Source organism: Condylostylus longicornis, unplaced genomic scaffold (genome assembly GCF_029603195.1).
Source record: "Condylostylus longicornis isolate FDR11 unplaced genomic scaffold, ASM2960319v2 ptg000038l, whole genome shotgun sequence".
Taxonomy (NCBI): domain Eukaryota; kingdom Metazoa; phylum Arthropoda; class Insecta; order Diptera; family Dolichopodidae; genus Condylostylus; species Condylostylus longicornis.
The window spans coordinates 11,973,079-12,045,167 of record NW_026578007.1 but is presented as its reverse complement, the minus strand read 5'-3'; positions in this window follow the sequence as shown (position 1 = coordinate 12,045,167).

Genomic DNA, 72,089 nt, shown 5'->3' with positions numbered 1-72,089 from the left:
GAGTTGAACACCAGTAAATTTTTCATTTGTGAGTTGTTTTTCAAAAAAGCCCCAAACGCACATTAAATAATTTAGGCCAAATATTTTACAATATGCAAAGTGAATATTATTTTCTTCATTTTTAATATTTCTTATATGATAAATTTGACCGGAAAGCTTGTTAACACAAATTTATATCCGTCTCAAACATAATCGATTATAAATTTGATTGATTCGACAAATTGAACTCTGATAGATCCTATAATCGACGGCAACTTTTTTAATATACTTCGTGCTAGAATTCAGTTGCAATAAAACTATATTTCCAATAATTGTATGTAGTAAAATTTCGACGTATTTTGGACAATGTCATTGCAACATCTTTGATATTAAAAAGGTATTAAATTAATTTAGATATAATTTCGAAAATTCGTATTTACAAATCCCTACCGTTTTCGTACTCGCATTAAATTTTTTTTTTTTTTGTAATTTAAAGTAATATTTTATAAGTGTCAAATTTTAAATAATAGTTCAGACAAAATAAAATTATACTTAAAAAAAGAAAAAAAAAAATTAAATTATAATAATAATAATGACAATAATAAATATAAATAATAAAATAGATGACATTAATCTTGACAAATAGCAAATATTATTAAAAGTATTTTAAAAAAATTTTTTTTGCTTGTCTTTTGTCTTTGTTTTTTTTAAATTTTTTACTTCAGCTTAAGTTTTGTTTTTGAAAAATGCCGTCAACATTATAATTATTGTCATACACTTGCCGGCTTAGACACTATACACATACATATATATACAATGGCATACTGATAGAGAACAACAGTACTATTGTTAGAAATGATTGTAGTAGACAAAATATAGACAAAAATAGATATCAAAATGATCTAAATTTTAATTTGACTTTGAATATTATACTGAAAATTTATTTATTTTATGCTATAGTGTACATACATACATACTTAGTTTGTTATTTGTGATTATTATAATATTAATTAATTATTTTTTATAAAATAATCAGATTATCTGGTGTTTTTAAAACAATTCTATTATGTACAGAGAAGTTGTCCAATGACGTAATATAATTAATATGATTTTGACAGATAATTTGACAAAAAAACCAATAAGCAAAAAAAAATTAAATTTTATATGAGAATAACTGGAATTTTAAAAATTTTCATACATAAATAATTTTTTTTTTTGGCGCGGAATTTCATAAATTTATAATTTATAATAATGTAATTAATTTAAATAATATTAATGAATTTGACATTTAAAATGAAATTTTTTTTTGTTATTTTTTGCTTAAACTATACTTGAATTTCTTACATGAATTTTAATAAATTTTATACTAAAAAATTACTATAGTTGTATTTTATAAATTGTTTTGATTTTGTAAATTAAATAATTTATTATTGCGTCTTACAAAGTAGCTACCTTAGATACGTTGATTTTATGAGATCTTGTTAAATATATTGAACCGAAAGGAAAAATAATAATTACTATGTAGTATAAGAAGAACTATAAATTTTTAACATGAATTACGCACTCAGTTCTCTCTGATTTTAGTTCTAATTTGTACCATCAATTCTTCGACGACGGCATCACAAGTGTAATGTGCAAATAATAAAGAATATACAAGATCTCTTGGTCGATATATTATGTGTAAGTTTTGCTTATTATTGATTATTAATAATAAATTATTATACTTATTAATAGAATGGCAAAAGGTGAAGGGTATATTAACTTTGGTATGGAGTTTGTAACTACTTGAAGGAGTCATCAGCGGTATGGACATATATATATATTCTTGCTCAGCGTAAAATTCTGCGTCGATTTAGACATGTCCGTCCGTCCGATCGCACGATAACTCTAAAACGAATAATGCAATCGACACCAAACTTTCACAAGTTTTTTCTTTTGCGAACCCTATTGTTATTGGACTAATTCGGACAACGGGTTCGGGTAGCTGCCATACAACTCAAAGAGTTTATTTTAAATATTTCAAAAACTAATAAAGCTATAAATATAAAATTTTATATAATTGTGTTCAATTATGCGATAATTGAAATCGAAAAAAATTTATTGTTGTTTCTGATTATTTCAAATATTATGAACAGTACTTTGGATTTTTTGAACATAATTCAGAATATTGAGAGAAAAGGCTAATTTCAGGTATGTTACAACGCGAAAAGATAAATTTTGTATTCAATCTACAATTTTCAAATACATGCAATTCTAATTCTAATTCATCAAATCGTAAGGCACCATATTTAAATATTCTGTTTCTTAATATTAAAATTTTAAATTGCATTTAGTTTGGAACAAATGCAATTCATTATTAAAACAAAAATTGAATAATTTTTCCTTTAAAATTGAAAATTAAAAATTTTTTTTTTTTATTGAAATTTTTCACGCGATTCTTTTTATATTTTTCCTAGTTTTTTTATTATTATTATTTTGATATCTGTGAGTATATGTAGTAGCTGGAAAAAAAACATATACGCAAATGTGAGGTCTTTATGTGTCAAGTATTCAAGATAAGCGGACCGCGTTAATCTTGAACTTCTTCGTTTTCTTTAAAAAAAAATTTTCAATTAAAAATTTTTTTTATTATTTTTGCTATTTTCACTTACTTACTGTGCTTTTTTTTTACGTAATAACTACCGGTTCAATGGTTTTGTTTTTTTTTTTATTTTTAATTTTTTTTTCAGATTTTTATTAAATGAATGAAATGAATTTGCATGACGAATTTTTGACGCAATAATTATTCTCTATACAAATTTTATTTACGTATGTGTGTATGCATGTGTGTGGCGAAAATATAGAATTGTGGGAGAATTTTCTATTTGAAAATGATGCGAAGGTTTTTTGCGTTAAAACAAAAAAGATGCATACCACCGCTACTATTAAAAATATTGAATACAATGTGAATAAATTTTTTTTTTTTTGAATATAAAATAATTAAATAGAAAATATTTTTAGATATATGATGAGAAAAAATCACAGAACCTTTAATAATGTCAATAACAATGTAACATCTATATGAGACATACATAACATTATGTATATTAAGTATATACATAATGTTATGTATGTATGTGTATGTATGTATGCGATTTTCTCATAGATAGTAGTTTTAAATGTAGACTTGATCTTGGAAAAAAGTATAATTTGTATATAATAATCCTATGGGTCTACGGTGTTATAACGCAGTGTTATTGCGTTAATCAAAATATATTTTATTATTTGTTGAACTATGTGCTTCTATGGAAAGAAAAAATAAATTGTTTTAATGTAAGAATATTTTAATATTCTCCTATTTCTGAAGATTATAAGAAAACGTTTCGCTAGTAATTTTTTGGGGGGTCTTTCCATAGTTTAATACATCACATACCCTATATCAATTAGTTTCAAAATTATGCACTTTAGTATATGAAGTTACCAGATTTGCAAAAATAAAATTTACTAGCCTAATGTCAAATGAATTTCAGAAATCCTGGGAAAATCGTAATCACATATGAATGACAATTGAAATTTAAGTTATATAATATGTTCTATGGCAATTAGCTCCACATTTTCACATATATAGTCTTCTTAAGTTATACGTAAATGTATTCAACTTTGAAATTCATTTTCTTAGAAAATGAATCATTGAAAAAACAAACACCAAAATCATCCAATTGAATTAGAAAATAATCATCTAAATCTTAATTTTGAAAAGTCATTTTTCAATGCAGTAAACTGTTCTTTGACGTAGAAGGGATATTGTATAAAATATATACAGACATGAGTTTCTTAATGCATTGAAATTCAGTTTAGATCTGAGATTCAAAAAAAGATTTAGGAAAGCTAATTCTAAAATTTTATTACTAAATGGATATGAAAGTGTAAGAGATTTAACATAACAATAATGTGATACGTATGTAATTCTAATTATATTTTTAGCAATAATTCTGTAACATTAAAACAATACAAAATATTAAACTACACTACTCATAACAATTTTACTCTATACATATTGCTGATAATAATTACAAAATGTTTATATGAACAGAATTGATTTGCAACATTTCTTTTATAAACATTAATGCAGCGAGCGCAGTTTTGACTGTATACAAATATCGCAATATAATGACATACTGTGCTTATGAAAACCTTAATAATTTTAACTGTATAAATTTTATTTTTGGTAATATACTAAAATATTTTATTATAATCGAATATTTGTGTAATAATTAGTAATAATTATGCAATTTTAATAATTATATTGCAATATATGTACATCTTGTATATTTACGGTTTAGATATTTTGCGACATTTTGGAGATAGCATACAAATAGGCTATACAGTGTTGGAAAATTAAAAAAATTTGTTGCACTTACTGAACTACATCAATAAAACTTATTTATTTAATACTTGAGTTCAATTGTATTATAACCTTAAAATGAAACCTTTTAATATTTTATAAGAAAAGAAAAAAATAAACATTTTAATTGCATTTTTACATATTTCTAATAAAATTTCTGCCGCAGTTGTTTTTGTCAACTCAAAATGTTTAATAATTTTGTATATACTAGATGTACATACAAACATAGTCAAACACAGTTTGTTCTTTTCTTAATTTTTATTGTTTGAAGGTAAACAATGCCGGAAAACTTCAAAAATTATTATATTTTAACGGTATTTTTGTTTTATATTGAATATTAAATATTAAAATAAAAATTTGTCACACTATATTTAAAATAAACAAGACAGTATAAAAACTTCTAACTTCAAATTGTTATACAAATTACATCCAAAACAAAAAAAAAAAAACAAAATATGTGAATATTATTTGATTACATATTTTTGAGTACATATTTGTGTACTTACACAGTAAGAGTATGTACATGTGTGTGTACCACATATAACACATAAAATATACACAATATTGAACAAATATAATTTTATTTGAACAAATAAAATTTCGCGCAAAAGATCAAAAAGTTTTTTTTTTTTTATTTTTTGCTTGTCATTCTTTTTATTTTTTTTCTGCTGTTGTTTTTCTCGCACTTATACACAAAATTCAATTGAATTTCAAATGTAACATTTTATGTTTTAACAAAAATATCTACAGTTTTTTTCTTTATTTTAAGAATAACCAATCTAAGTAAATATTTAATAATACATAATACACACAAAACAATAAGAAAAAAAAAATTCAATACAAAAAAAAAAAAATTATTTTCCTTACTGTCTTCTTATATATAAAATATGTGAAAAAGGCAAAAGCAACAGTCTTACGTAATGCTCAAATTTTCAAACAGTAGCGAACGGTAGACTTTTGTTTTTTTCTTTTTCTTTAAATAAAACAATAAAACTTACAAGAGAATTTCGAAAAAAAGAAAAAACAAGAAGAAAAACAATAACAAAATTCCCCATAATAACAATAATAAGTTAAGCGTTTATTAAATGAATAGAAAACCGCAAAAATATTAAGCGCTTTCAATATAAAAAATTTTTATAATTTGTGAGATTGTATGTGCATATTATCTATACAGTGTCTATGCCTACATATATAGATAGAATTTGCTTAAAAACATGAATGCATGTGGGACACGCACATGTTCACATATATATAAATGCTTAAATATGGTTTATGTCTATATATTGTATTAATTATTATTAGAGTTGCCGCCATCTTAAAAAAATGTCATTAATTAAATACTAATATTAATTGAATTTTAGAAATTTTATTAATATAATAGCCTTGAAGCTTAATAATTTATTTTATTGCACAATTCAATATTGCATAAATTTAGGGGCAATGTGTAATTATGTCATTATAACTTTTGATGACATTCATATTGTAAAAAAATGTGTTAAGTTAAGCGAAGTATTGCGCCTTTCATATTGTTTATTGCAGAAATTTTGACGAAACATTTCAATTTCATGTTGTTAAAGCACTGTCTTGAATACACACGGAAAATGACTTGAAAATTTTTTTAGAATGAGTGTTTTATAAGTTATTTTTCAGCAATTTCTTATTTTTAAGATCTATTGTTATTTTACGGATAACTTGTAAGTTGTCAAACATTAGAATTATATTCGAATATCAAAATCTATGTGATGGACAATTTGTAAACTTTTTGCGCTGTCACTTATAAAGGGTTTTAAAAGGTAGTTTAAAATTATTTTTTACATTCTGGAAGCCTGGATTTATTTTTAGATTAAAACACGATCATTGACCATTAATATTTGATACTGAGTCAGAAATTTTCATTTTCATGAGAAATTTGTTTTAAAAAAGTATTGTTTTAATAAAATTTTAGTCTTTGTATCTTTGAAGAATGTATAAAAAATTTTTGAACGACAGAATTGGCAGGATGAAACTAACAAGCACCATTTTTTCTCAAAACTACTTTACAAGGTAGTTCTTTCAAGGTAGAAAGTATACTATGGTCTATTTTCTAGCTTGAAAGAACTTAAATAAAAGAATATTTCTGTTCTGATCCCTAAATAACCTATAAATTTTCGGAATGTTTTAATTTGTAATAATATTCAGTTATGTTGATGCATAATTTTTGGCATAATCACCTAATATAGTATTGTCTTGCCCATTTTTCACAAATTCATTTAATTCACTTACAATTTTACCTTTAGGTTGGCAATCTTAATTGTTTCTATATATTATATAAATAAATTTTCCCATATTAACACTTCATCCATGTCATCTATTCAAGTCAATCTCCCGCTTTTACTGTATAATAGCACTTAATATATAAATATATTATATAGTTTGTTTTATACTATTATACAATATTGTTTGTGGTAAAGTATATTGAGGTAAATTCATATTCACCTATATTATGCGGTATCATTCACCTTAAAAACCGGGTAAAATAAAAAAAAATACCTATATTAATTTGTTTTTTTTTTAATTTCTCTTCTAGTTTCATAAGTTTTTTTTTTTTTTTTTTTCTGATTATTTTCATTTTTGTTACAGAAGTTTTCCGCTTCTTAAAAAAAAATAAAAAAAAAAACACCAAAAATTATGAATTCAAATCGCGTTTTGTTTACACATCTTTTGCGGTTCCAATTGCTTTAAGCTGCGTTGTTGTTCTTCGTTTAATTTTGTCTTTTGGTTTTTGTTTGTGTTGATCTTTTCTTAGCGCTCTTGTTATTATTGTTGCGCTATTGCGCTATATAAATTTTTTTTTTTTGAACATTTGTTCTTAATACCGATATGGAATTTTTATTAAAAAAAAAAAAAATAAATTTAATATTTAAGTTATTGTAAGATCGAGACTAACCATATAAACTTTGTAATAAGTTTATTGTTGTTTTTGTTATACACCGGTGATAATGAATGATGTGTGGTGTTGATAGCAAACAATATTGAACGAGTGTCTTTTATTTTTTATTCTTTACAAAAAGAAATGCTTCCGTAGTGTATGACAAACTATTAAAGTACATTTTTTTATGAATAATTTTTGTTTTTTATTTTATTGATTTAATTTGAAAATGAAATAAGAATGAAGGTGATTGTATCATAACATTTATTGGATTCTTACACATTATCAGATCAACGATATTAAAACGAGCTTTTCTATTTAACTAGTATTTGTGTTCTTGCATTACAAACGTTCGGAATGTAGTTTCGCGTGTGTATCGTAAATTCTGTAAAATCAACTAGATTTTTCATTAAAACACAGTCATTATTCAGCATAAATATATTTGCTAATATTTGATTTGGACTCTATTAGGAGGGACTACTTAGGATCTAAAAATTGTCAATTACATACTCGTATTTTTCTGGAATCTATAATGAGATTTTTTAAATATTTCTTGTTCTAGATTTTAATAATAATAAAGTTTACCTGCATCGAAATTTACAAATCATTTTATTATTTGGTAACAACGATCCACATTCGCTCTTTTTATATTTCACCATAATCTATTTCGCTATTTAAACTGCTTGCGTAGCAATTAATACCTTGAGCAACTTCTATTTTTTGTGCTCTTTCTGTCCAGAGATTCATGATTATAATTTGAATCAAAGGCTGATGTACCTGTATTTAGTGGAAGTTATGCTGTCACGCTGAAGCGATACCCAAATGGATATCTCGGTATCATGATTATAAAATCCAAAAAATTCTGATATATTTGCGAATTCAATGAAAATATTTGTTAAAGATTCTTTACACGGTAATAAATTATGATATAGGTCCAGACCAAAAATTATTCTTCGTCGTATTTTGGGAATTACTTCATCGCTAACATGGAACGCCAAATTTTTCCAAATAGACGACAATAACCGAATTAAAGTGTCATGTTGGGAGAACAATACTCGGATTAGGTCTATGAAAATAAAGCAAATTTAATTACTTTGATTCTTAATTTCACACTACGCTTTGTACTTACTTGACAATGTACCATTGCACTAATCCAAAGAAAAAAAAAAACCAAAACTGAATTAATTGTCTATATAAGGATGCCAAATAGTTTACTGTTTCAATTCTATAAGTCCAGTATAAAAATATTATACAAAACGGAAGAATATTATTTTTTCTCTATTTAAACAACAAGACAACGCATCTCATTCTAAATAAGCCCAAGATGATATGATATTCTAGGGATAAATGATGGTATTTATTTTAACATATGATGTGTATGTGCTTTGGATAAATAAAATTATAAATGAATAGAAATAAGAAGTGTTTTATTGACATGACACAAATATACTCGTAATACTACTACCGAAAGCAGTTTGATATACCGAAATGAATATTAATTTTATAAGTAGTTGTTTTTTAGCACTTTTCCAAAAAAATTTTTGAAAAAAGTGCTTATTAGTTTCACTCTGTCCGTCCGTCCGTCCGTCCGTCCGTCCGTCCGTCCGTCCGTCCGTCCGTGGACACTTTTTTTGTTTACAAAACTTCTACACCCTTGAAGATAGAAAGCTGAAATTTCATACGTACATAGACCTTCACTAGAAACTTATTTCCGTGGAACAAAATTTTTACCTATCTCCCCCCGTTTAGAAGTTATACCCCCCCAAAACCCTAAAAATGGCCTTTTTTAAATATTTGTTGCAATGAAACCATAAGCATTTTTGAAATTTTTCAAACGCAGAAAGGCAGCGGCTTGTTTCCCCTAGAGCGGTATACTATAGTTAAACTTTAGAAAAACAAAATGGCCGTTCAAATTTACCGTTATCTACAGTTATTTTTTTCCAAATTTTTGATGTCGTTTTTCTTCTAGACCTCAGTCTGCAGAAGCTTGAAATTTTAGGGGCTTTTAGACATTAACAAACAGTTCATTTCGTTGGAAGAAAATTTTTTTCCATCTCCACCCCCTCTCAAGTTATCGCCTCTTGAAATTCGTAAAATTTGAATTTTTGACACCTCATATTTCCGAAACCGCAAGTTTTTTCAAATTTTTATAAACGCAAAAAGCTAACGGTAAATTCCATGAAATTAAAAAATATAATTATTTTTCTTAACTCACACAACTAACCCTTAAAATCGAGCATTATGTTAACCCCTTTTTATATTAATTTTTGATTTATTTCAAAGACTGCATATACTCGTATGCGTCATCCTAAATATAGGCAATCCTAGAAATAGTTAAATATGAATGAAAATAGTTTTAATAGTGTGGTAGGTACACATAGACTGTATTTAAAAGCAGAATTTTTACTTGTTGAAGGGAAAAGTGCTACAATACAAACCATTGGTTTGACCCAACTTTATTTTTGTTTAATTTAAGTTTTCTTCCTGTATAACAATATGATGGCATTCGCAAACATACTCGTTACATTTAATATATTTAATGTAGAATTAAAAATTCATTCATTTGAAAATAGACTGTGTGTAAAAAAGAAAAGGAATTTTCTATAATTGTATATGAATTCTCTTTGAACATAGATCACGTCATTAGAACAGTAAAAAGAAAAAAAAAAACAAAATCAAGTGAAACATGACAAGAGAAAATTCTAAATAAACTTAAAATACACTGGCATAACAGTTGTATGGGAACAGAAAAGTATATTGTTTCTTTGCAACAAAAAAGGAAATAAAATCAAAGTAAATATATACGTATAACACTTTTATTTTATAAATTATTACATGTTTACCTACATAACATTATAATTTACTCCTTTAGAATATAAAATTGAAAATGTATTTTGTCTTTTTAGTTAATGAAATCATCACAATCCCGTAACAGCAATTACATGCAGCTATATTTTGCTAGAGTACTATTTATAGCCCCTCGAAATATGCAATGTTTTCTGAAGTACAATAAATAGTCAAAACTAAATTAAATATCTAATAACAAGGTAAGAAATTATCAGAAATTAAGGTTAGTAATTGCTCACCCATGTTAAATTATTTACAAATTGCATGGAAATTTCAAGAAATTAATGCTCAAATATTAAAAATTATTAAATATTGAACCAATATTCAGGTTCTCGAGTAAAAAGAGGTAAATTGGATTAATATTTGAGTAGTTAGTACTTCAGTTGTCAGTCTTATTGATATTATTTCTTGACAGTGGCCGAATATTAAAAATCATGTCCATAGTTAATAACATTACCAACAAAAATAAATTTATATCTATAGAGATTTTAATGGTTTGCTTCGCATTATGAATTCGCACAATTCGCAACCTCTTTACAATGTCGCTAAAAAACCTCTGAACTCAACATTTTTTAAATTTTCTATATTCCAGAGTAAGTTTTAAAATGTCAAGGTTTTACTACAGAATATATTTTTCGAATGAATTTCATGCAATTTCACGAACTATGATAAACTGCAGTGTCCTATGTACTATTAAACCGCAGAATTTTGGAATACTTGCTAATCCAAATCTACATAAAAACTGCATTTCAGAAAAAGATCAATTTTTTAAAACCTGCATACATAATATGCTGCACAAAATTTTAGAAATTTTTTTAATATTCTAATTTCCCTAATTTACTTCTACTCTTATCTTCATATATTTTTAATCATCTTTCAGGCTATTATAAAAATTTTGAATAAATTTAAAATCCATTAAATTCAATACTAGAGTTCTAATTTTATTTTTCATTAAAATGCTAACACTTAACTATATTAGTAGGTACGAGTAGTAAATTTATTTGTGTGTGTAATAACATAACCTATATTATCTAAAATTATGTATAAATAATATCAAGAGAATAAATTTTTACAGGTATGTAAAAAAATTTGTTAACATTATTGTATAAAATGTTTTTAAATTCTATTAACATCCTGTTGACAGCATAATTACATCAATGTTAAGTTTTATCGCTAAAATCAAATAAATTTTATTTATTTTTATCTAGATTTTGACATTTTCATTTTGCTTTTGACATTTTGCAGATTGATTTGTTTATAAGCGACTGTCAATTTGTTGTTTAATTTTATGTTATAAGAAATATTTGAATATCATCGCAGTTATTTGATTCTTTCATATATTTTAAAAATTTCATTTGAATAAAAATTCAATTTGTATAAAAAGATAAGACGTGAAAAGAGAATTTAAGAGAATTTTTGAAAAATTTTAATTTTGAATTGTTGTTCAACTAAATTTTTGCAAATGTTGGTAGCCTGTCCACCGGTATGTGGTATGACAGCAGATATTATAGATATATTTAACCCATTAATACTTCAAGATATATGATATATAAGCAATTCATATTATTAACATTTGACAAGCTAAACGATTTTAGAAAAGGTTTTAGTTACTTGCTGCGACAACTCCCTTTCGGTTCCGTAACGAAAATGAATTTACACCGAAAAATATTTTGGTATTTAACAAAATTTAAAGACTGATAAGTCTTTTTTTGAGTATAAACATACAAATTGCTTTTCAATGTTAAAAGACACCATTTTTTAAATGTTCATCAAATTTTACTATCGAATATAATCGAAAATCTTATACTGGATGTTTCGATAAATAAGTTTGAAATAGCATTTTTTCTTACAATTATTTTTAAAAATTTTTGACAGTGTATTGAAAATTCACAATAATATAGTTAATACAAACCAATTTCAGTTCACACAAAAATTTGTTAATTTTTATTGCAAGTATACATAAAATTCAGAAGTAAACAAAAACGCGTAAAGTAATCAAACAATCTACTAGTAAAAAATGCATGTATTGTGCATATAATTAAAATTTCGATCGTATTAGAGTAGATTAATCAAAAATTTATTTGAATGCACATAAAATCAAATTTAAATTCACAATAAAATTTTGTATTTTTATAGTTTTCAGACTATGTTTAGTATAATGTGTTCAGTTCAGTTGAAACATTATAAATGACAATTAAAATGTCAATTAAAAAAAAACCCTGATTTCATATAAGAGAAGTGAATTATTCACGAAAGAAGAAACATTTAAAATGAAAACTAAATATAAAAAAACACCAGCAGCACCATTAATACTTAAAGATAAGAATCCAATTTTTTCTTTTTGTGATATTGGATCTGTATTTTCATTTTAAGGCAAATAGACAAGTGGACTCTAGGTTTTCTACAAAAAAAAAAAATTTAAGCTTTTTTAAAACGTTTTCTAAGTTGGTTTTTTTTTTTTGATATTTAAATACTTTGGTATGGTGTTTCATTTTATTTCCCTGTTCAATTTTTTATTTTCTCAATCTTTATTATTATTGCTGACATGATATTTAGGTTTGTATATATTTATTGTACATAATATTACATACCATCATATATTAATATTCGTTTATGTGTCTGTGGTAATCAGAGGGAACTACCTAAATCACATAATTAGTAGTTTTGATCTGTTAATTTGCTCGTAATTGCTTAAAGATTGTATGTCATTTTAGACAAAAATTCTGACTTTTGTAAGGGTTTCTAACAAACTAATTGATTTAATGCTCTTATGTAATAATTGACTTTTTTAACCTGGTTTAGAAAATCGAGCTCTAATCAGCTCTTTTAAGGAAATTTTACAAAATGTAACAAAATTTTTTAAAATGACACCATATTTTTCTGAAAAGAATTTTGTAAAAATTCATTGAGGAGAATTTTTCTCACTTCAATCACAAAATTGTGATGAAATCCGAAATTTTTCTAGATTAATTACATATTTGAATGCAGAGGTCTTTAATATTACCGGATAATAGAAAAGACATGATTTCATGCAAAGCCGACCTACGCAATTTCGTCTTGTTACCACAGACATGACTATATAAATGGATTTATTTATTTTTTTTTTTTTTTTTTTTTGCAAAATACCTAGGTATAGTAGTTACATTTCCGAGATATTTTAATTTGAAATCAAGATTTTTTTTTAAATCATTTCTGATTTTGTTAAAATTTTTTTTTTTTTAAGAAAACCAAAAACAGACAACATCATGTAAAGATTAAGGTCAACCATGACTTAATGCTCATCTCTGGTCATTTTATGTGTACATTTATATATAAAAAAAAAATATCAGTTATCTAAAAAGGTACACAATTACATACATAATGTACACGTTTTTTAAATTTTGATTTTTTGTTGCTGTTGTTGTTTTGTATAGAGTTGCTGTTGGTTCTGTATTTTTTTTGTTTTTTGAGAAAAAGATTTATGACAGTAGTAAAATTTTTCGGTCACAACATAAATCTCTAAACTACTCCATAAATTTTCGAATTCGAATTTATCGTGTATTTTTTTTTTGTTTTCGCTCTCTCTCTCTCTCTTTGATTTTTATGAAGATTGTGTGTGTATGTTCATTTAATTTTAAATTTATTTTGTTTGCTTAATGAAACGTTTTTGAAATTTTATTATGAATAAATAATTTGTGTTTATATATATACGAATAATGAGTATAAATGAATTTTTTCGACATATTATTATAAAATATTCGAAAATATAACAATTTAATTGTTAGTCCGGTACATTTTATATTGAATGTAATTATACACGTACGCATAATTTATTATTGGCACAAGGTTATTTTAATAAAATATTTTTTTTGGGATTATATGAAATAATTTTTTCAAATTCACTTAAATCACTTAAACATTTATAAAATTCACCAATAATCAGTCAATTTTATTTGAATATTATAAATTTTATTATTTTCCTTATGCTTATTGACATCTAATTTATTTGTTCGTATTTATTCCAATGTATAGCGGAAAATAATATTTATTAAAGAAGATATGGAAAATTGATCAATAATTAAAAATCAAAATTAAAACCGATAGAGAAAATTTTTCGGCTAGGTGGTAAGAAGGAATGCTATAATTGCACACCGATGTGCATATACTATTGAATTACTATTAATATTTTTGAAATACAAAGCATCCTGGCAATATCTAAAGGGTGAAAATGTCTAATGTGTAACGGTTAATACATTTTCGCATTAAATTTCGTTTATTCTGCTTCGGATTAGAGGTCCAAAATCCCGAATTTTTGTTAACACAATGCTATTCAATTCATTTAAAGATTTAGTTGCAATTTGTTTACTAATCAATAGTTTGTTATTAAATTGATGACACTAAAAGTGACAGTTGTGAGTGCCTATACGTCATTGAGAGAGCAACTTGACAGTTGTAGATTTGTAGACATTTGCCAATAGTAGAATTCAATTGTGCCACTTTAATAAAAATATTTGTTCTGATTGTCGTTCTAAACTGAAAACTTTAAATAAAAATTGAACAATTTTTTAAAAATTTCGACAATAAATATTTTTGCTAATGAAAATTTACAGAAAAAATTAAAATGCAAAAAATAAAGCTTTTTAATCCAAACTGTATAATTCAAATTGGTGAACGTAAATTTTTCTGACATCTGAATACAGAACTGACAGCCGTCAATTTGTATTGCGGTTATATATCTTGGTGTATTTTTTTCAATTAACTATATAAAACGAAAATATATGAGTGCATTTATGTATGAATGTATGTATGTACAATTTTATGAATTTGTTCTTAATCCGTATTTAATATCTTGTATTTTTTGCCTGTTAAAAATCTCTTGTTTTTATTTGTTTTTGTAATTTAAACATGTAAGAAGAAAAATATATATATATATATATGTATATATAGATTACTTGTCAATATCTAAAGTCATTCTGTCACCCGTTGTTTAGTCAATTCCGTTCATTTTACTTTTGTTCCGTTGATTTTTGGCTTGCTTTTTATCTCATATCTTATGTAAGACACAATCCATCAAAAAAATAATTTTTTTCTTGTTTTTTTTTTTCGTTTTTACATTTTATATTTTTTAACTCTCTTACATTCATTTATTTCTTGTTTTCTTTTTCAATTTTATTGATATTAAAATTTATAACTTGTCACAATATTTTTTAATTTTTCTTTTTTTGTATTTAAAAAGAAATTAATGAAATTTTTTTTTAAAATAAAGCAAAAAAAAAACAACAAGAAATAAGAAAGAGATCTGATCAATTCATGATGTTTAAGAAAAAAAACACAAAAAAAGATCACCATAAAATTGAAAGATGATCAAGCCGTTAAATGGGATGGGAATCTACGAATGTAGCGAAAGTTTTGTGAAAAAAATTACATAGGCACCTATAGTTACAAGCTCAATCACAAAATAATTATTTGTACAAAGAAAGAATAAAAAAGCAACCCAGTATTTGACGGTTTTTAGGTCAGAATGAAAATGTTAGGCAAGAAAGTCAAGAAAAATGGAAACCTGAAACGCCTTTTAGTTTAATTTAGTTGTCGCTTGTAATTTAATAAAGAAGCGATATACATCAAAGTAACGCATCTCAATTTGCAAGTTTAAATTATATGTCATAATAATCGGCAATTTTAAGTTTTCCTTAATGCTAATTCCGACGATTCTTCGGAATAATTCCGAATATTGCTATTGTGAATTGAATTTCGGAGTTGATATTCGGAGACATCTTTTTTCTTCAAAGGAACTTGCAATAGTTCTTTTATAAATTTTTAAACTTTTTATTTTAAATTTCTCTTGAATTGGTAAGTGTTCAGAAATGTCTCAGAATAAAAATGTTGTTCCTAACGTACGTTCGGGATTTCCTTTCCGGAATTCGGAGAAACCTATATATATTTTATAAAATCACAAGAAGATCTTTATTATAGTTTCTATTAAAATCATCTAGCAAGAATTTTTCATATTTGAATTATAATTTAAATTAATTCATTAAAATTTTAATTGTTAAAAAATAAAAACCCAAAATGTAAATAAATTCGATTTTGAAATTAAGAAAAAAAATTTTCAATAGAGAATTTTATTCCTATACGTTACAGATCATATTCAAAAATTTGATCTCAAAAGATAATTTAGTGTTGTAGGTAATTTATCCACTAAAATTTTTGAGAGAAAAAATACTCTACATTTCCAATTGTATACTATATAAGTTCGAATTGAGGGTCAATATATGTAAATTATATTACATTAGGGATGGTATATAAATACAATTTAAATTTGATTTCAATATGAGAATATTTCCTTTTTCTTGTTTTGGTTCATTTTTCTGAGAAGAGATAAGAGATAAAAAATAAAAAAAAAAATAAGAAAAGTCAAAATAAAATTTTTTAATCTCTATGCCTCTCTCTCATATTATTATTGAAATTTTTCTTTTCTCTTGTTATTTTTCTTAAGATAGCGCCTGGCCATGTAATTCACCTGTGCAATGCTATAATGTTCACCTGTATAAATAGTTAGAATGAATTTTTGTTTTTTTTTTTATTTTGTTTCTTTCACTTTTTATATTTTGCTTATATTTTTTGCTTTTATTTTATGAAGAAATATGACTAAATCCCAAAAAGAATCTTGGATCATTTTAGAGGATTAAATCGCTGTTAATGCCATAAACCTGTTTTAATCGTTTCGAGAGAATTATTTTTTTTTTTATTTTTTTTTTTTTCATTCATTTAGGTTTTTATTTTAGTAGTTTTACGCATGTGATTTTTTAAGTGTCTTATATTTTATTTTAATTTTTTTATATTTTGTATTAAGGTATGTCTATAGAATATGTTTATGACAACTTTGTGTAACATTTTCTCAAGCGAAAAACATTAGTAGGTACCAATGTACATTTGTATGTAAAAACATGAAAAAAAATAATACTGAATGAGAAGAGGTTCTTATATTATGGCAATTAAATATTATGATGATTGGTGGCAGTTTATCTTTAATAAAACATATTATAAATTTACAGAGTGTGCGAAAAATTGCGAAAGAAAAGAACAGCAACAAAAAAATTAATATTTTTTTTTTTATTTCTGATAACCTTTACGTCAAGATTGTAAAGATTTTTAATAAATTTGATTTTTTAATAATAAATGATAAAATTCAATTTAGCCATTAATCTTTTAATAATTTATGTTAACAAAATATCAAAGATTTGTTACTCTTATTTTAAATTTTAATATTAATTGTATATTTTGTCTTACATGCTGAGATATACATATGTACATATACTTATAGTTTGAATATATTAAATTCGAAAATATTTACTTCGAATTACAGTATAACAGTAAATATGAGTAAAACAATCCTATATCTCTTTACCGTTTTAAAAAAGCATGTACGAGTACAAGTACAATTTATTTCTTATTTCGAGCCATAAAGACATTCCCATACCAACTTTGTTTTTTAATAAAAAGCAAATAGTGCTGCGCTTAATTAACTTCAATTATTTTAATAGTTGGGTTATAAAATTCTAAAAATTATATCGTACATTCCTTTTCGATATAGACACAATTAAAAACATTGCATAATTTAAGTGAATTTTTAAATATTAATGAATCAAAGCATTGAGTTTTGAGATTTAATTTTTATTATGGAATTTGAAACTAGAAACTATGATACACTGTAAAACTCCATATTGCACTTAAGTCTTTTCCTTTCTTTCCCTCTCGTGCACAAATATTAAAAACTGCTTATACAAAAAATCGTGGAATTACTCTAGAAATTCCGTTAGTGGATTACAAAAATAAATTTTTTCAAATTACCACGCTTTCACTACGGCTACCAGCACTTATTGAAGAAAACTGCAGCTTAGGAAATCATATAATATGTGATCTTTTAATGCATCTTAAAACAAAATTCCTTATAACACCGGATCCGATCCCAATTTTCATAAAAATTTTAAAAAGTAATTTTTGTAATTTTCCTTTTCAAATCCTGATCTCTTCTTAAAGTAATTGGAAAATTAACAATTTAAAAAACTTCACAATTCAGCTTTTCGACTCTGATTCGATTTTGAGGCCCTGTTTTTTACTGTAGTTATTTTTTTTTTTAAATTTTTATTTATTTTCTTAATTTTTTTTTTAAAAATCCTAAAATTTTATTGCGAATTTTTTAATATAGTAAAGCGAATAAATTTTTCAAAGTTAAAAAAAATTTATTCGCTTCAAAAAGCAATTTTAACTCTTTCAATTTCATTTTGAGAAAACATAATCTTTGAAGAGATTTTGTTTCTTGAAAACAACGTGATTTTAATCTTTGTAGAATATTGTTTAGTATAGCAAATAAGAAATCTTATTTCTACATCTGTCATTGGATTTTTTTTTTGTTTTCCATAAAATATTTATTGAATCAAAAGTTTTCTATCTTCCGTGAGAATTAGTGCATACGTCAATTTATAAAAAGATTTGAGTTTAAATAAAAATTATTAATTCGTGTCATTGAAACCTATATTAAGTTGACATTTACTTAACTAAATGTTACCATTTAAAATTTGATAGGGATTCGAAATTTTGGTGCTGTCTGAGAAAATATGAATGCAAAATAATTTATAGCAATTTATTGTTAATTTACAAGAAGTGTGTTTGATGTTAAAACAGAAAACAGTCATTAATAATAAGGCATCACACGTTTATATTTGAGGCATCACGCTTATGTTTTAAAAAAAATAGAATTTATCTTGGGATATTGACGAAAATTTCGAAAAATTTTTTGCTATCTTTTACTTTGAATGCAACCAAACCTAAGCCACGACAACCTAACCTAACCTACTTTGAATGCATTCTCTTTAAAATAGTATATAATGTAAAACAACAGCTACATTCACGTAATTGGAGTAATTGAAAGAGGCAATTCGACAGAATTTACTTCTCTACTAGCTCTACTTTTGTGTGCGGAAAATAAATGTTTAATTTCTTAGTCTTAATTAACAAAATTTAGAAATAAAACAGTTTTCCATTTTAAAAATATCCGTTTTGGGAGCAATTTTGAAAGGGCGTTGAGAACATTTTCAAAACTGAATTTATTTTTTTAATTAATTTTATTTACTTGACCCTGATGACGCGATATAGTTGTGCTTTAAAATTCATTTTTGACAAAAGTATTTTCATTTGTATATTTTCTTTAATATCTTCAATATCTTCTTAGAATAAATTATTAAGTGGACTTATGGCTTGTGTCTTATAGCAACGCAAATTGTTTGACTTGAGTTTTAACTTCACAAAGTGAGAAGCCTTACGTTGTGGTTTATGAATTCAATTGAAAATATTTGAGCAAATCTCAGTTAAACTAAAAATTTTTATACATAAAGGAATTATTATTTTAAGCAATAAAAAAATTAATTATTAAATATTAACTATACCTACATATGTATGTATGTATTTTGATGTTGAAAACTTAATACATAATATTTTTAAATATTTTGTTCTTTTTTTTTGAAAAGTTTTTTTTTTTTCAATATTACAATAAAAATAAATTCCCATAATCGAAATGAACTTCTTAACGTAAGTTGATTTTTACTTGATTTTTTTTTTCTCTTGTTTCGTTAATATTTTGAAGTTAACATTCACACCGTGACAAACAATTTAATGTCATCGCATCATTTGTATGTAAAAATCTGACTTAACCGTCATAAATATTATTATGATGACAAAAATTAAAATAAAAAAAAAAATTAAATATTAAAAATAAAATTTAAATTGCCCGTCTATGTTAGGATCTGGAAATTATAATCGGAAGTGCTGTAACGTAATTATCATAGAAGGGCCAAATAACACGGAAAAATTTTCACACGTTGTATAATAAAACAAATCTTTAAGGATAGACCTACTATTGCCGCGACTAATTATTGAGAATGCGATACAATTTCGCAGGGATTGTGAAGTAATAAATTATAAAAGAAACAAGTGCCTGATTTTATTGTCGTCCGTAGAGGCGTTTTTGCCGAATATTGCTCTGGAAAAACTATTCGGACTCATCACAATTGTGAGCTTTGCACTCATCAATCGTGAGACAAAATATTGAGCTTTTGAATCATGATACAACGCCATCCAGATAATCAATTAACAGTCTAGAATAACCTTATCTAGTGCATTATGCGAATAATATGCCACACGTATTCATTTTATTTCCTCTAATATAAAGAGTGAAGAAGTATAAAATACAGATAGAGGCCGAAAAATAGTATTGACTGCGAGTTTGAATGTCAAATCAATATTATAATGCCATTTCATTCCGTTTACAATTATTCAATATAAAGGAATATGACAGAATTAAAAAAAAAATATTTTTTTGAAGATTTTCACATCTTCAGGACTGCAACATTCAAAACTACATTAAAAAACAAATTCATTTTTACTTTTTTTTTGTGTAATTTTTTTTGTATTTTTAAAGTTACTATATTCTGTCTAACTTTTATGGGCCATGATGACGATTATGATATCAGTAAAATAAAACAAATGTTCAATATTCTTGTTTTTATTTTTTAAGGTTTTTTTTTTTTTGCTTTAACTAGTTGCTCCTCAAGTAAGACTGTATAATAAAAACTGAAATATTAAGAACAAGAAAATTTTACTTATACATTTGAGAGTTTTAAAGTCCAACTGCAATAAAAAATTAAAATAAAAAATGTAACATTTAGAAAATAACCATCATATTAAAGTATAGTTCACTATAAATAGGGATGGTCATTGTGTAAAATGTGATGGGTGTAATTTGTATAACTCTAGAACAAGGAAAATGTTAAGGTTAATCGTTACAAGCGATGTTGAGTGTTTAATTTAATTGTCTAAGAGCTATTCTATTTGATGTGTGTATGACGTATATGATCTGTCTGATTCGCTAAAATTGAAGTATTCTGCTCTATGGAATAATCGCCAATGTGCCAGAGAAGAGATAAAGAGAAGGAATAGAGCAGAATATTTCTTAATTAGTTTAATGAATTTAAAGAGAATTTCAAAAAGAGCTGAAGTGCACGTAATACCATAATTTGCTACTAGTTTGGAAGTTCATTTTTTGATTTTCATCTGATTAAAATTTTATAAGTTATGCGACACAACTAATGATAAAGTTCAGTATCGCGATGGCGTATATAATATGATGAAAATATTACAGTTCTATAGTTTAATACCAATTAATAAAATTTATTTATCACTATTAAACTACACAAAAAACTATGGCAGCGAGTAGAAAATTTATGGTGTAAACTAGATGTAGCATAAACCAATAAATAACACCAAAAATTTGACAGATAAGTAAAGTAATTTGACAGATAAACAAAGTATTTTGACATATGTTTTGTTTCAGTATTGTTTCTGTTAGTTTAATTTGAAATAGAATTTTTAAATGTTTTTTTACAATTAATTCAATTAAAATTTAATTAAAATTGTGCAATAATACATGCAATTAATTTTTAATTTAAACTATAAAGGGTTTACGAGTTGATCCAGTAATGAAATTCTAAAAAACTAATCTTCATTCAACAAAAAGAGCTATTTGTGAGCTTATAAAATTTATAGCATTGTGTGTAGGGACATATTCAATAGTCTGTGTGTGTAGTACTCCTAACTCCACAACAATCTAGTACAAAAGAATAGTATTCTAATAGATGAATTCTATTAGCAATTAATATCAATTTTATATTGAACAAAATTTCATATGAAGCGTAAAACTCCATTTGCAAACTACTCTGAAATGCAGTAAATTTTTAAAAGAAACGCGCACGCTGCATATTCTTTTATTAAAACTCAAGCGGCCGTTGGTCTAATTCACAAAAATATAACGGTAATATTAAATAACCTCTGACAATTATTAAACAAGTAAAATATTTTATTTAAGTTACAACTCTAATCTTAAATATTTTTTTTGTAAAGTATAGCTATATATGTCAATTTGTAGCGTAATATAATTTTTTTTTTTTTTTTTTTTTATTGTAGCCGTTTCTTAAAAGCACCATCAGAGGAGTTCTGCTGTTGTACTGTAAAAGATAAAAATCTTTTAAGGTATTTAATAAAGTGAAGGTAAAAAACAAAGAAAAGCAAAAAAAAAAATACAAAATCAACAAACAGAAATAAGGCGACCTTTAAAAGTGACTTTTCAGAAAATTGTTTTGGTATACACACAAATGAAGATAATAACAATAAAAAACAAAAAAACGAAAAAACAATCACAGAAGAAACAACAATAAAAATAATAAGAAAAAAAAGGCAACACTGACAAGATGTACAAGACGTATAAGTGCAGTTCTTTAAGAAAAATTCAGCAAAAATATAAAGTGTAGGTATATAAAAAGGTTGTATACGCGCGCACATAAAAATGCAACAAAGTTGAAATTTATAACTTTTTCAGCAGGACAATAATAAATTTTTTTTTTCGAAAAATATAAAAATTGCTCATAAATGTCTACATAATATGTAAAAAGAAATCTATGTATGTATAAATAGAATTTTGAATACTTTTGCATTATACGCAGTGTTACTAGTGCGTATAGCTGCTGCTGGTTAACTTGATTATTAATTTTTCTTTTTTTTGTTCATTCACAATTTTATTACATTAAATTTTTGGTCACTCATTTCATATTTATAGATTTTTTATATTTAATTTTTAAATACATAAGTATGCACATATACATATATTGAGTAGATTTTATCATTAACCATAAAATATTATAAATGTACGAAAATATAATCGCGTAATCATTTTATGCTAGAACACATCACTTATGAACGGTTATTTTGAAGTATAGATGACATTTACGTCTATTTTAGTTAATTTATTATTATGTTAGAGTAGTGGTTAAGTAGGTATACATACAATTTTATGAAATCATTTAATTCATTTTATATACATCAGATGACTCTGCAGTTATTTTTTTTCACCTTTCGTTATTGTGTAGCAATTCGTCGAACCTGTGAAATCATTCTATAGAAACTTCACGGATATATCTGACCTATAATTGGACATCTGACTGCCAAGTTTCATGAATCTGACTTTATTATTTTTCCAAATATTTTAAATTAGCTTTTGGAGTTGTATGGCAAGTACTTGAACCTGTCAAGCAATTCCATCAAAACTTCAGATTCAGAAATATATTTGACCTATAATTGGACACATGACCGCCAGTTTCATGAATCTGACTTTATTATTTTGCCGAATATAAAAAATTTGCTGTTGGAGTTGTATGGCAGCCACTCGAACCTGTGCAGCTATCTCATTATAATTTTTAGAGCATGTGTAGAATATAATTGGACACATGTATACAAAATTTTATATTTATAGCTTTATTAGTTTTTGAAATATTTCACGGATATATCTAACACGGATATATCTAACCTATAATTGGACATCCGACTGCCAAGTTTCATGAATCTGACTTTATAATTTTCCAAATATTTTAAATTAGCTTTTGGAGTTGTATGGCAAGTACTTGAACCTGTCAAGCAATTCCATCAAAACTTCAGAAATATATTTAACCTATAATTGGACAAATAACCGCCAGTTTCATGAATCTGACTTTATTATTTTGCCGAATATAAAAAAATTGCTGTTGGAGTTGTATGGCAGCCACTCGAACCGGTGCAGCTATCTCATTATAATTTTTAGACCATGTGTAGAATATAATTGGACACATGTATACAAAATTTTATATTTATAGCTTTATTAGTTTTTGAAATATTTCACGGATATATCTAACACGGATATATCTAACCTATAATTGGACATCCGACTGCCAAGTTTCATGAATCTGACTTTATAATTTTCCAAATATTTTAAATTAGCTTTTGGAGTTGTATGGCAAGTACTTGAACCTGTCAAGCAATTCCACCAAAACTTCAGAAATATATCTGGCCTATAATTGGACATATGGCTGCCAAGTTTCATGAATCTGACTTTATTATTATTCCGAATATAAAAAATTTGCTGTTGGAGTTGTATGGCAGCCACCCAGCCATTATAATTTTTAGAGCATGAGTAGAATATAATTGGACAAAATTTTATATTTATAGCTTTATTAGTTTTTGAAATATTTAAAATAAACTCTTTGAGTTGTATGGCAGCTATCCGAACGCGTTGTCCGAATTAGTCCAATCACAATAAGGTTCGTCCTTGCTACCAAAGAAAAAGCTAGTAAAAGTTTGGTGTCGATTGCATTATTTGTTTTTGAGTTATCGTGCAATCGGACGGACGGACGGACGGACATGTCTAAATCGACGCAGAATTTTATGCTGAGCAAGAATATATATATATGTCCATACCACAGATGACTCCTTCAAGTAGTTACAAACTCCATACCAAATAATATGGAGTAATATAGCCTTCACGAAGTGTAGGGTATAAAAATGAAAAACAAAAATAACTTTATTTTTTTTGTAAAATTTAAAGGGATGCCAAAAAAAAAAAATTTTAAATTTTTGATGTCATTATTTATTCATCACATTTTATTAAAGGTAAAATTGTTGGATTTATTTTAAGTTGTCCTTTTTGTTTTCTCTCTATATACTACAGGTACAGGTTTATTGAAATGAAGATGATTAATCGAAACAATTTTGATTATCAATGGTCAATCAAAGATTGAGTTCAATTTGTTTCATGTTATACAGAGACAGAATTGTTGAATTTATAGAATAATGTTGAATACTTATTTATTATCTGACCATTGGTGCAGTGGTTATGGCACCGGTCCTTTAACCGAAGGGTCTCGGGTTCAAACCCCGGTCAGGTCACTATAAAAATTATATTCAATATTATTATAACTTAATATACAATACTAATAAAAAAAAAAATATTATACAAGTAATTTTCAAATATTCCTAATATTCGATATTAAAAAAAAACTAAGAAAAATAAATAGTAAATATTAATAACCTCAAATAATTAATATATAAATAAAAACTACGGCAGGCTAGTCACCTACCTAGTTAAACCCTATGACGCTATGAAACTAGTGCATGGAGAAATCATGCACTAGCCCTATGCTCCTTCTAGGAGTGAACAAAGGAAAAAAAAAAAAAAAAAAAACTTATTTATTACTGAAATCTCACTATTAATAAATCGTCTTCTTAATATATAACATTTTTTGACAGATAAACAATAACTCAAGTATCCTTGGGAGGTCATCCATTTTTATTATAAAATTAGGATTATATCATATGAATGGGACCAAATTTTTTTTGGTGTATAGATATCAAATGAAGTGTTATGGATGAGTAGTAGATATTAAATAAAGTGTGACACTAAGAGATAAAAGAAAACTTTATGAAATTTTTATTGAATTCTTCTTTCATTCATTCCGCTATTCAACGTGCATACATGTCCTTGGTCTGAAATATAAGCTTTATATGTATAAGTTCTGAAATTTTCACGTCTTATAAAATTTCAATAATTTATAGCTACCGTAATACGCAATTCCCCTTAACAGGAACTGTTTTGTTGTGTTATGAATAGTATGTTCTCGTATATTTGATCATTTAACCCGAAATTTCAATAAATCGAAATTCAAGCTAATACGAACAATTTATGCGTCATTTTGATGACAATTACCTCTATAACAAATTCTCTTTTCTCGAAATGTTCTGAGTTTCTCTTTTACATGAAATTTATTTATGTAAATTCTCAAATTTCTCATAATTTAGAAAAGTAAAACCGAATTGTGTGTACAATTAAATGAATTTGAAAATTTTTTAATTCGTATTTTATTTTTAATGCGAATTCTCTCTAACGCGAGCTAATTTTGTAGCCAAAAGGTGGTTCATGTATTGTACTGTATATAAAAATTAAACTGCGAATTTATAAAATTGACTAGTTTTTATGAAAAATAAATATATTTTATTTAAGTGGAGTTTAAGGAACAAAGTAGTCGGCCATTTTGATCAGTTTATAGTTCTGGGATTAGATTGGATTATCTGACAAAAAAACAATGAAAACTTGTGAAGAAATGCGATCGAATTAATGCAGATCAATTTTATAAAAAGGAAGCAAACAATTGAGATTTCTATTGACAATAAAATTTTTATTGGAAATGCATACAGTGGATATTTACAACAAAATAAATTTAGCCTTCCCAGTTTTACTAAAAAAATTGCAAATTCACAGTAATACAACACTTTACTAATAGTAATTTCATTCTCCGTAATCACTGTATAAAAATGTTACTTGAATTCTAAGTATATGACTTTTCTAGCTGCTTCCCTAACATTTATAAGTAATTTTTCATTAAATTTCAAAATTATGAGGACAAGTTAGTACAAACTGTTTTTAAGAAACTGAGATGATGAATATCAATATAGGCTCTAAAATTAATTATTAAATAATTCATAAGGACCTTAATGCACCGCCACATATGCAACATCATCAAATATATTGAATACCAGAAAATGAATAATTTATAATAATAGAAGAATTAATACTCGCAGCCACCGCTGGATACTATATGTGTATACTATATGTGCATACATCGAAAATTTATGAAAATACTAAGAATTATTATTAATTTATTTATAAGACAAAAAAATACTATTATTATTTTTATAACTTTCTCTTTGATCCCATATTGATTTTCACTTATTAATAATAAAGTGAATAAAATAGTAGCGCGCATATTAAAATAAAAATAACAACAACAAGAAAAAGATTTAAGATAATCAAAATTCGTTGACATTAACAAAAAAAAAAACATTTTAGCTTATCTACTATTCCAGCTTCTGTTTTTCATCTTTAAATATCTATATATACAAACATATCTCTTATATATACAAATGATAAACGAAAACGATTATAATAAGTAAAACAAATAAAAACTTTTAAAATCTTTTAAAATCTTGACAGTATCACCCACAATTTATTTATTAACTTTTAAAATTTACAGAAATAAAAAAAAAAAAGAAATATAAAAACTTTTAATTCCCACACATTTTCTATAATACAAGAGCACACACAACAAAAAAAAAACATAAAACCAGTAAACCAAACTCCAACTAGCTACTTTATTGACAGGTGAACATTTCTATAGAAAAATTATGCTTGTATAAAAGTTTTTCTTTTTTTTGTGTCCATACGATTTTTTTTAAACTTTATTAGAAACAGTATAACATTATTTCACGATTTAATGTGGTGTAAGGTTGTATGTGTAATTATGTGTATTTGTAAAAGAGATGTTATTGTATCAATTTTAGTATATAGCTTACTAAAATTGAAGCACAAATTTATATACATAGAAATTATAAAAAAAAAAATCTAATAACCATTTTTTACTCTATACAAAAATTATTACCAGTGCCTATACATTTTTATTCACCACCTGAAATTAGTTTTCAATATTCGATGAAAAATAACAGTAGTAGGTATATATACATATGTATATGTACGTATGTCTACATAAATTATTATTTTCTATTTTAATTCATTTCAAACAAAAAATTGAGAAAAAATGTGCTAATTATTGTCAATCTGTCCGTTCGAATATGAATTTGTTATAATAGCATTAATATCTATATACACCTATTGAGATAAAAATACAAAATTATACTGAAATTTTATTCACAAATGGATTTTTCTAAGAAACTTATTTCCCTATAATAGGAGAAAGTTTTGAACTGTACGTTTTCTTTTCTGAAAGTTATGGCGAAACAAAGTTCCAAAATATACCAATTTTGGATTACTTATTCTGTAGAAACCAAAAAATTATTTTTGATAGCAGAGAAAAAAGACGACTTCCATCTTTTTTTGCTGTGAAAGAATAAGTACAAATTGCAATTTTTAACATGCATTTCCTTTTAGATAGCAAGCCATAAATGTCAGAAATTATAACAGATCCCAGGCATTAACGAACACTTTATTTCTTTGGAAGACTTTTCGTCCCTTCTAAATTATTAGTTATTATTTTTGAAAGAATTAGTGAAAGTTTTAATTTTCAGCAGCTTTTCTTTCTTTGAAATCACTAGCTTTATCAAGTTTCTTTCATATTACAAATGAATAGCGGTAAAATGTTTTCTTATCAAAAAATTTAATCAAATTGTAATCTTAAATGACTCAATTAACGGTTTAAATGGATAAATTTGCTACGATTTCTTTTAATTTTTCTTTCCCCCCCTAAAAGTATGCAATAATTGTGATACATCATATTAAAATGATATTATTACGGTTTTCACATGGAAAAATGCTACTTTACAAAACAGTATAAAATTTTTTATTCTAAAACTATTTTATATGCACACATACCCTCATATAAATATTATAAGATATGTAAATATATTTACATTTTAAAGTTACATTCTCTCGCGCATTTATTATAGATGAGATCCGTTGATTATCAAATATATTTAATCTAAAATGCTCTTAATCGTATCACCTGTATAAAAAAATTTTTTTTAGTCACCTAATAATGTTACACACTTACGCACTTATGTGTATATATAATTAAATGCATAAACTAGCAAATAAATTTACATAAATTTTATATATATATATTTTTTTTTTTTAATATTATAATTTTTTCTCAAGCACTTCAGTGGAAAAAAAGACACAAATTAAAATTGTGCGTCAGCATAAAATTATAAAAAAGAACATTTTAGCCTTTTTTTCAAAAGGAGCCCCTTTTTTATATGCCCATAGGTTTACTCATAAAAATAAAATGTCAATATAATATTTTATTTATTGTTGTATATGTTCTAATTTCTTACAAAAAAATTTGGGCCCCGATGAAATACAACTTAATGTTTTTGATTTTGTAGTTGCCTTTTTTTTTATAAATTAGTTAAGGATTCGTATATAAAATATATAGATAACTCTTTTTGGGTCCCCCCTGAATTATTTTATTAGATTATTATTATAATGTTGACGGTATATTAAATAGTTTTTATATTAATGGGATGCTTTCAAGTTGATCTTACAATTGTTTGTGTTAATCCACAGGTTTTAAACTGTAAAACATTATTGTCCTTTGTAACTGTTATGAACAAAACTGATTATTTGTATTATGGTATACTATGGTATGGTAATATAGCGGGAAAAAATTGAACTAATCCGAGAGAATAGTGATTTTCCACTAGGATTTGCTTGCATAGTACCAGAAGTCAGTATATTAATTTTTCCCACTAATTTTTTCAGATAAAATGAATTGATTAGTCTGCAAAATTAATTTTCATATTTGACATGAAATAAATATGACGATTTAATTTTGAATGCCTACTGCTTTCTTTGTTCAAGTGTCAATAAAATTTTCAAAATAATTTCTCTACAAATCTACTGTGGTCGGAACTAGATTTTAGTGTTCAACATTTTTTCACCTATTATAATTAATGCTATTAAAAATTTAAATCTTTATGAAAATACGAGTAAGTATATTTTCTGATATTGGAATAGATTTTAATGCCTCGTTTAATTAAGGAACTAAATTTTTAATAAAATATTAAAATTAAAAATCTGATAATGTACTTCATATATTATTCACTGGCCGAATTCTAATAGAAGATATGAACCTAACAAATTGAAAAAAAATAAGAAAGCTGATTGAGGAAGTTAGAATTTTACTTTTGTATTTATTCACACTGGTCTTGTGCAGTAAAATTTTGAATATATAGCAAGTTTTCCACATACAAGAAATTTCTTAGCTCAATAATATTGTTATTGTTTTTATATGCTATTTTCAATTATCATGAATTATTTAAGTAGTTCCTTCACTTATTATATCAATTAACAATAGCAACTAGCACCATAGATGTATTATTAAGTAAGTGAAATTATATTGAGTTCTAAGTAAATAATATTAATAAGCATGCAAAATTTACAGTTCCAATTAATTAACTCTTCAAAAATTAAAACTGCATAATACTGAGTAGTTTATTTACAATATATTTGATCTCAATTAGCTAACTATATTCACTGCTATAAAACCTATATCTCTAACTAAGATTTAACGGATAGAACTTAAAATGTTCCATAAAACACACGTAAGAAGTGTTTCCGTTCACACAGAATTCTAAATGTGACCATAGTTTAATTATTCAAAATTTATCTTAAATTTTCCTCAAAAGGACTAAAAACCTGTGTGCAGAATTTGAATATTATAACAACGACATAAATTAACTCATTTAACAATAACTTTATCCCGAATGTTGACCATAGGATACGACAATATTAAAATAATATGGGGTAAAGTAAGTATATCACAAAAATCACAAAATGTGTTTAAGATTAAAAACTTCTGTGACCCTTCAAATTACACCCTACCGATTACACGTTAACAGGTTTATAAAAATAAACTATAGAAAAAAAAACCTAATAGAGGAAGAAGATAAAATCTCCACTCATTTTTTTACGAAAGTAAAAACTCAAAATAAAGAACAAAACAAAAGAAGCAAAGTCATAAGGAGAAAAAAAAATTTGTATAATAAAATAAAATAAAAGTTAAAATAAATTAAAATAAATACAAAACATTCATACATACAATCACACACACCGACCGACGTCTTTCTAATAAATAATAATGTACTCATATGGAACATTTGAACTAGAAGATTGCCGCATTACAAATAAAAAGAGAAACAAGAAAGCGGCAGCGCGCCCGTCAACATCTACAACAAAAAATATTATAATTTTTGGTTGTTAAAATAAAAGTGCTGTACGCGATTTCAATTCGATTGGAACTAAATGATTCTAGAATATATTTTATAAGAATAGTGCATTGTGTATCATGGATACACTCGCATATAATAACAATGACACTCGAAATGAAACAAAAAACACACACTAAAAGTCTATAAGTTGAATAAAAAAAAAAAGTCAGAATAGAAAATTAGAACAACAATAACAGTAGAATTTTTTCTTCGTCTTACATATTCGTGTTTTGTTTCTATTTTTTTTTATCTTTTATCTATGAATATTCAAATTTTGGAAAAAGTTTTTTGGGATCTTTATCTACACATATTATATGTATATTTTCAATGAAAATATATAAAATATATCTTTATTCTAAATAACTATGTTATTGTGTCAGGGGTGCACTCACTTGAATTTGTTATACACGTCATGAATCCTAATGGTGTATGAATAGGAAAAGGACGGAAAATACCATGGTTATCCAAATTGTTCGATTCAATGTATAATTATCCGTGAAATTTACTGAAAAAAAAAAATTCTCTTGAAAGCCTGTTTGAACCAGATGTAAGCTATGGATGGACTCGTAAATGTGTAGGGTGCCATTTAATAAACTAGAGAATTTATATATTTGAAGCGATAACTTAGATTTTTTAAGTACAAAAAATTAATAATTGAAATTTTTTTAAGATTAAAGCCATGCAATTCCGAGAAATTCATGAGAAATCACTTATTCTTGTAGATTGTAGATTTTAAGGGAACCGAGTGGGACAGGAGTAACCCACCAAGCCACCGCAGCCGTTCTTATCTCATTGTAGGCTCACTTATAATATCCAAGTCCCAACAATAAAGCCGGAGATATCCCTAAGGGAGTTGGAAAACAGCTCCCGAACACTTAGGGAACCACGTCCAAGACAATTGCGGCGCCGAACAGCCAGTGTCGGACAGTCGCAGAGAATGTGGACGGCGGTCTCATCGCCACCTCCACAAAGTCTGCAAAGGGCGGAGCCCGACTTCCCCAGCCTATGCAGGTGGTACTTCACTGGGCAGTGCCTCGTGAAGAAATTCGCTTATTCTTATAGTGTAAACGACAATATTTAGATATTGATGCGGAGAAGCCACAAAACAGTAAAAAAAAAACCAGTCAAAATTCCCTTATAAAACCTCACTACCTCAAGGCTCCTTTACCGGTGAATATTGCGGTATTATACAAAAATTTTAACTACTTATGCTCCTAACGATTGAAGTTGTTATCAGAGCACATATGGCATTGTCACATTTTGGATTTAATTGAATATTCTCCAAATTAGCAATAGTTCTTTAAAAATAAAAAATGTAGCTGCGGCAGTTATAGTGGTGACAATGTATACTATCTTGTCATTTACTATAAGTGACAACGTATTAAAAGAAAAATTTTTTACTAATAATTTTAACCGACTCATAGGGTTATTTAAGGGCCATGTGTTTAATAAAATTAAATAGTGTTATTTTATCATTATTTGTTTTCTTAGAAAATTTATAAAGGACGCTTAATATATTATTCTTTATTTCAGCATTGAATTATTATTTATTCAGTTTCGGCGAGATTAGGAAATAGAATTGAGACTTCTCAATTCTAATTAACAGGAACTTTGAATTTTTACGCAGTTAGCAGTATTTCAGTAGTTTAGAACAATCAATTGTGTTGCTGTCGCATATGTCAATAATCATTCGTCTGAAAAAGTAGTCAACTAAAAGCATACATATATATTCCGAATAGTCAAGCTAATTAAAATTGGAAGAGGCGAATAAATTGAGTGAAATACAATTGTCTAATCAAATTCTGTTGGTGTCTACTATTGGTGGCTGATCCGAACAAATGATTTAAAATTCATTATTGCAGCACTGTGTTGTGTGTTTTAGATATTTTTATCATTTGAATATTTTAAGAGATCATCAGTTTTTTTCGAATTCTATTTGTTCACATTAATAGTCTTGTGTTTTTTTGTTTTGTTTTTTTTCCTTCCTTTTATATTTTGTGTTACAATTTCTCAATTTTTTATTATTATCTTATATTTTTTTTCTAAGATTCATTTCTAAATTTTACAACGATTAATGGAAACTTGATATAATAAATAGTATAAAAAGCGGTAAAATGTTGAAGATGATTTAACAGCAGGTGTTGTATTGTTAAAGAAAAATAGAAAAAAAATTATTTTTCTATAATAGTTTCGAAAAAACATTTTTTTTTTTTTTTTTTTTTGGATCAATTTTATATTTGCCTTTTTAATAGACGCGTATATTTACAAATTCTTGTAGGATTATTTATAATATGGTCCAGCTTCAATATATAATGTTTTATTGAGGAGTTTTATATAGAAAGATTTCCGAAATTTTTAATAAAAAAAACAAAAAACAAAATTTAAATGAAATAAAACTATAAATATTTTATGTGGAGAGGCGGCTAAAAAAATAATTAAATAAATTTTACGAAATATGAATTATGAATTTTCTATTGTCTTTTTTTTATTTTTTGTACAATAATAATTTTGTACACAATAATATGCATATTCATATGTGAACGTAAATGTAATAAATTTTAAACCTTAAAATAATATGAAATTTTAATAAGTAAAAAAAAATTTACAAGACGCCATTAATATTTTAATATTTCTTTTAAATTAGATCAATAGTGATTGCTAAATACGATATAAAGCCTAATACACTTAAAACTGTTATTAGTGCTTTCAAAATTATTATTTATAATTTTATTATAACATAAAACTAACAATTCTGTTTTATAATTTTTTTCTAAACAAATTCCAATATATTCCAACTTGCTCCATACTTATAGCATAACCTCTAACTCATAAAGAAAAAAATTGTATTGCAATCGAATAAAAACCTTAATCACTTATAGGGTCATTATATTTTAGAACAATTTTGGTCAAATAATATTAGAACGTATAAGAATTTTAAGTTTCGTATAACATTAAAAATAATTCAATAAATTATACAAGAAATTTTCCAAAATATCCTATTAATTGGGTTTAATTGTTTAACAGGTATATTTTAGTGTTGAGTCTAAAACAAATGATTTAAATTTAAGTTTGTTCGAAATTGGATGTCGAATTAGGGTGATAGAACGTGTCCAAATAAATACATAACAATAGGAGAATATCTTCTTTTTTTTCAACTTATTGATCGAAAGATTAGGCAATAAAGTTGGTTTTTTGGAAAAGCGTCCAATTTTTACACTTTACACTCTCATAATCCGCGCAAATATTGCAAGATGAATTTACCTATAATCATGTAAATGTTCATGAGATTCTTCGTTCCAAACGATACATTGGTGCCAACTTCGGAATATTAAAAAAAATTCTTCTGAACTGAACACACTTAGATTTTTCTACACGACATGAAATCTAATATTTTCGGCTTGATTTCAAATACCAAATTAGATGCTCTGTTAAGCGAAAACTTTACAAGATCAAATTACAAACAAATTGGTTGATTATTTTTCTTCATATGCGCAAAAATGTGAAATTGGACAGTAGTAAAAATCCATTTGATAGCTAATTTTATCTCTATCTTCGAAAATCTCGCTGGTTTGCTGTATTTTAATACGAAGTTTATAAGTTTATGAATTTATTTTAAAGTAAAAAAAAAAATTTTAAGTTCAATACTTAATTGACACCTTTTCTATATTATCTATATAGAAAAATTTGTTGCGCACGATTGATTTTCATTTTACTATAATTTAATTTAATAAATAATTTTAAAATTACGAATATTTCTAAACGTGCGTCCATTTTATACATCATCAACACAATTATAATTAAAATTTTTCGAAATATTATTAAAACTGTTATATATTTTTAATTTCTAATATTAAATTAATTAGCAATTTAATTATATTCGATGTTTATTTTGAGTATTATAAGGCAATCACTAAATAGCTCGTGTGTATTATAGAAAAATTTATAAAGGTAGTGAACAAAATATTTTTATAAGTTAAAAAGTTTTTCATGTTCTTTTAAATCAAGAAAACTAATTTAAATTAAACAAAATCAAAATGTGATTATATTTTAATAGCACAATCTATTTCAAGTCTTTAGAAGGAAATTAGAAAGGCTTATCATCGATAATATTCTTCCTCTTTGTCTTTAGAAAGACTTATCATCGATAATATTCTTCTTCTTTTTAATAGATCGCAATGCACGCAGTAAGGGAAACATAGAAAAATTATGATTGGAATCATTGATCTTTGCTTGAGAGTTTTGAGAAAAAAATAAATGGCACTAGAGAACAATTTTAAACTGTGCCAATTGGCACTCTATTTTGTAGCACAATTTTTGCTTTAAATATTTTACTAATACCAAGGCAATTTAAAAATGCACTTAATTCAAATTTCAAGAAAATATTTTTTTTTCATAAGTACTATAAAGAATCGAATAATCTTGTATATTAGTCGAACAGTACAGAAGTTCTTTAATATGCGTTTTTATCCGACAAAAATTAAATCTTAATCAGATTATGGACAAGTTGTACGAGTACTAGAATTGAAAATTATAAAAGAATTAATAAAATTAAATTTGTAAAATTTAAATGGAAAACAATAATAAAATAAAAATTACATTGAAAAAAATTTTTAAACAAATTTTTTTTAGGATTAGTCATTTAAAGTGATTGGTGCAATCAAAGAAATTTCCTTTTTAATGAAAAAAAATCCCATATTGAAATTCTCATTTCAGAATATATGCAAAATATTCAAATTAATTTGATGGCAAATTATTAAATTCAAGAATAATATTTTGCTCATTGACTTTTAAAGAAAATTATAATTATAAAAACAAGAAAAAGGTCTCTAATGACATTCAACGCGCAGCTTGAAATTTTCCTCAAAAAAAATTTTATACAAAATGCTGGTTTTTACCAATTTTATGTTAGAATTTTTGCCTTAACGCATTATGATTTGGATTTGAAAATATTCAAAATATTCAGCCATATATAGGCAAGTCTATAACAAGAAAATAAAAAATTTAATATTGTCATATAAAAATGTTGCCTTAAAGTCGGCAATAATACTAATACTATGCGAAACCTACAAAAATGAACATTGGAAAAAACTGAAAAATTTCAATATTTTTAACATAAAAACTGTCATTCTCTTATATGCAAAATAATTAAAATAAAATTTTATTTTAAAATAATTTTTTGTTTTTTTAATTTTTTTTACTAATTCTTTAATAGCAATTATTTGCTTATATAGTTTTTACGTTCTAAAATCTAAACATTATCGTTAGAAATTAAAATTTTACATGGTATTGAATTGTTTGGATTCATGTTCCTATAATATGTGTGACATTTAAATAATAATTTTATAAAAAAAAACTTTCAATCGTTAAAAAAATATCAAATTTCTAAAAAACAAAAAAAAAATTAAAATAAATTTTTATTTTTGTTGCCTACTTTTAGGGGCAATTTAATTTTACGATTTTATGATTTTCTGCTGATTAATAATGTTTAATAATAACGTTTAAATTTGCCGTATGGCACTCTTATACAGCGTGTTCTTATAATAGTACCCTAAATTTTAAAAGTATTATTAAAAGAACATTGTTTTTTAAAATTTTATTATTTTTTCGATTGTTTTCAAGGACTCATTCTCAATTATTTCTCTTGGATAAAAAGTGCTGCTTTTGATAGCAGTAAGGCGAAAGTAAGGCTTTCTGAATCTTGGAAAATTTTGGATAGTTGCAACATAACGCCGGTCAAAATATTTTTTTCCTATAGCCTTTTCCTTATCCGTTAGAGGCCTGTTGTGGATTTATGGAGAGCCCTTCCTGGGCTGAAGCAGGCCCAGGGGCTTCTGGGCGTATATGACCAGAAGCAATATAGGAAAATAATTCGAATAAGTGTGAAACAGGTGGGAATGCTGGTATTCGAATAAGGAGGAACCAAATGACGTTGGGCCTGGAAGGCGAAGGTACTTTAGATTTTAGGTAGATTTTGCGGTGAAGGAAAAAGGCTTCGATATACCTTCTTGGTGAGTGTATAGAGTTGATTCACGGCAGAAAGCGGTTGCGTTCTTGGTTCCTCGGTTTCGAAACGATACTTGATCTTTTCAGAAGCATAGGTCTCGAAATAGCGCGTTAAGTGTGATAGCTGGAAAGGGAGGGATTAATTAATATAATTATTCACTAAAAATCAGTTTTACATTAAACACTTACCAAATTAATTTACAAAAAATTTAAAATTTGTAATAAATCTAAAAAATTATTTTATAATACGAGTATTATTAATGCGACCCATTTCTTTCCGCCGCTAAAGAGTAACCGGATTTAATATCAAAAAATAAAGAACTGAAAATTCGATTTTTAGATATAGAGGCATATAACAGGATTACGGGTATGAATACATCAATTAATGAAAAACTGCCAAGAAGTAGTAATCTTTCAAAAAAGTCGAATTTATTAAATTTCATTGCGAAATGCTTGAGATTGCCCTCAAAAATAGGATTTTCATTTTGCATATATATAGGATATGCGTATGTGCATGCGTACATGTATTTAACAGAGATTTGAAATATTATTAAAATGTAATCAAAATTTTTTAAAAAATAAAAATATTATTATTATTATTATGGTACTTGTAAAAGATAACCATATCACATTTATGACTACTCAAAATATTTAAAAAAAAAATAAAAAAAAATGTCCTCATTGAATTGAAGGAAAATTTTAAATTTTTATGTTTTATAACAAACTTGTATACAAGTATAGACAGGCCTACATTCATAACATACCGAAATGTTAAACTTCAACTATTCCTTAACAGATCAAAAAATAAAAAAAATGTTGATGATATCGAATTTTAGTATTTCAAATAATTATTATATTTGTATTTTGTTTTTGTTTTTTTTTACTCGTAATATTATTTTAAGCCATTCAATAGTTGAAGAGTTAAAAATTCTTATATATAGGCAAGGCAAGTACTTACTCACTTAAAATAAAAAAAAATCATAAAAATGTACTTGAAATTTTTATCGCTATTTTTTTTTTAGTGTTAAGATTTTTGTATGAAAAATATAAAAGAAATACACAAAAAAATTGTGAAGAGAAAAACAACAATAAAGAACAGAAAACAAAAGCAACAAAATAAAAAATAATAAGAAAAAAAGAAAAATAAATCGACGGGGTACAAATAATCATTTTCACAGTATGAGGAAAAATGTATCCCATTTCAAATGTCATCGAGAAATGTGTACAAAAACAACAACAAAGACAAAAAGACAAAAAATACAAGAAAAGATCAAATAAACAGTTATACAGTATCAATATTAGAATATCTAAGTTATCAGTAATATTTTTTTTTTGTTTGTTAGTTAGTTTGTTATCTACTTATTACCAATATAAAATTTGTTACTATAAAAATACGAAATTCATATGGAAAGTTATGAAAATGCAATGTTTAAAAATTTTGTGACAGATTGTATTATGGTAGACATTAAATAATTGATTTGCAGAATTCTGATACAACAACTTAAATATGTGACCGAGTGCCTGCTTGTTACTGGACATTTCTTCGAATATAAATGAGAATTAGTATAATTTTTAAGAATTTAAAAAAATTAAATGAGAGTTTCTCTTAATAAGATTTTCATTCAATATGACATTCCGTATTGTGTATAAAATATAAAAAAGAGAAAATATAAGATTAATTAAAACAAGAAAATTCAAATGACACGTCAGTTTTTTTATTATAAATCCGAGTTTTAAATTCTCAATATTAAGTCTACATTTGATAAAGCTGACTATATATTTAAGGGGGTCTCCAAGTTTTTGACGAGTTGTAGGAAATTTTAAGATTTGAAAAGTGTCATAATTCTGGATTTAAATAATTTTTTATAATATCAACTCTTTATAATTGCAATTTTATATTATGCAAAACTTAACGTAATGGGCCATATACTTTCAATTTGTACTGAAAATAGAAATACTGTACACTACTTAGTAATTGTAATCCATAAATTGTATTGTGTATATTAACATAGTATTCCTACAATTTGAAAGTCATAGGGGTTTTATGAAGAATTTAAATATGCATTTCTAATGTCAACTTTATTTGTTCAACAAAATACATTTAATTGTTTGGTTGTCGATTAATTGAATTGTAGATTAGTTTGAGTTTTGTGCAAATATGCCAAAAGTAGCTCGATTTGATATGCAAATTCGAAAACTGAGAACAATTTACAAATACAGAACAAATGTGTTGTATAAGTCAACATCTTGATTTCTTTTACATGAATAATGCTCGTTTTAATATTGAAAGTTCGTAAAAATAATTAAGTAGCTTTGAAATATAAATATTTGGTTAAACGCACACAATTGTCTAACAATATTTTGTATTCTAACTTATAGAAACTTTTTTTTTTAATTAAGTTAAAGTTTCTGAATAAAAGTTTAAAGAATAAATCCATAAGGACCCGGTAATCAAAAATTTCATTTTCAAATCGACTACATTAGTATTAATAGCAGTTGAACTTTTTAAATTTGTAGCATATGCGTATGCAAGTGACGCTTGCGATTACGAGCAGTAAAAGTTGTAACTATCAACTTTTTATTCATCTTCCAAAAATTTTATATTTCAAAAGCAATTTCGATACTTTGCTGTAACAGAAGAATTTTGAAGAAGAAACTGTGATTTTTTTTTTGTTTTCTTGTTTTTTTTTTTTTTGTTTTTGGTATATAATAAATTCGAAAAATTTATGAATTTTTTAAATAATAAATGTTGTTAAATAATATATAATTTTTTTTTTCTGTGTATAAAAATGGTAAAAAATGAATTATATTTTTAAAGTAAAATTTATATACATAATAATATTTAATATTTATGTATTATGATGATCTTAATATGCCATTGATATTTATGTACATCGATTATAAAACAAGGAAATTTAACCAAAATATAAAAAAAAAAACAAATGAGTAAAAAAACAGAAATGTAGTAAGTATTTGTGAGCAAGAGGAAAATTGTTAGATTTTTATCAAATTTTAACAATTTAAAAATGTTTAATATAAATAATATGTTTATTACTTGTACTTCAGCTAAAAAAGCTTAAACAACATTAAAAAATTTAAAGTTCACAACTTCTGAAATAACGTCTTCTTTTAGGTAGTGCCTCAAGCCACCGAACAAATGTCTATGGAAAATCAGGATTTGGGTGACAATGAAAAAGTTTTTATCGCATTTATAATAATTTTAGAACTTTACCTATGTATGTGCAACTTCTTTGGGATGTCTATATTGAATGCTTGCTCTATTAGCTCTATATTCTGAAAAATTCCATTCCAAATATAAAATTTATGATAACACAAAAATTCTATTTATGCAATTCTATGTGTGCTGTTCTAGATATTCATGACTTTTGTGAATATGTTACCAGAATGCAGATTTGTACAAGCAAGGTAATAGTACACCGCGACTACGTATTAAGTTCTATTGTGCCCTCCTGAGTGCGGGACATGCTCTGGAACACACGCTCTAGACCCTCTCTCCTGATGCACTAAAAAAACTTGCGAGGCCTGGAAGGCAGCAACTCTGTCAGTGTGAGAGCAAAGCCCACAAGTACTTCCCTTATATACTATGGCCAAGCATTACAAAATCGTCAACGTCAATGTAATTACAAATTAAACTTAATTTGATAACAGAGGCCTTTGAAAGTTGCGCTCTCAATAAAAAAAATTTGTTTTTTTTTTGAAAAATTTAATTAGACAGTTTAAGATTTGCTTTCAATTTTCGACTAAAAATAAACTTTCATCTTAAAACTATCGACAAATATAATCACATTTATTTTTGAGTTCACCCCTGCACATCATACCTACATGTACACGTATATAATATTATATTTACATACGTTAAATGACAAAAGCAAATAAAATTAAATCATAAATTAAATTTTTATTTTTTTTTTATTAAAACAAAAAAAATAAAATAAAATAAAAATTCGAAAAAAAAATTGTCAAAAAAAAAAAAAAAAAACTAGACAGTAAATCATAAAACACCTTTTATTCCTGTTGATTGTCATGTCATCTCATCTTAACTTTAAAGTCAGAATAAAAAATATGACAACAAGAGAGAAAAAAAAAACTAATTTCACCCACTTGACAACGCGATGACATTTAAAGTTTGTTTTTTAGTACAAAAAAAAAAAATTTTGAAATTCATTTTTTTTTGTTAACTTTTCCGAAATAATCGATTGGAATATCGAAATCGTAGGCAGATTTTTATTTATTTTATTTATTTTCTTTTTTCATTTTTAAACTTCATGATAATTAACACAAACCTGAAAAATGAATCGATTGTTAAGAGAATATACAAAATTAACAGTTACAAAAAAATCGAATAAATTTTTAAAAATTCCGATTTTAATTTTCATATTGCTCAGAAATCGAGCAGTTGTATATGGTACTTTACAATCAAAAATAGGTTGTACAAATCTTGTCTTATTACTAGGCCATACAGTTGATAAAAAGCTCTAAGTTTGTACCTCTTGGGATTACCTATTGCTGTGATTTTTCAAAAAAACTTGTAGGCCGATAATTGTTCAGTTGTCAATATTTTTCGATTTTTTTTTAAATTCTTCTTAAAACTAACATTTATCGAGTTGTACTGATTGATTTCTGACCCCTCTATAATAAACTGAAATTAAGCAATATATATATTATAACAGTTTGCAGTCGCGTTCGTGTTTCTATTTTCACGAAAAATACACAAAAAATTTTTGTGATAAAATTATTAAAAAAATTAAATTTAAAAAAAAAGAATTTCCTATTTATGGATTTTAAATCGATTTTGTAATATAATATTTGATCCAAATACCTGTACTACGTTAAATATGAAATATTAAAATATGATCCAAAAGAAATTAAAGCAAAATATGAAACTGTTATACTTTTTTTTTTGGCATCACGCTTGTAAATTCTTCTTATACTATGCTATTTTGGGAAATTTAAATTTTTTTTTAATAATTTATTCATAATTTTTCTAATAATTTATATGTAGATTGCTTCATAACGCTAAGTTATTTAGATCTGGGTAAATAGAAATTGTTATACTTAAGTATAAGTAATATGTTTTGAATTTGGAATTGGTATTTAGTTCGAAAATATTTCTATTACAAATATTTAATGCACATTATAAGTAGGTATATTTTTAAATCTATATATATATATTTAGAAGGTTATCTAAATTGAGTCAAATTTCATGTTTTATAAATAAATTAATTGTAACTGTGCGTATTGAATTCCATACGTCTACCAAAGATTTTATCCGATTTGGTTATTTAGGTCAGGATAGAAATTGATTATTATAAAATATTTTAGTTTATATTATATGAAATTTAATATGAAATATATATATGAATTTTATGGTGGGCACATTATCTGTTTGTAATATGAAATATTTAGGCCTAATTTTAACATTGGAACTTTCATTTAATTTTCTCATAAATGTATATTGCCAGCAAGAGCAATCGGATAAAGAAATAAAATTTATAATTTGAGAGAATATTAAGGAAGAGAAAAATTTGAGTTTGTACTAATTCTCTTATATACAAAATAAATTTGCAAACAATTCCTTATTTAATTTTAATAAAAACTTTTATATTCAAAAACTTTAAAAAATACAACCAACAATTTTCCACTCATTTGCGTTCTTTCCAAGCTTCCCCTCTATAACTAGAAATAAAATTATTGCCGTACGGAAACGCTTTTGTTTGCAAAAAATTGATGTTAATAATATCAAAACTTGACTTTTTCTTGTAACATTTCATTATTAAAGTTATACAAAGCCAACTCCTATCGTATGTATAATAAATATTCTAGAAGTATATAACAGTGTAAATAACATTATAGTCTATTTAAAGGGGTAAGTAATTAGAACAAAAATATTGTTATTAAATATATTTAATTGTAATATTGTTCATATTTTCCATTTTTCCTTATATAGTCTTATATAATAGGATTTTTATTCGAAAGAGCGTCCTATTCACAAACTACTCGAAATTACTTCGCATTTGTTTAAAGTTTCATATTCGTATAATAAGAAAGCACGAACCCGTCTTAAGACACCTATAATTTTTGTTAATATATTTAATTCCAAATTTGCAAAATATTGAAATTATAAAGTACCTTATAAGAAAAATTCATATTGACAAAAAATTTCGAAAGAAATTAAAATTGAAATTTATAAAAATTTTTTTTTTTTTAAATTATTAAAATTCTTCAATTCATTTCATATTTTAAATCAATTATAAGTCATCGTCGTGTGTTATAATTCGCCTCAAAAGAAATTTTTACATGATATTTTGAAAATTAATTTTTTTTTTTAATTTTTTATAAAAATCCCACAAAATTAAACCAGAAAAAATCATTTTTTTTCTCCTTTACATTTTTCAGTTCAGTTTTTTTTAGCAACACAACAGGAGGTCTATTGAGAAAAAAAAATTATGATACAAAAAAATAATAAAACAAAAGGAAGGAAAGTACAAATATACAACCTACATACAAACATATATTTAATAAAATTCCTTTTTTACGAAATAAGACAAAAAGGCCCCGTTTACTATACAGTGTGGCATTTTACCTTTTCATGTAAAAGATGAACAATTCATAAAATATTTATTTGATTATTGAAGAATTGGGAATTTATTTACGGTACTTGAGTATGTATGTACATATATAAATCGTAACTTGTAAGACATTGAATGTTCATGTTATCAAAATGATACTAGAAGGAGATTTGAATAAAAGTGAGAAAATTTATGTAAAGCTGTCATTTTGTGTTACAATCATTTCTTTTTTGTTGAATGTCATAATAAAAAGAAAAAATAAAACTGCGTAATGGTTATAATGTCAAATATACTTTTATGAATTTCTAGTTGTAGAATAAATTTATATCTAAAATCCAAGAAAACATATTAAAAACGTTGATCTATAATAATTTCAACGTTACTAAGTAATTTGAATTAAAAAATGCAAAATTTGCTTGCTTTTTTAAAAATTATTGAGTTTCCGACTAACACCGGTAACATTTTGAAGTTTCGATTTCATACAATTTTCTATAATTTCTCCGAGAAGCCAAGAAAATCAAATTTTACCTTACAGCTAAATTTGATAAATTTTTAAATTTTAATTACTATTCATACTCTGCAGAGAAATTAAACTCTTGACAATTGATGATGCATAGTTTTGACGTAACGTCAAAAATGACACATAGACAAATTGTCAATTTCAAAAGTCAGTGGATATGCAATCATATTATTGTAAATAAATGATTTTGCCCGAAACACTAAAAATCAGTCAGTCTCGATGTAAGTTAAGTTTTCTTGTTAAAGATGATTTAAACACAATTTAAGTTTGTTTAACCATATTTTAACACATTATGAGCAGCAGCCTAGCATGGGCAACAATGTTGCGTAGTGGGCGAATATACAATGTATACATCCGGATACATAATAAGTTTGAGTACCCTATTACTTAAAAAATAACTAAAATAAAATAAAATAAGTTTTTAAAAAAAATTTAAGAATAAAAAAATGTCTACAATGCGCGCAGTGGGTACTTGTACCGGGCCCGCTTATAAGTGATAATCCACACAAGCGGGTACTAGTACCCGACCCGCTCATAATGTGTTAATTTCGCCGAAATCGTAAGCATAATTTTCTACCGTGTTAAGTTGTTTCTGTTGAAGGAACTTATAATAACTATCATTTAGGCATCTTAATTGTTTTGCATATTTTCATAAATTTAAATTGTAAAAACGAACGTAAATAAATGATATTTGCTGCTAAAATTAAAATTAAATTCTTGAGTCACAATCAAATCAATATTCCATTACGTCGATATTAAAAACAAGTTTTCACTATTGTTATACATTGACACCATATTATATAATGTTATACCATAACAAATTTCAGGAAATAAAATTTATTTCAATTCTTTCCTCCCCATATAGCCTCCTTATAATATATGAAGGTATTGATTTTTCTGATTTATAAAATTTTTCATATGAATTTTGTATTATCTACTACATAAATACGGAAATACTGTTATAACAATAGAGATGTAATTGATGATCGATTATTATTGATCCGATCGATTATAATTTATAACACTTTCAGTTAGGTATTTTGAATTAGATTTTGCAATAGTAGTTTGTCAGTCTCAGATCAATTTTACAATAAAAAATCTGAAAAAAAAAGGATAATTGAAAAGGGTGAATAATTTGTTATAATGAAAAATTAAGAGAAAATATCAGAAATTTTGAACAGAACCCCGAAAAAAGAAAACTCGTTTTCCATTCCAAAATTACCGAAATGAGAATTAAATATAGAATGTGTAAGTTCACCAATATGTGGGAAACACGCGTATAAATGTTATTATATTCAAGCGTACGAATGTTATTAATTGTCAAAAAAACAATTTACAGAGTGTTCGAAATTTAATGTTATTTGTGAACCAGAGTGAAGGAGTAGACACTAAAAGGTGAACAAGAAATGTTAATTAGGGTTATATACTTGCCATTAAGTTTAACAACAACACAAATATATAACTATATAACGTATTCACAGATTGTACCAAATAGAATAGCTTTTTGAATTATATCTTGAAAAAATATTCATGTAGTAGCTCTACATGGAAAAATCACAGTAAATATTAAAATGTTAGAAAAAACGATTTGAAAATCAAATGACATCATAACAAATATCAATTATCACTTTAAAAGGATTCGTGATACAAAGGGGATCACAGAATATTCACAAAGGTGAAAATAGATATATGCAGGGTGTTCAAAAAATTATTCTACAAGAGGTTTCTATCAACAATGCACCCAAAATATGAAATCGATATAAATCAGAAATTTGGCAATTGAAATGGCCAATTTGTCATTTGTGACGTTACGTCAAAATTATGCATCATCAATTGTCGAGACTGTAATTTTTCTGTAGGTTTTATGTAGATATTTTCTGTAGCTGTAAGGTAAAATTTGATTTTCTTGGCATTTCGAAGAAATTATAGAAAATTGTAAGAAACTATGGACTCAAAAATGCTTAAATAAATTTTGAAAAATAAGTTTTTTTAATATAGTGAACAGAAAAAATCGAATTTGCCTTGCTATTTTTCGAGTTAGAAGCACAATATTTCCGCGCGAATATATACTCAAAAAAAAAAAATCGAAAAATAAATTTTAAAAATTATTAAATAAATTTTTAAATTATAAATTACAATTTTAATTTATGTAGTAATTTAAAGAATTTATTTTATTAAATAAAAAATTAATAAAATTCCATTTAAACCGCGCACACAAACTCATATGTAAAATTTAAAATGAACTTTACTTCCTTAAAGCTTCTCATTTACAATGCGTTCAATACCTTCAAGAATTAAAATTAATATAAAAATTAATTATTTAATTTTAATTTTTGTATTAAATTGAATAATAATGACGAATGATCATGTAAAAATAATAATGATGAATTTTTAAATTATAAAATTTTTTATACACTATGAACTTTGAAATTAAATAAATAAAGTATTAAAGTTCAATAATATTAAAATCAATTTTATTAATTTAAATTTTAATTATTACTATTTTAATCATTATTATTTATAATAATTATATATTTTATATATAAGTAATAAAAGATACAATTATCTTGATTAATTTTCAATATTCAATAAAAGCTTATTTTAAATAGAAGACCTTTGTGTCTTCTCTATAAATTTCAAATGAATATTTTTCTATGTATGTTCAATTAAATTGTATTTCATTACATAAAATATATACAATTTTAGTATATATATATATATGTATAGAAATTTATTAATCATTACAAATGAATTATATTAAATTTAAATTAGATTCTTATTTTTTTATTATAAATGATTAATGCAATAAAATCTTTCAAATATAAAAAACTGATTGATTTTCAATATAACAAAGATCAATTATACTTATAAATTTATAGAACTAAGTTCAAGTTTTTACTAACGAGTAAATGAATAAATTGATCTGTCTATGATAGCTTGTAATTTGTAATTAATTACTTAATATTTAAGTATTTCAATAAATTAATTAGTATAATGTGGAAATGTCATTCAGTCTTGAAATGAATATTTAGTTGAGATGATCTTTGAACAAAATATTTGTTATTGTCGTGTAATTTTAAACTTTGCGTTAATTTTTAGAATATATAATTTGTTTAAGAGAATGTTAGTCATATACTAAAATTATAATACGAAATATGCTTTAAAATTATAAGAAATATTCTTGCATCAAAAAAGAAGTCTTAATTTGCCAAATTTAATAAAGGCAAAAATTTTTTCAATTATTTTTGATTAAGTATATTAAAAAAATATGAGAAGGTACCTTATAAAATGTTAAACGGAGTGTTTGTTCCATATAGTTATATAATTGAGGAATAAAAGAATAACTCAACAACAGTGGAATGGCTTACATTATGACCCTGGAATAAAGTAATTTAGGAGCATTAAAAAACAAAAACTTAAATTGAACTTGAACCAGTGGCCGAAAATTCTAAAAGAATAAATCACAAAGCTGAGCTGCAAAGCACTAATAGTTTATCGGAAAATCTTAATGTTGCTTAATGGTATTTCTGTATTACAACAATGCTTAACTTGTCTATATAGCTCCATTGTGCTTTCAGTTCCACTTGATTCCAGTAAAAATAAGATTTTAGTTAATTAAACCTACTGCGATAAAACTGAAATTTATAATTTATGGTTTTCCAATTATTCCAAAAGTTGGAATTTCAATATTTTAAAAAATTTTTGAAATTCGGAAAGCTTTATTCATTTTCACCTTCACTTTATATTCTCAAATTTAAATTAAATTATAATTACTCTCACATTACATAAATTACAAAAAAAAATTTGGCAGGAAATTGGTTAAAACTGAAGACAAAATTTTGGTATAAATGAAAAGTCGATAAGATCTTGTAAAATTCTTTAAATTCCTATCCCTTAAAAATTGAGCCTTTAAAATCCTTCAAATCTCTCAAATTTCGATTTCTCGTGTAACATATTTTTCGAAATTTCTTGTTTTTTTAAATAACGCAGCAATAAAAATTTTGTAAATATTATGCTTAAAAAAAATTACAGTTTCTTCATATTTTTTGAGAATTAATTTAAGGGAAATTGCTCTATTTGATATTTAACATTAAAATTACGAAAATTCTTTTAAAAATTCAAATCATCTGCTTTATTTTTAAATTTACAAACAATTTAATATAAATACTAAATAGAATAGTTAACAATATACTCATATATACTCTTAGCGCATACATGCAAACATATATCACGTACATATATATATATATATATATATATAAGATGCCTTTTTAATCCTCTTAGCTACTTGAAAATCCCATTTATTTCCTTATACTTGTCTAATTTCAAATATTACACTCTTATCAAATTCATATTTAATACTCTTTTACAAACTGTTTTTTTCTCTCTTCATTCTCTTTTCTTAATAAAATTTTTTTTTGGGTTTCATATTTAATTGACCATATTACATACATATACCAGTCAAATAACTAACCAATAATAAAATAAAAAAAAAAGGAGGAAAATAAAAATCCTATATCATTTTCTTTCAACTAACCGTAAATCTGCACACACACCCCCATTCATACATACATACACAATAATGAAAAAAACTTCAAAGCTAATAAAATAAATTTTACATACATAGGTAAATAATATAAGAATGTTCAACTCTTCAAAATTGCAGAAAATATTTAACACTATTAATAATAAGAATAAAAAAAATATAGGAAAAAGCCAAAAAAAAAGGATCATAAATGTTAAAATATCCTTTTTTTTTTGTTCTTTATTATTAATTTTTAAAAATTCTCTTATGGTTTTTTTTTTCTCTTCAAAAATCATATTACAAAGCTCACAGTAGGTGATTTTTTCACAAGACCTTTTCTTTTTGTTAAAAATATTATAAAATTGTTTATAAGATATCGAAATCATAAAAGGACATAAAATATATCCTTAGGGATGGATATTGTTTAAATGATTATTGTTATATGAGTGTATTGCATGCGTATAACAAAATATATACATATATGTAGACATTAGACTATTATTTTGCACTCGAAAATAACAATTGTAAGAGGAACGAACAACAGACAGTTGCAATAAAAACAGAAAATGTAAGGATAATTTTAAAACCTCAAGCACCCCTTCAAAAATTATCAAATTGATGATGTTGTAAAACTGTTTAAAAAAGAAGTTTTTCTTTTTTTTTCGTAATCGCATCTCTGAGTACACACTCACATAAACAAATACTCGTATATCCTGATTTCTGATTTTAAAAAAATTTTTTTGTTATTGTCATGCCTATTGTCTTTTTCTTTTCCGTTTTACTATTCTGGACTGGATAATTTTGAACCGTTTTAGGGTTTGATACGATAGTAATTTTTGTAGAAAACAAAAAAAAAAAAACGATTTTTATTATTGTTCTTCTCTGTTTAGCACACGCGATTCTTAACCATTCCAATTCAATAATCAAACCATAATATAATATAGTGAATAAGAATATTATATTATATAGGGAAACTATTTATAAATAGCCCAATTCAATTGTGTTATCATATTTTTCAATAACCATTATAGAAATGAATTTACAGCAAAAAGGACTTGGTATATATAAAATTTATGGACATGGTATATTTTTATTAATGATAAATGTATATATACCTATATGTACATCATATTCCTATAATCTGTGACAAATATTTAAAAAAAATGACATAAAAAAAAACACATAAAGAGGCTCAAGAGGGTTTTTAAATGCTGTTAATCGTACAATGAATTTGACAAGGATACTTTTTGTGTGTTTGTTTTTTTTTTTGTTTCTTCGGGTTTTATAAGAAACAAATTGTGTAAAAAATATTAAAATAAAATAATGTTATTTATGGTACTGTATGGTTTAGATTTATAGGAACGCATTGAATTGTAGACAATACAATACGCATTACCATGTAATCAATAGCTAGTATACTATATAAAATACTTGAAAGTTAATGAGTAACTCTCTCTCTCTCTCTCTCTCCAGCTCTTTTTCTCTAGATATTTTAAGAATCCGAAATGTTGTATCGTAACAATAGAAATTTGTGCCAAAAAAAAAAAAAATTGTGTCAATGAAAAATAGCTATAAAATTTTTATTTCAATTAGTTTAAAAAAAAAAAAATTAATATTATTATATTTTTTGTTAGGGATGGCGCTTATATAGAGGCATCCAATTTACATATCAATATGTTAACACGCTAATCGCTATTTCAGTCATATGTGTCGACGCTAAGAAGTTCTACATTAGCCATGTCTGACATACGCGATTTGATAGAATGCCACACGTCAGTAACAGATTTTCGATACAAACGATACATTTGCATTATGTTTCTTGTATTTTGTTGCTTGGATGCGTCAGACATAATATATAAGACTGACTGACACGGCTTGTCAAAAAAAAAATTTTAATATATAGGGCAATATGTCAGTCCTATATGTTTGGCATAAAAGACAATATTTTTCCGCGAATTTTGAAATTTTTTCTGTAATACATTAAGTTTCCTTGATATATTCTTAACTAAGTTACCTAATAAAATTAATTGGTCAAAATTTTTCTGATATTATTGTGGCCATTAATGTGTTAATTATAAGACGTTATACGATAGACTGATTATTGCCATTACAAATAAAATTTATTATATTATAAAACCTCATTGGTTTTTTAGGAAAATTTTTATCTTTATAATCATATATATAATAAATATTAAAATGTAATATTGTATTGTCACAACACTATTCACCAATTACAGTTCATAAACTGAATTGTGTATTAATACTGTATTAGTATACAACGAAAATTGCAGGAATGCAAAACTTACTAAGTCAACTCATAGTACAAAATCAAAAAACATCGAGATTTTTGAAGTCTATACGCGTTAAAATCTGACTCTACTGTTTGAATTTAAAGCGTTAAAATTTGACTCTACACTGTTTGAATTTAACACGGTTAAATTTGACTATACTGTCTGAATTCTAAACTTTAAAATTTGACTCTAATATATAAATTTTACAAGTTAAAATCAGAATTTACTGTTTCGATTCTCCACGTTAAAACCCAAATGCCTATAATGCCTGAATTTTACGTGTTAACCCTTTTTACCCGGTTGTCGAATAGTTAAATAGTTTACTGTTACATATGTATACCAGCCGGGTCGAAAGGGTTAAAATCTATATAATTTACAACAAATTTTAATTAAATTTGAATAATTATGGTGTATAAAAAATTACCTATGTACATATACAAATATAAACAAAATCTGCGCCTATAACTATGCAATTTTTCATTTTGTATATTTTTGTAGAATAATTTTTATTTCTATAATAATTTCCAAATTTAATTTCTATCACTTAAATATATTCAAAAAAAATTTATTCAATTAAATCTTAGATTTGTTTAAGAAATTGTGTCTCGTCGGCACAAAATCTTCTCTTAAAAAGATTTAATAAAATTTCCTCATCATATTTGAATGTGAAATTTATTTCAGGGGTTTTTCACGTAACTTGCAAATTTGTAAATTTTATTGTAAAATTGAATTTTTTCCAAATAAATTTGAAGAAAAAAAATTCTTTAACTATTCTAATATAATCCAGTTTTGCTTACTATAGCCTAATATTTTTGTTTATACTAAAATCTATATTTAGTACGGGGCATTTTTAACCCCATATATACGTGGTCATTGACTGTAGTTTCAAAAATTCTCACTTCCTATAATAATATTTAATAACATAAAATATTAAAAATTTTTTTGTTGTTTTAAATGAAATGAACTGAGATTTTTAATTTCCAAGTAGAATACGAAAAAGAAATTTACAAGAATCTCTTGCAGAAACTGGAAAACAGTTGCGAACAATTGAGGTTTTTTTTGAAATTGTAAACGAATTTCATATTAATGGATTTATAACAATAGTCTATATGAAGTGCAAAAAATACAAAACTAAAAAAAAAAACAAATAAATAACAAAAAAAAACAAAAAATGAAAGAAAAATTTTTAAAAGGATATTTGTTTTGTTCCCTTTTTTTATTTTAAGCGCATTTTAAGGATAAAGATACTTAAAAATATTTGAAAATTATCTTCTTTTGTTTCATACGAGTATCTGTTCTATACAAGTATTTTGTAAAGATGTATGACAAGAAAAATAATAAGGAAAATGTGTGGTTTTAAATTTTGATGAAAGAGGAAAATAGACATGCGCCTTAGATTGGATAAGTTAAAAGATTTTTATCTGCAAAAAGTCAAGGTCCATTTTCAAGATGTTTAAATTATTTATGGTTTTTTTTTCTTTATTTATTATTATTATTATTATTGTATATAGTTAGTTTCTATATTGTTGCACAAATTTAATTTTTATTTATCCTATAACTTTTATATTTTAATAATTTTATTTGTTTTTATGATCACACCCGGCATTTTCCTTCAAAGATTTTAATTTTTTTTTGTTTTTTTCAAAGAATTATTACATAACACACTTATAATTTCAAAATTACATCTGGTAATTTTTTTTTGGGATAATAAGTGTTAAAAACAATTTATTTACGCAATTAAAAGGTGTGATTTTTTTTATATAAGTATAAATTGTAAATTTTTATATTATTGTTGTTTTATTTTTGGTAAAGTTTTAAACAATAATTGAAAATTTTATGCGATAACAAATGATTCAAGGCATTTTGATTTTATTATTAGATTTGTATTACAGGCAGACAGTTGTGAAAATTTAATAAATATTTGGTCAGTAAATAAAATATAAAAAAAAAATTACGAAGAATTTGTGACGGTTTTATAATTTTAAGAATGCTGTATGGTCATTCAAAAGTTATTGAGGCAGAAAATATACGAATGAACAATAGAGAGAAGTTAAACGACGTCGCTAGTTGCTTGCTATACGTCGAAATTCTTTAGGTTTATATACATGTGGTCCCGGGTTTGAACGTTATAGTATATGGGCTGCAGAAGTACAACATTGTCGATAATATTCAATAACGTTGGGATAGATGTTCTATTTTGTGAATATAAGAAACCTTAATTACTGGCCCATCTTGGCAGCAAATTTTTTTCATCTACAATTTGGAAAAAACTGAAATTTTAACTGTAAAATTAGTAATATTTTTGCTTTGTAAATCAACAAACAGAAAATTTTCTAGAAGTAAATAGTTTTGAGAACAATCGAAGCATTATAATTCAAACAAAAAATTTCAACTTTAAAAACTATGGCATTAAAATAATTCTTTAAGATTTTTCAAAACCTCATACTTTTAAATAAAATTAACCATAATTTTTATTAATAAAATGTGTTATACAATAATAAAATATTTTATTTATTACAAACAGAATTAGAACAGAAACAAACATTGTTAATTTCAACCTCCAAAAACAAAATGCATATTCTTAAATTTAATAAATTTCTTCAAAAATATTTACACATTCAATAGAGAAAAGAAAACATAAAAAATAATTTACCATAAATTTAATATTATAATTTTGACCTATCAAAATTTGAACATTTTTAAATATTGCAAAAATTAAAAAAAAATAAACCAATTTAAATAAAAAATAAAATCTAATTCGATTTAAGAAAAAAAAAAAAATTTCATATTGTTTTAAATATGCATTTATCCAATTTATTCGATAAATTTATAACTTCTTATATCCCACTTAAGAATCGCGGTTGCTAATATTTAAATAACCTTGTAATTCACTATATTAAAAAACTAAATATAGAATTTCTTTAATAAGGTTGCCAGATTTATGAAATTTTTATGTATGAATTATAAACTCGATTAGAGCAGGAAATTTAAACAAGATTTACGCATAGTACTCTTTTTCAACTCTTTAATCTTAAATTGTGCTTGGCTCAAGTTGTCAAATAATTAAAAAATACAAGATTGCCGTCTTTTGCTCCATATTATATTTGCCTTAAAAACTTAAACGGGTCTGTTATGTCAAATGTCATAATAACGCTATTAAAATTTTGTTTCAAAAAAGAAAAGTGCATGCTTGCGGAAATAATTTTAGTTTTCTGTAGAAGAAAATTGAAAGAGAAAGGAAATGAATAAACAATAGTCAGATTTTTGGCTCTCTTTTCCAAAATTTTTGCAAATAAATGTCTTGTTTTCGAAAATTTGCAAAAAATTGACATTTCTTCAATAATGTTTTTGCTTTTTTTACTGTCACTTATGCAATTCTGTTGAATTTTTTTTGCATTAAATTTTGAAGTATAATGCTACAGCTGCTAGACTCTAGTAGAGTTCAAGGGTGTTTTACATATGCATGTCCTAAAAATAACAAATCCGTTATTGAGTATAATTTTACTTTACTGTTTGTTAAATAAGGTTCTAAACTGCTAAGAAGCAAAAATTGAAGGTGCGTCAATGAATTCATTGAAATCAAATTTAAGATTGTTCAGTAATCAAAATTTTAACTTTATGCTTTACAGAATTGACTTTAATTCTATAGTTTTTTAAAAAAAAATTGTGAAATCCTGTTTTGTAAATAAAATTTTTAAGTTATTATAAAATATTTATATAATCGGAATCACTTCCCATTTCCACCAATGAAACTCTAAATCTCATTCATATTTTTTTTTTTTGTTTTTTTTTTTTGCATATACAAATCTGACCTGCCAAATCATATAACCATTTCTAATAATACCAAAAAATTTATTATTAAATGCTTAGCCGAATGTCTTAAATTATTTTAAATGACATAAACATTATTATAAGTATAAGGAAAAATTTAAACTTAATAGTTTACTTTTAATACAGAAGACATTTAAATAAAAAACAACAAAGAAGAACAAAAATTAAATAAAAATAATCGACTGACATAAAAAAGCGTTCATCCCAAAAAAAATTACAAAAAAAAAAACCAAGAACCCCTTATAGAAAACCTGGCATACTTTTAAATTTTACAATTCTTTAAAATAATTTTTTTTTCTTTGTAAAAAAAAAATGGCAAAAAAAAAAAGCGGTGAGGATGTGTGAATTGCAATTCGAATAATTTTTTTTTTTACTGTTCCACATATATGGTTGGGGTTTACATATTATGCATGTTTTAAAAAATTGTAGTGTAATAATTTTGTTAAATTATAGCCCCATCTTTATATAAACAGACATTTATAAGTTTTTTTTTCAACAAAACAAAAAAAGAACGACGAGAAACGATTGAAAATAATGAAGGAAAGAAGAATTTTATGAGGAAAGCCTGAAACAAAAACCATAATCGGCGCTAAACTTAACCTTATATTCGGATAACATTGTCATCGATTAAAAAATTTTTATTTTTTTTTTTCTTATTTTTGATTTTTTAGCTCTTATATACTTATAAGTTTATATTATATTTCTTTTTTAATTTTTAACAATTTATTTAAATGCTTATGATTGTGGTATCATTTTAAAAATGGAATGAGAATTTCTTCTTATCAAAGGGATCTGATATACCATGGTAAATAAAATGACGGGATTTTACACAAATATTGGCAAATTTTTAATGAATGTTGGGGTATGTAAAAGCGATGTACAGGTAGGTTAAAATGTTAAAGAATAAAATTTTTGTAAGGAGTACATTTGATTTACAAAATTTTTTTTTAATGATTAAGGAAATTGTAGTTGTGACGCATTGCCAGCTCTCTAGAACTACACTTACCACCCAACTAAAAATACTTTTTTTAACAAAAAATAATATGATTTCCAAATTTCACACAATATTTTTAATTGTATTCCTTAGCAATAAGAAAAAATATTATTTGGAATTTAGCGAGCAGAACGGAAACAATGAAAGACTATTTGCTGAATCCAATTTCAGCAAATTTTCAGTTAATTCTTCTTATATAAGGTTTAATTTAGTAAACGAAAAAATCGATTTATTTCATTATCAGGGTGTACCTGCACAAGGATTTCTACCGCTTCTTTGTTTGCGTTTAGGGGTTTTTTTATGAAAGCAAACTACAATTCCATTCTTGTTGTCATAGACTTTTAACCGCCAGAATTGTTCCGATCGCAAACGTAGAGTTTTGAGAACGTCAATAAATATTATTATTAAACAATATTATTCACATTACATTGAAACCAATTTTCATTTGTATATTTTAGATTATCGGTTCACGAATAGAAGCTCCATATCTTCTCACAACTTGCATTGTATCCTCATTTTATATTATATATGATTAATTGGAATATCTCTTAGGTAATCGAATAACATTTCAACAATTCTGTTTTTAATTTTAATAAAAACAAAATTTCAAAATAAAATCAAAATAGATGAATATTTTTAATACATTTAATATTAAATATGCAATATAAATGTATGATTAATGTATGGTTTGAAGTATGATTAATGTATGATCAATGTATGATTTATGTATGATAAATATTTCATATGTTTGGCGCCCATTTAAGCATTCAATTATGATCTTAAAAAAATATCAATTAATTTTTTTTTTTCAAAAAATTTACAAAATCATCAAAAAATTTCAATTTATTTTAAATTAACTATGGCAGCACTCAATTTCTATTAAAGAAAAATGTCAACGAATACAAGATAACAAAATAAAAATGATAAAATGAAAAAAAAAAAAAAATTATCAACAGGTATACAAAAAAAAGCGTATTTGCGGGACTTTAACGAAAATTGATTATTTTCTTTTTTTTTTTTTTTGTTGCTACATTTTTTATTATTTTTATTAATGGGAGGATATTTTTCAAAATATTTAAATAAAAATTAAAATAAAATAAAAGAAAAAGTAAGAATTTAGCAAAAAAAAAAATTTTTTTAAAGATGACAATAATTTAAGTTAAGTATGAAAGATGATGTGGTCGCGCATCACTATGTGTTTTCAATGATACTGCGGGGAAAAAAAAAGACAAAAATTCTACTGAACACGATTACGTTCCTAAACTTCGTTGTCGTCAATGCAAGAATGTATTGCAGAAAAAAGAATTACTTTGGTACGTGAAAAAAGTTTCGTTTGTTTGTTTTTCTTGTAATTGAAAAGTGTGTTGTGTCGTCCAACAATTTAAATTCAAACAAAAATTAAGTAATTGAATAAATTTTCTGAAATCAATTAAATTTTTTTTTTCTCTCTCTTCTTAATTATTTTTGATAAGATAAAAATTCTTGTTTTAATTTTAATTTGGTATTTTACATGCGTTTTCTGTTGATTCGGATTTCATACATCGTTTGTATAAAGTATGATTTAAGATTTTGATTTTAATATAGGAAATTGTTTTAAGTATTTAAATACGAAATTGAACAATTTACAACAAGAAAACCTAAGTGAAAGCTAAAATGATTAATGAAATTTGAAAAATCAAAAAATCGTGTTGTTTAACTCAAATTCAGTTAGACTGAAATTAAAAATTTTGAATCAAACATGTTAGTATGCATGGAAGGAACATGTTAGATAAGACATTTTTGAAGTTGTTTATTTTCCCACTTTTGCAAATCGATTCGAAAAATATTTCTGAAATTGTTCAAGCAAATAAATTTTTGTTATACTTTGGTATTATCATGCCAATTGTGCATAATTTTTCTATAAAGCTCAATTTAATCAAACATGTTGGTTTTCGTTTGATAGAAATTGCTTCTTCTCTTCAAAGCATAATATTCGTTATTTAAAATATTGATTTTTTAATTTAGCAGCCATCGCAACATTGTGCACATTCCATCAAACATTCAATACTGATTTAAATCTATATAATTTTACCTTTATATAAGTTTCATTAGAATTTCCCCTATAAAATGTATGGAAAAATGTAAAATTTTCCCGTTATCAAATAAATAACAAAAAATCCTCTTTTCTTCTCATTTTCTACCATCAGAAAATTGTTTAATTGAGTTAAACGTTTTTCGCAATTTTATTTTCCTTCGTTTCTTTTTTTTTTTTTTGTATCAGAGATTAATAAAATTTCAAACAAAGAAAAAAAAAATAACTAAAATTTGATGACATATGAAAAAAAAAAAATTGAGGAACAAGCATTAAAAATTATTTAAGCACAATTTAAACAATAAAAGGAGGAAAAAGCAAAAAAAAACAATAAAAAAATAGAAAAATTAAAGGAAATGTGCAATAATTTGTTAAACAGAGTGTAAAAAACTCAATTATTGTTATCCTTGTTTTAAGAATAAGGGAATTGAAAAGAAAATTTGCTGTACTAGCATTTTAAATTAAAAAAAAATTGGAAGAGAATACAAAACCAAAGAAATTCAAACTGAATGAAAAAAAAATATCGATTCTCTGGAATATTCGGAAATGTAAAACAATTTTATGTTCATTCTTTAATATTTTTGTATTTGGTAAAATACACGAATAGAAATTTCAGAGATTTAACATTTTACTCAATTATTTAAGCTTAAATTTAATACTCTAAAGTCAACCATACCCGGCAATAAAAAAAATTCAATTTGAAATTTCTCGAGTAACCCAAAAACAATTTGTATTCTTAAAATTCTAAAAGTAAGTTGCTGTTTTTCTAGTCTAGCATAAATGTCTTTTGACAACATGTTTCAGATATTACAAATATCGTTACTACAACACAAGGATCTATACCTTGCATACTAGACGCATAATAATATTAAAATTATTTTGAAATAAAAAGCAGTGGCTATCTCCAAAAAAATACAATGCACAAAATTGTGCGAATTGTGAATTTCTCAAAATATTCTGATGTCAATTTTGTAAAATTTTATTTTAGCTAGCCATATTGAATACATTTTGATTGCAGCAAATGAAAAATTCAGAAATCTTTCTTGTAACAAAAGATTTGAAAGATGAATCAACAACAAATTGTGAATCAAAATTGATTAACGCAATGGAAAAACTAATATACAATTACAACTTTATTTTAAAGCTAAAGTATTATTTTTTTTAAATACTGGGTGATTACAAAGACATTGATAAATTCAAAAATGTATCCATTGCTAGGAGATTCAAAAATGTGCAAGTATAAAACTTTGTTTCAGAAACATAAGTTTTAGAACGCAACACTTTCCGGAATAAAAGAAATTTAGCGAAACCTTAAAAATTTCAAAATAATACCTATATTCCGGTTCTAAAGTACTCTCTAATCCTTTCCCTTAGGTGTTTCATGGAATTGTATGGAAGCATTACAAGCTTCAGAAAATTTAATAATGAAATTTGAAATTTTTTTGGAAGCTATTTTTTAAGATGATCGTTCTTGTAGCTTGTTCTAATTTCATTAAATTCTCAAATCCAATTCGTCTTTCATGATTAAATCTAAACAAAATCTTTACACTTTTCAATTTCCTCCAACTAAAGAATAATACATAATATTGTACTTATTACTTAATCACCCAGTACAAATATTTAGAACAAATTTTCTATAAACAAATTAAATTATTTTAAACTTAAGTCTATATAAAAAATATTAATAATAATTTTTGCTGCTTTGCAATTTATATTTGAAAACATGACAGAATATTTTACATAATTTAGATAATTTTTTTATCTTTAAATGATTAAAAATACAAAAGCTTCACGAATAACTATTTAGAATTGTGGGAAACTGCAGTATAGAAATTTTTTCCATTCATATATATATATATGCGTATACATGTGTAGAATATAAATGTATGTACATAGGTATATTATACAAATATTTTATAATTATTATTTACTAATGCACATGCATTATACAAGAGTCATGTACCATTAGATAAAAATATCAGATAAATTAATTAAATATTTTATGCACATATGTACCTAGAATATAAATTATTAACTACGATATATTAAATACATTATTTAATATTTTATTGAATATAAAATTTACTTTTTATTTAATTGGAATTGAAACCGAGATGATTTCAACGCCATAAATTAAGATCGGAAAATTGTTTTTTTTTTTACAAAATTATTATATGCAAATATTAAAATGTTGAACATGTTATAAATAAGGTAATTGCAATTATATTTAAAAAAAATATTATAAATATTTTAAATAATAATTATTAGAAATTTATAATTTTTTTAAGTAGAGCAAATGTTTGATATAAAGTTGATACAGTATTGGAAATACATAGGAAATGCTAACGAGTAATAAAGAGTAAATAAATTATTGCAGTACTAGTAATCCTCAAAATTATCGTTAATATAAAAGAAAAATAACAAATTAACTCTTAAATTATGTATAATACTTTTGTTAAACTTCCGCACCATACACATTTGCGCATTAGACTTAGAAATTATTAAAATTTTTTGTCAAAGATTGAAACTCGCACACATGTTTTATTCAAACTTGCACACAAATATTGTTGCCAATAGCAATATATATTGTTACAAGTATGTATATATATATATATTTTTCAGCAACTATTAAAATCAAATTTTTTGACATTTGCATCTACAGGAGCTAAATAAAAAAAAATATAACGTGACAACTGACAGTTCAGGTTTATTAAAAATGGTGTGCTACACAAAAAAAAAACAAAACATTTTTATTGTTGAGCAATATTTTGTAAATAATGAATGTTTTTCTAACAAAATCATATTCAGCGATAGGACTCATTTTCATCTTGATGGAAATGTTGATCGACAAAATTGTTGCATTCGGGGTTCAGAAAATGCACAAAAGATTGTTTAGAAACAAGCGCATTTACGTTGGCGTTGAAATCATTTAAGTCTCAATGTTCGGTGCGGTTTTTGGGTTGGAGGCATCATCGGAAAATTTTTGTAAGACAAAAAATTATTTTGGAATAATAGTCAATTTTGTCAGTTTGAAAAATCAAATTGATTTAAATGTAATTTTCAATAACTACAATAAATTCATTGAACAATTGTATGTTACTCGGTTTGAATATGGGAAGAACAATTTATTTGCAAATGCAGCGGTTTTTCAGTTTTTGCGAAGAATTTTAAATTTAGAATTCAATCCTAGTTAGCGAACATTTCGTAAGTTCTATTCAAGCACTGTTCTATCCAATCACTGTTAAAACAACTTTAGACAAAAAATATTCTTGCTTTTTACAAGACTATGTTCCTGTACCTAACTGATGGTGTATAATTTTTTATTACAATCTTTATAATATAAAAATTAGAAATTAATTTTTCCATGAAACTAAAAATGTTGTATTTCTAAAGTAATCTATGAAATTACTCTCAAAACAAAATTTACTTGCATCTGAAATGTACTTGTGTATGTGATGTATAATATATACATAAGAAGGATGTATACCCATGTATGTATATGTACGAAATAAACACGGAAACCTCATATACTCACGGTTATACGTGAGTATATGAGGTTTCGTACACAAGTTAAGTTTAAAATTTAAAATAAAAAAATTATTTATAAGCAAAAATCCACATGAATGCTTAATAAAAAAAAATAGAAAATTTTATTTGTTTTTTTTTAAAAAAAAAAAAAAAAGAATGTTTTTTAGAATAAATTTGTATTTAATTGGCAAAATCAAAAAAAGAAAAAAATTCAACATAAATTTTTATTTATTTTAGATTTTAAATAAACTGATATGAGAATATCGTTTTTTATTTTACATGCCGCGAGAAACTCAGCAGAGACCGGAACTTCATTACAAAATGGCAAAATATTTATTCGTTTTTGCATAAATTCCTTCATATTTAATAAATAATAGCTATATGTATGTATAGTAAATAAAATGGCAACGACTTTGCAAATGACATTTTGTCTTTACTTTCCATATGAATAAAAAAAGTACTTTTTTGTTTTCTGTACAACAATCGTATATCTTGTCAATTAAAATGATGTTATTCTTATATTTAAAAATTTAAATAAAAAAAAATTTACTATTATTAATATTATTTAAACTAAACAAATGTTTTAATTTGATGGCGAGCTAAACAAAGACAATTCAGCGAACTTGAATTTGTGACAACCAAAAAATCATTAAATTATATAGGGTAAACACACAAATAATTTGCAAATAAATTTATATTTAAACTCAAATATGTTTATGAAAGCCCAAGGTATGCTACATTCTTAACCAATTTCATCAAACTTCTCCCAGATTGGATATAAATTTAGAATAGTGAAATGGTTTTTTCAAGTTATGATACCAAAATTCTTTAAGCCCTAATTTCTTGGTCGATGTAATATTTTCCTTTTCATGGGAATTCCACGGTGTGAAAGAGGATAAATTGGAAAAGATCCAAAATTTTGAAACATTTTACTACTATTTTACTTTAAAATTTTATTTTTCCTAATAAATTTTATAAAGAATGAAAGAATATGCGTCCGATGACATTTAACCGCCAATTACGAGCCTAAAAATCCTTTTTATTGTAAATTTTTCTGGATATATTCTCTATATTCATAAGGTAGATAACTATTTTGAAAAAGGCTTATATTATTAAAATTAATGACGAAAAACAAAATATGCTTTCAATCAATTTGACTATTCATGTTAGCAACATAAAAACGTGAGTATAGGAAGAAGTCAGCTTTAAACATAAAAGTAATTGCTTAATATTGGAATTAATTAAAAATATAATTTAATTTTCTAATTCTATAAGTGTTGCTATTATTAACTAATCGGAAACAATAATCATTAGTTTTTTGCATATATTTTTAATGTTGAAAGAGAAAAAGAATGGGAAAATTTCGGAGATTGCAAAAATTTCAGTTTCTTTTCTCCATAGTTCAATTTCTTTAAACAGTCGGGTGAAGTTTGGGTCCAATAAGTTAATAATAGTGTCCAGTGATAGTGTGTTTTTAAATCCAATAATAAGAGTGTTTTTGACAGGTACTTCTTTATTAAATGAGAAATTTGCTACATGACGATTTCTTGCCGATGAAATTAAAGAAATTCAACAAGGAATGTACGCTTTTAATTTTAAAATTTTGGAAAATTTCTGAACTAACGGCAATACACAAATATTTGCATTATGTATTTGCCAACCAAGTTACAGGATTCTATTTTATTCGTCGAAATACTTATTGTATTTGACAAGTGGCAAATAAATGTTAAATAAATGTTACGTTTCTTTAAAAATATACTCAATACTAGTTTTGCATGTCTATAATTATGGAAGTATTAGTATTTCAAGAATATATTATAGTCTTTTCTATAATCTCTTTCTAAATTAGCGTTCTAAAAACCGATAAAGCAAGAGTCCCCAAAGAGAATTCCAATATTTACATTAAAGTTTTTTTTTTCGTTTTAGAAATAAAATACGCTTTCCCGCTGGTTTTCTAATAGCTATGCAAAGTTTTTCTATGTTCTTTTACAATATTTAGTTAATTATTTTCTGTTTTGTTTTGTAAAATAATCCGAATTTACATTCGAATTTTTTAAAGTTTTACTTTTAAATCATTAAAAAAAAGTATAAGTATTAAAAAAAATAAAATAGTAGTAAAGAAAATAACAACTAGAATGCGGTCACCAATATTCTTGATTATCGAAAATGAAATTAAAATTTAGTACATATTAAATATTTAGAGTAGATATTTAGAGATTAGAAAGTACAAAAACGAAGCTTTATATTTTAAAAGTGAAATGAAATATAGAGAAATTCTTACATTTAGTCACAATTTTTTCTATATATTTTGACTGATATGCAGAGTTTGAGAGATTAGGATATATATAGACTTAAAACGTGTGTAGAATTCGAAGCTTGGTTCTACAAGAAATTTCATAAATTTTTAATAGTAGCTTATGGTCACGTCTGGGCATCATTTAATATGAAAAAGTGTTTTCGAATAAACATTTATAGCTGCATATGAATTATGATAGAGCGTCACGTTATACTGAAAAGCGCCGGTAATTTTTAAATATATCAACTATAGGTTAAGAATTTACAATGTTAAAGAATATTATAAATAAAAATAAGCTTGAGACCAAAAAGGAAGAACGCCTATAAGAGACGGCTCAAAGGGAAACACCTACAAGAGACGGTTCAAAGAAAAAACGCGTCAAAGTCAGCGTAATAATTAATTATAATTAATAATATTCACTTACAGTAACAAAAGGAATTGCGCATATCAAATTTAATTGTAATACCTATAATTGAGCTACGCTAGAGTTATAATATCTAAAACTGGACTTTCCAGATAAACTATCTATAGTGTATCTACGTCAATGTTCAAAATTATTTCATTACAACGTAAGCACAAGTGTGTATTTAAAATGAAAGGGAAGAACGATTAAAAATTAAATAATAAAATTGTAAAAGATGACTTTTCGCCTTAAACCGAATCTCTTTTTGTAAAACCTTATTTTAGCACACAATATTATTTGCATTAGCGGTGGATTTAAATTAGTAAAAGTAGTGTTAATTTTTTTAATTCTCAACAATATTATTTTTCATAATCAAATAAAAATTCTTATAATCTTCACTAACTATATTAATTTATAACATGATTTAGTATAGTATTTAGCATTAAATACGTATTGAATTTCTTTTTTAAAAATAAGGAAATGAAAATAGAAAATTAATGCATTATGGAAATTTGAATGAAGATCTTCAAATTATAAGGTATATAGAATTAATGCATAACATTTTACCTAAACACTCGTATATACTCATAACATACTTAAAATGCAAAGTAAAACTTTAAACTTAAGTATGATTTGAAATAATATGCAATTTTATTTTAAGTATTCATAACTTAAATACAAAAATGTCTACATTATGTAAATTATCAATACTTATTTAATTTTATATAAAACATTTCCTTTGAAAACTACAAAGAAATCAAATAAATTGTAAGAGCTTTTCAATATGACGGCTATTTGGCTATAATTTGCATTAGACAGAAAAAATAAGTATAAGGTAAATATTCTATATCTTAATTAAAATTATTATAGAAAACATGATTTCTAAATATTTAAAATTGAATTTAAATTTTAATTTTATTACAAATAATAAATAATAAATGAAAAAAATGCTCAGGAACATTCAAAATGATAAGATTTGTACCCTATATTGCGTGGTGGGAAAATATGGAATTAAATTAAAAAGAAAAAAAATATTAAATTTATCAATGAAAAAATTTATTGTGATTATAATTATTTTGAATTAATGAAATTTTCTATAATAATAATAAATTTTGTTAGAAATTTATTATTTAAAAATGATTTATGACAGTAATGAACTATACAGCAAGAATAATAATCCAGTGGTAAGAACGAGTATGTTATCAATAACCGACTAAGCAAAAAAAAACTAGAAAGTTAATCTACAATATCACACTATAGTCGCATACAAATTAAATTTATATTTAAATTCAATCTTTTTAAATCAATTTATTGAAATTTGAGGTCAGTTTGTCAACATTAAACATTATTCATGAATTTTATTTGATAAGAACTGAAGGACATTCTATATTTTGTCTAATAAAGAGAAAATCCATAAGACACTTTCAACTTTGATCAAATTGCATCAAACTAAACAAATTTTAACTAACTATATAGTGTATTAAAAGTCAAGCATTAAACAGTATTTGACTACAGTCAGCGTCGGTTCTAATTTGTTTGACGCCCTAGGCGGTCTATAAAAAGAGCGCCCCCCATCCCCCCAATAATAAATTGAACATATAAAAAATCACTTTCGTGTAACTTTATAATGCTAAATGGAAGATTAGCCATAGAATTAAAGCGCGAAATTAAATTTTCTAATTTTTGTTTACAACGTTAGTTTGTTTGTAAAAATTATATGTTAATTTCTCTGTAAATAGAAAGAAAAAAATTCTTGGACCGTATCTAATTGAAAAAATTGGGAAATTTAGTTATTTTTCTAAGGCGCCCCTCTTTTCCGGTGCCCATTGCAAATGCATACTTTGCATATATGGTAGATCCGCCCTGACTACAGTACCTTAAACATCAAGTAGAGTGACTTGTTCAAGAATTTTGTTTAGAGCAAATTCAATCGAACTTTATCCTTTCAATCAAGACGTTTCAAATCCAAAAAAATTTACAGACTTTTCTACAAATACACAGATATATTAAACTATCATTCAATTTTAATCAAATCAAATAAAACATTGTATAAACAAAATATTTAATTTGTAATCTAATAATCCTATTGTTACGGTGACAACTCATAAACAATTAACGTTTCTGTTATTTAAAATAAATTTAACACAGAAAATACGGAAAGTAAGAGAAAATGTAGTGTACTGCAACAGTATTGAAAAAAGAACTGCAATATTGTTGCAGTACAATATTTTTAAATTATATAGAATATACATATATCACTTTGTGTTCCACCTGAATTTTAAAAATACCTAAAACAATCATATTTTTCAGAATTTCAATAAAATTAGCGTAAATTTTTTTGATAGCAACAAAATTATTGACATGCCGTCGGAATTTAAAAATTTTTGCAAAATTCATTGAAAATTTTAATCCGATATTATACATAGATTTTTAGATTTTTTATGCGAAATAAAGACTTTATATGTTATAGTGCAACTACCTTTGTAAATTATAATGTAACAATTATGAAAAAAATCTTCCTGAGAAAAGTAATAATTCTTTTGTTTTCAGTGAAATTCCGTTTAACTCTGAAGCATTTTTTGGTAGTTATCAAAATAATTGCGTTTGTTTCTTCAATTTTTTGCCGAATTGTAGCTGTCGTAAACTAATCGGATTCTTAGGATTTAACAATTATTTTAAATTAACATCAATTTTTGACAATTTTAGTATACAAAAATTTATATAAGTATTTGGGCTAGATTACCATAACTACTTTACAATTTAACGTTTAAAGTTTGCACTTAATTTTATGAATTAATTTATGTATGTACATACGTATAGGGGCTGATATATGACGATCTCTTTACAATCTGGTTGTTTATGTATAATGGAGAATAGCTTATAATTCCAACCAGTTGAAATGACGGAACAGCCACTACAGTTGAAATTAAAGAAACCGAAATTCAATTTCAGTTTGTTACAAAATATAATTTTATAGAATTATCAATAAGATTTTATTTGTTATCATTTCATTTAGGTGGAACGTGCCTCTTCTGAATTTTTAACAACTTTATAACTATGAATACCATTTGACAATTTCATTGATTTCATTACAAACTTAATATTGTGAAAATATATAAATAAAAATTTAATTATTATAAATTTTGCAATAATGATTATAATGTACTTGTATACAATAATTACTTATATTTGTTAATCATACCGAAAACAATAATTATATAATAACAATATTTTAGAAACCCTTCATACTATAATTAAGGTAATATGTATTTATTACCGTTAAATTTTATGTAATAAATACTTTGTATATGCAATTTCATTTATTATTATTCCCACATACAAATTATATATTATAATATACGCACATAAATTATTTATAACAATTTTCTATATATAATTAATTTAAAAACTTACCTTCATTTTTTTAATTGCACTACTAATATCGTTAGGTCCTATACTATTACTATTATTATTTGTATTATTTAAATTATTATTACTACTATTATTATTATTGTTGTTATTATTTATTCCACTGATTGTATTACCACCAATACTATTATTATTATTACTATTATTATTGGCACTTTGATTATTATTTTGATTACAAATATTATTATTATTATTACTATTATTACCGTTTGTAATTATACTATTAGAATTTATATTTGTACAATTATTATTTTTATTACTAATATTATTATTATTGTTATTATTATTATTATTGTTGTTATTATTATTATTGTTATTATTATTTGCCGTTTGTTTATTAACACCGTCAAGATCCGTTAATCTGTCTGGTGATTTTATCCAAAACGCAACCATTTAGATTTAATTAAATTCATTCACAATAAAATAAATAAGAAATAAAAATAAATAAATAAAAAAAATATAAACGGCAAAAGTATTAATAAAATTAAATTCTTAATAATTTAACTTTAATTTTTTTCTTTAATTTATTATTTTATACATAAATATTTAAATTTAATATAATAATTAAAATTTAAAACAATAAAATCATTAGAATTATCATAATATTATTTATTATATAATTACAATTATTTTAATTTGCGTTTTAATTATATATTTTATATTCCACTAATTATCTGTTAATGTATGTGTAAATGTAATTAGAATATGATGATAGCATACATCTAAATTTAATGATTGTATTTACATATGCAATAATAATAAGTATAACTGTAATATTTTGACACATAAATTGTTGAAATTATATTTGATATATTATTAATTTTGTTTTCATAAAATTGAAATTTCACTTTTTAAAAATTTATCATTAAAATATTTTTATTTCATCAATCTAATTTCAATTATTCAATTTTAACAACACTAATTTTTTCTCATTTAATATTTATTTTAATTTTTTATATAATAAATCAAAAAAAAAAAAAGAAAATGAAAAATAAATGAAAATTTTATTATCAATTTATTTACTTTTTTTGTCTATTGACAAAAAAAAAATTATTATAAATATTAATTAATTTTCACTTTCCGTAACAACTCGACACGGTTAATATTCTCGTGCAACTAAAAATTTAATATAACAAATAATTTAAAACAGTCACAATAATTAACAAATATAAATAAAGTGATTAATACAACGCAGCACAATACACTAACAAAAAACAAACAAAAAACATTCACAATCGTACAATATAGACAAAAAATTATGAAAACAAATTATACTTACACTATCAAAACTTCACTAATACACATTTGAATTGAAAAAAAAAACGATTATGATAAAAAAATATATTAAAAACAAAAAAAAAGATTTGACCGCCTAAAAAAAAATGTTCTCCAAAAAGTCAAAAGAAATAAGAAAAAAAGCTCAATTTTATACATAATTGTGTAAACAAATAAAAAAAAAAAAACAAATTGTAAACATAAATAAGCAAGGAAAATTGTAAAAAAAAAGAAAATAAAATAAAATGAACAATACAACAATCGTATTTCAATTTCCAACACACACACACGCGATGTCAAATTTCAAAAACATTTAATTATATCCAACACATTCACATTCGTGAACAAATACAATCGTACTGTTATTCACAATATTAAGTATGGAAACAATATTTACAATGGTTATTTTCGAAACATAATAATATCGACAATGTGGCAAAAAGCAACGTGTATACTGCAAATAATTACTACTTGTTTGTATCATTGTACACTATAAATTTTAATTTTCAATTTTTTAGTGGTGTGAGTGCGAAACAAATCAATCTATGAATAGGCATAAATGTATTTATCTCATTCTTTCATTTTTTTTTATTATTATAGAAAAAAATATTGTTATCACTTTTTTTCATATTGTGGAGAGCATTAAAAAAAAAAACAAATTAAGCTTTTCAGTGTTGTCATTTCTTTTTTGCACTTTTGCATATTTATGGCAACTAAGTATTTTTTTTTTTTCACCTATGCGATAACATGGAGTATATTTGTTTACTTTATACAAGGTAAATATATTTTAAGAGAAAACAGTTTAATTTACATACAAATCCATACAAACACATTATTTTAATTTTCCTGGAGGATGGAATAAAATCATATTTTTTTCAGTGTGTGTGAGCGTGTGTGCGTGTGCGATTAAAACTCCACCCATATTTAATTAATAAAAGGGCAGATAAAGTTGAAATGTGTACACACAAAAAAAAAAAGAAAAAAAGTAAGAAGTGTGAAGCTGTGTTTTTCTTTTATATAATTTTAAAAGGTTACTGTTATAAAATTTTTGTGTTTACTTTACACAAAAATTATAATGCAACATACAAACGTTACTTATACTCCACATATACACATAAATACAATAATTATTGTGAATAGATTGAAGTGAAATTGCTAAAAGATTTTTATGTGTAACTTTGACAAGGAATTATTCAACAAAGAGAAGCCCAAGAATTGTAGTTGTTGTTTCTTTTTTATATTGTGTGGTTGGTCTTTTTTTTTTCTGTTGTTTTTGAAGGTTTTTTGTTTTCTGTTCTCTTTAATTGTGCCGTGTTTTGTTTGCTCTTTTTCCTTTTGCTTTTGTTTAGTGTTTTGTTTTACATGGGATGAGTTTAGAGTTTTTTTTTTATTTGGCTTTTATTGTATCTTTTGTTACATTTTATATTTTTTGATAAAATCGTGGGGGAAAAACACAAAAGAATAAGATATTTTTTTTTGTTTTTATTTTTCATATCTTTTTATTGAATAGATGGAAAATTGTTACTTACTATACGATTTTTTCATTTTAATTTCTTTTAAATATTTTTTTTTTCATCTTTTGTTTTTATATTAGAATTCGAACCGATAAGAAAAAATATGTGTCGCGTGCCAAAACTAAAATAACAATGGAGTCTATCATTCTTAAAATTTATTAAAAGAGAGGTGGTATATGCATAGATTTTATGCGCTTATGAAGAATATATGGAAGGCTTTAAAGATGAAGAGGATTTTGAATTTATTATTTTGGATTGATTATAAAGTTATTTATCTATACACACACAGACATAAGTAAATAATGTAAGTGTATAGATTTAAAGTGTTACAAAATTATTTAAAAAGATTACCGAAAATTTCAATATTTTAATGATTTCAACTTTGTATTGTTTCATTTTTTTTTGGATAAAGATTTTGTTAAATTATTCTTTATGTAATTTTAAAATTTTAATTATAAAATAAATTATAAATTAATAAAATGATTCAAAATTTTAATATTTGTAAAAATGTTCTTAATTAAGGTAAAAAATTTTATGAAAATATTAAAAAAATTAAAATTTAATTGTTGAATATTGTATTTTGAAAAAATTTTGCCAGAATGATGCAATACGAAGTTTATATTACTTATTTATCGTTAGATTCAAAATATGTTTCCGTCCGAAGAATTTTACCACGTACCAAACAATTTTCTTATAAAATTATGTTAGTGTGCAGCAGAAAATTTTTCTAAAAAATTTTTAATATAAAAATGCAATTTTCTTTCCAAAAAAAATGAAATTTACTTTCCAAAAATTAAAAATAATAATTTCGTATTAAGACCTGGAATAACTAGCACAAAGAGTAAAACACTCATATGCGAAGACTTTGCATAATATTTTGTTTCTCTTGAGTGCAAAAGGGTATGGACTTTTCAATAAACTTAATTTCTTATTCCGTGCTAATTCCAAAATAGTCTAACAATTTCAGAATTTTAGTTTGAATTGCGTTAATTTCAATACGTTTGATAATGATAATGATTTAATAATTACAGATGTTCTAAAGGGAAAATGGAAAACCAATGAGCAATTATAATTAGATAACTATGTCCAATAGCTACCCAACAGTACCTTACTTTAAATAAGATAACATTAGAATTATTAGAAACAATTTTAGTTTTATTATTGGAATTTTGTAATTAGAAATCTAATTTTTATTTAGATGATTATTTGTTACAATTATAGGAGGAAATTGAAAAATGAAGTTAATATTTAAGAATTTTTATCACAAATTTCAAAACTTCAAAAGTTTTATATTTAAACAAAGGCAGTTAAATATCAAATGGGCTAATATTGAGATTATGGTGCAATATATTCAAGTAGTGATGCATAGAGTCTGCAAGTTTGTATAAAACAAATATAATTTTCTTGTTAAATCTAGTTCGTATGACAACAAATATTGAAATAATTGACATAACAATGGTTTGATGGCAACTATTTGTCATAGAAACGCCTTGTTGAGAAATTATTTAAATTCTATAAAATTTCAAAATTTTTTGTTTTAATATTTATGTTTATATTTAAAAATAAAAACTAATTTTATCACTATAATTTGACAAAAAGTAATGTCTCTTGTGTCTACACCTATAAATTAAATTTATTTCTTTTATTATTCTATCACAAATTAAAGAAAAACCTACTTAATTTAAAAAATTTCAATGTAAAATAATTTGAATTTATATTATTTTTACTTCTTTTCCTAATATAAAAATTAATTTATTTTCAGTGCAAATAAGCGATAATAAGAAAACCACCTATATTTTTTCAAATTAAATTTTATTGACTCCCATAAAATTGTCTGTAACTAATTTTAAAATTTATACAGTAGTCAAATGTAAATTTTAAATAATAATCCTTGGATTTGATTTTTTTTATTTTTTCGAATTAAATTCTAAACTTTAAATGGACTAGATTAGTTAAAATATGTTAACATTATGTAGGTAAATATGTGTATGTATAATACGAATTTGAGCCACAACAATATTATAACTT